Genomic DNA, 72,089 nt, shown 5'->3' with positions numbered 1-72,089 from the left:
ATAGACAGAAGGGTGTGTGTGTGGGTCTGGATAGACAGAAGGGTGTGTGTGTGGGTCTGGATAGACAGAAGGGTGTGTGTGTGGGTCTGGATAGACAGTAGGCTGTGTGTGTGGGTCTGGATAGACAGAAGGGAGTGTGTGTGGGTCTGGATAGACAGAAGGGTGTGTGTGTGGGTCTGGATAGACAGAAGGGAGTGTGTGTGGGTCTGGATAGACAGAAGGGTGTGTGTGTGGGTCTGGATAGACAGAAGGGTGTGTGTGTGGGTCTGGATAGACAGAAGGCTGTGTGTGTGGGTCTGGATAGACAGAAGGGTGTGTGTGTGGGTCTGGATAGACAGAAGGGAGTGTGTGTGGGTCTGGATAGACAGTAGGCTGTGTGTGTGGGTCTGGATAGACAGTAGGCTGTGTGTGTGGGTCTGGATAGACAGTAGGCTGTGTGTGTGGGTCTGGATAGACAGTAGGCTGTGTGTGTGGGTCTGGATAGACAGTAGGCTGTGTGTGTGGGTCTGGATAGACAGAAGGGTGTGTGTGTGGGTCTGGATAGACAGAAGGGAGTGTGTGTGGGTCTGGATAGACAGAAGGGAATGTGTGTGGGTCTGGATAGACAGAAGGGAATGTGTGTGGGTCTGGATAGACAGAAGGGAGTGTGTGTGGGTCTGGATAGACAGTAGGCTGTGTGTGTGGGTCTGGATAGACAGAAGGGAGTGTGTGTGGGTCTGGATAGACAGAAGGGTGTGTGTGTGGGTCTGGATAGACAGTAGGCTGTGTGTGTGGGTCTGGATAGACAGAAGGGAGTGTGTGTGGGTCTGGATAGACAGAAGGGAGTGTGTGTGGGTCTGGATAGACAGTAGGGTGTGTGTGTGGGTCTGGATAGACAGTAGGGTGTGTGTGTGGGTCTGGATAGACAGTAGGCTGTGTGTGTGGGTCTGGATAGACAGAAGGGAGTGTGTGTGGGTCTGGATAGACAGAAGGGAGTGTGTGTGGGTCTGGATAGACAGAAGGGAGTGTGTGTGGGTCTGGATAGACAGAAGGGTGTGTGTGTGGGTCTGGATAGACAGAAGGGAGTGTGTGTGGGTCTGGATAGACAGAAGGGTGTGTGTGTGGGTCTGGATAGACAGAAGGGAGTGTGTGTGGGTCTGGATAGACAGAAGGGTGTGTGTGTGGGTCTGGATAGACAGAAGGGTGTGTGTGTGGGTCTGGATAGACAGAAGGGTGTGTGTGTGTGGGTCAGTGTGAACAGTAGTGTGTGTGTGTGGGTCTGGGTGAACAGTAGTGTGTGTGTGGGACTGTGTGAACAGTAGTGTGTGTGGGACTGGGTGAACAGTAGTGTGTGTGTGGGACTGTGTGAACAGTAGGGTGTGTGTGGGACTGTGTGAACAGTAGGGTGTGTGGGTCTGTGTGAACAGTAGGGTGTGTGGGACTGGGTGAACAGTAGGGTGTGTGTGGGACTGGGTGAACAGTAGGGTGTGTGGGACTGGGTGAACAGTAGGGTGTGTGTGGGTCTGTGTGAACAGTAGTGTGTGTGTGTGGGACTGGGTGAACAGTAGGGTGTGTGTGGGTCTGTGTGAACAGTAGTGTGTGTGTGTGGGACTGGGTGAACAGTAGGGTGTGTGGGTCTGTGGGTCTGTGTGAACAGTAGTGTGTGTGGGTCTGTGTGAACAGTAGTGTGTGTGTGTGGGTCTGTGTGAACAGTAGTGTGTGTGGGTCTGTGTGAACAGTAGTGTGTGTGTGGGACTGGGTGAACAGTAGTGTGTGTGTGTGGGACTGGGTGAACAGTAGGGTGTGTGGGTCTGTGGGTCTGTGTGAACAGTAGTGTGTGTGGGTCTGTGTGAACAGTAGTGTGTGTGGGTCTGTGTGAACAGTAGTGTGTGTGGGTCTGTGTGAACAGTAGTGTGTGTGGGACTGGGTGAACAGTAGTGTGTGTGGGTCTGTGTGAACAGTAGTGTGTGTGTGGGACTGGGTGAACAGTAGGGTGTGTGGGTCTGTGGGTCTGTGTGAACAGTAGTGTGTGTGGGTCTGTGTGAACAGTAGTGTGTGTGTGGGTCTGTGTGAACAGTAGTGTGTGTGTGGGTCTGTGTGAACAGTAGTGTGTGTGTGGGACTGGGTGAACAGTAGTGTGTGTGGGTCTGTGTGAACAGTAGTGTGTGTGTGGGACTGGGTGAACAGTAGTGTGTGTGTGGGACTGGGTGAACAGTAAGGTGTGTGTGATTGGGTGAACAGTAGGGTGTGTGTGTGTGATTGGGTGAACAGTAGGGTGTGTGTGATTGGGTGAACAGCAGTGTGTGTGTGATTGGGTGAACAGTAGGGTGTGTGTGATTGGGTGAACAGCAGTGTGTGTGTGATTGGGTGAACAGTAGGGTGTGTGTGATTGGGTGAACAGTAGTGTGTGTGTGATTGGGTGAACAGTAGGGTGTGTGTGATTGGGTGAACAGTAGGGTGTGTGTGATTGGGTGAACAGTAGTGTGTGTGTGATTGGGTGAACAGTAGGGTGTGTGTGATTGGGTGAACAGCAGTGTGTGTGTGATTGGGTGAACAGTAGGGTGTGTGTGATTGGGTGAACAGCAGTGTGTGTGTGATTGGGTGAACAGTAGGGTGTGTGTGATTGGGTGAACAGTAGTGTGTGTGTGATTGGGTGAACAGTAGGGTGTATGTGATTGGGTGAACAGTAGGGTGTGTGTGATTGGGTGAACAGTAGTGTGTGTGTGATTGGGTGAACAGTAGGGTGTGTGTGATTGGGTGAACAGTAGGGTGTGTGTGATTGGGTGAACAGTAGGGTGTGTGTGAACACCACCACCTGCACATTCCCCTCCAAGTCACACACCATCCTGACTTGGAAATATATCGCCGTTCCTTCATCATCGCTGGGTCAAAATCCTGGAACTCCCTCCCTGACAGCTCCTTCACCACACGGACTGCAGCGGTTCAAGAAGGCGGCTCACCACCACCTTCTCAAGGGCAACTGGGAATGGGCAATAAATGCCGGCCTCGCCAGTGACGCCCACATCACATGAATGAATTTTAAAAAGTAGGGTGTGTGTGTCTGGGTGAACAGTAGGGTGTGATAAGGTACCACACAAGAGGTTGTTACACAAGATTAGCGCTCATGGGATTGGGGGTAATATATTAGCGTGGATTGAGGGTTGGTTAATGGACAGAAAACACAGAGTAGGAATAAACGGTCATTTTCAGGTTGGCAGGGTGTAACTAGTGGGGTGCCTCAAGGATCAGTGCTTGGGCCTCAGCTGTTTACAATCTATATCAATGACTTGATGAGGGGACCGAGTGTAATGTGTCCAAGTTTGCTGATGATATAAAGCTAGGTGGGAAAGTAAGCTGTGAGGAGGATGCAAATAGGCTTCAAAGGGATATCGACAGGTTAAGTGAGTGGGTGAGAAGGCGACAGATGGAGTATAATGTGGGGAAATGTGAGGTTATTCACTTTGGTAGGAAGAATAGAAAAGCAGAATATTTTTTAAAAGGTGAGAGACTAAGAAATGTTGCTAGTCAGAGGGATTTGGGTGTCCTTGTATATGAATCACAGAAATTTAACATGCAGGTACAGCAAGTAATTAGGAAGGCAAATGGTATATTAGCCTTTATTGCAAGAGGGTTGGAGTTTAAGAGTAAGGAAGTCTTGCTGCAATTATATAAAACTCTGGTGAGACTTCACCTGGAGCACGGTGTACACTTTTGGTCTCCTTATTTATGGAAGGATATATTTGCCTTAGAGGCGGTGCAACGAAGGTTCACTAGATTGATTCCTGGGATGAGAGGGTTGCCCTATGAGGAGAGATTGAGTAGAATGGGCCTATATTCTCTGGGGTTTAGAAGAATGAGAGGTGATCTAATTGAAACGTATAACATTCTTAGAGGGCTTGACAGGGTAGATGCTGAGAGGCTGTTTCCCTTGGCTGGAGAGTCTAGAACTAGGGGTCAAAGTCTCAAGATATGGGGTCGGCCATTTAGGACTGAGATGAGGAGAAATTTCTTCACTCAGAGGGTTGTGAATATTTGGAACTCTCTACCCCAGAGGGCTGTGGATGCTCAGTCATTGAGTATATTCAAGGCTGAGATCGATGGATATTTGAACACTAAGGGAATCAAGGGATATGGGGATAGGGCAGGAAAGTGGAGTTGAGGTAGAAGATCAGCCATGATCAGATGGAATGGCGGAGCAGGCTCGAGGGGCCGTGTGGGTACTCCTGCTCCTAGTTCTTATGTTCTTATGAACAGTTGGATATATGTGTGAGTGTGTGTTAAGAGTAGGGTGTGTGTGTGTGTGAGTTTAGGTGAACAGTAAAGTCTGCGTGTGGGTCTGTGCAAACTGGAGGTTGTGTATCTGTGGGTCAGTGTGAACAGTAGGGTGTGTGTGGGTCAGTGTGAACAGTAGGGTGTGTGTGGGTCAGTGTGAACAGTAGTGTGTGTGTGTGTGGGACAGGGTGAACAGTAGTGTGTGTGTGTGTGGGTCAGTGTGAACAGTAGGGTGTGTGTGTGGGTCAGTGTGAACAGTAGGGTGTGTGTGTGGGTCAGTGTGAACAGTAGGGTGTGTGTGGGACAGGGTGAACAGTAGTGTGTGTGTGTGGGTCAGTGTGAACAGTAGGGTGTGTGTGTGGGTCAGTGTGAACAGTAGGGTGTGTGTGGGTCAGTGTGAACAGTAGTGTGTGTGTGTGGGACAGGGTGAACAGTAGTGTGTGTGTGTGGGTCAGTGTGAACAGTAGGGTGTGTGTGTGGGTCAGTGTGAACAGTAGGGTGTGTGTGTGGGTCAGTGTGAACAGTAGGGTGTGTGTGGGACAGGGTGAACAGTAGTGTGTGCGTGTGGGTCAGTGTGAACAGTAGGGTGTGTGTGGGTCAGTGTGAACAGTAGGGTGTGTGTGGGTCACTGTGAACAGTAGTGTGTGTGTGGGTCAGTGTGAACAGTAGTGTGTGTGTGGGTCAGTGTGAACAGTAGTGTGTGTGTGGGTCAGTGTGAACAGTAGTGTGTGTGTGTGGGTCAGTGTGAATAGTAGGGTGTGTGTGGGTCAATGTGAACAGTAGGATGTGTGTGGGACAGGGTGAACAGTAGTGTGTGTGTGGGACAGGGTGAACAGTAGTGTGTGTGTGGGACAGGGTGAACAGTAGTGTGTGTGTGGGTCAGTGTGAACAGTAGTGTGTGTGTGTGGGTCAGTGTGAACAGTAGGGTGTGTGTGTGGGTCAGTGTGAACAGTAGGGTGTGTGTGTGGGTCAGTGTGAACAGTAGGGTGTGTGTGGGACAGGGTGAACAGTAGTGTGTGTGTGTGGGTCAGTGTGAACAGTAGGGTGTGTGTGGGTCAGTGTGAACAGTAGTGTGTGTGTGTGGGACAGGGTGAACAGTAGTGTGTGTGTGTGGGTCAGTGTGAACAGTAGGGTGTGTGTGTGGGTCAGTGTGAACAGTAGGGTGTGTGTGTGGGTCAGTGTGAACAGTAGGGTGTGTGTGGGACAGGGTGAACAGTAGTGTGTGCGTGTGGGTCAGTGTGAACAGTAGGGTGTGTGTGGGTCAGTGTGAACAGTAGGGTGTGTGTGGGTCAGTGTGAACAGTAGTGTGTGTGTGGGTCAGTGTGAACAGTAGTGTGTGTGTGGGTCAGTGTGAACAGTAGTGTGTGTGTGGGTCAGTGTGAACAGTAGTGTGTGTGTGGGTCAGTGTGAATAGTAGGGTGTGTGTGGGTCAATGTGAACAGTAGGGTGTGTGTGGGACAGGGTGAACAGTAGTGTGTGTGTGGGACAGGGTGAACAGTAGTGTGTGTGTGGGTCAGTGTGAACAGTAGTGTGTGTGTGTGGGTCAGTGTGAACAGTAGGGTGTGTGTGTGGGTCAGTGTGAACAGTAGGGTGTGTGTGGGTCAGTGTGAACAGTAGTGTGTGTGTGGGGCAGTGTGAACAGTAGTGTGTGTGTGGGTCAGTGTGAACAGTAGTGTGTGTGTGTGGGTCAATGTGAACAGTAGGGTGTGTGTGGGTCAGTGTGAACAGTAGGGTGTGTGTGTGGGTCAGTGTGAACAGTAGGGTGTGTGTGGGTCAGTGTGAACAGTAGGGTGTGTGTGGGACAGGGTGAACAGTAGTGTGTGTGTGGGTCAGTGTGAACAGTAGTGTGTGTGTGGGTCAGTGTGAACAGTAGTGTGTGTGTGGGTCAGTGTGAATAGTAGGGTGTGTGTGGGTCAATGTGAACAGTAGGATGTGTGTGGGACAGGGTGAACAGTAGTGTGTGTGTGGGACAGGGTGAACAGTAGGGTGTGTGTGGGACAGGGTGAACAGTAGTGTGTGTGTGGGTCAGTGTGAACAGTAGTGTGTGTGTGTGGGTCAGTGTGAACAGTAGGGTGTGTGTGTGGGTCAGTGTGAACAGTAGGGTGTGTGTGTGGGTCAGTGTGAACAGTAGGGTGTGTGTGGGACAGGGTGAACAGTAGTGTGTGTGTGTGGGTCAGTGTGAACAGTAGGGTGTGTGTGGGTCAGTGTGAACAGTAGTGTGTGTGTGTGGGACAGGGTGAACAGTAGTGTGTGTGTGTGGGTCAGTGTGAACAGTAGGGTGTGTGTGTGGGTCAGTGTGAACAGTAGGGTGTGTGTGTGGGTCAGTGTGAACAGTAGGGTGTGTGTGGGACAGGGTGAACAGTAGTGTGTGCGTGTGGGTCAGTGTGAACAGTAGGGTGTGTGTGGGTCAGTGTGAACAGTAGGGTGTGTGTGGGTCAGTGTGAACAGTAGTGTGTGTGTGGGTCAGTGTGAACAGTAGTGTGTGTGTGGGTCAGTGTGAACAGTAGTGTGTGTGTGGGTCAGTGTGAATAGTAGGGTGTGTGTGGGTCAATGTGAACAGTAGGGTGTGTGTGGGACAGGGTGAACAGTAGTGTGTGTGTGGGACAGGGTGAACAGTAGTGTGTGTGTGGGACAGGGTGAACAGTAGTGTGTGTGTGGGTCAGTGTGAACAGTAGTGTGTGTGTGTGGGTCAGTGTGAACAGTAGGGTGTGTGTGTGGGTCAGTGTGAACAGTAGGGTGTGTGTGGGTCAGTGTGAACAGTAGTGTGTGTGTGGGTCAGTGTGAACAGTAGTGTGTGTGTGGGTCAGTGTGAACAGTAGTGTGTGTGTGTGGGTCAATGTGAACAGTAGGGTGTGTGTGGGTCAGTGTGAACAGTAGGGTGTGTGTGTGGGTCAGTGTGAACAGTAGGGTGTGTGTGGGTCAGTGTGAACAGTAGGGTGTGTGTGGGACAGGGTGAACAGTAGTGTGTGTGTGGGACAGGGTGAACAGTAGTGTGTGTGAGTCTGGGTGATCAGTAGGGTGTGTGTGGGTCAGTGTGAACAGTAGTGTGTGTGTGTGAGTCTGGGTGATCAGTAGGGGGTGTGTGGGTCAGTGTTAACAGTAGGGGGTGTGTGGGTCAGTGTTAACAGTAGGGGGTGTGTGTGGGTCAGTGTGAACAGTAGTGTGTGTGTGAGTCTGGGTGAACAGTAGCATGTGTGTGTGGGTCAGTGTGAACAGTAGTGTGTGTGAGTCTGGGTGATCAGTAGTGTGTGCGTGGGTCAGTGTGAACAGTAGTGTGTGTGTGTGAGTCTGGGTGAACAGTAGTGTGTGTGTGAGTCTGGGTGATCAGTAGGGGGTGTGAGTCAGTGTTAACAGTAGGGGGTGTGGGTCAGTGTGAAGAGTAGGGGGTGTGTGTGGGTCAGTGTGAAGGGTACACTGTGTGTGGGGATCTGTGGGGTGTGTGTGGGTCAGTGTGAAGGGTACACTGTGTGTGGGTCAGTGTGAAGGGTACACTGTGTGTGGGGATCTGTGGGGTGTGTGTGGGTCAGTGTGAAGGGTACACTGTGTGTGGGTCTGTGTGAAGGGTACACTGTGTGTGGGTCTGTGTGAAGGGTACACTGTGTGTGGGTCTGTGTGAAGGGTACACTGTGTGTGGGTCTGTGTGAAGGGTACACTGTGTGTGGGTCAGTGTGAAGGGTACACTGTGTGTGGGTCAGTGTGAAGGGTACACTGTGTGTGGGTCTGTGTGAAGGGTACACTGTGTGTGGGTCTGTGTGAAGGGTACACTGTGTGTGGGTCTGTGTGAAGGGTACACTGTGTGTGGGTCAGTGTGAAGGGTACACTGTGTGTGGGTCTGTGTGAAGGGTACACTGTGTGTGGGTCTGTGTGAAGGGTACACTGTGTGTGGGTCTGTGTGAAGGGTACACTGTGTGTGGGTCAGTGTGAAGGGTACACTGTGTGTGGGTCTGTGTGAAGGGTACACTGTGTGTGGGTCTGTGTGAAGGGTACACTGTGTGTGGGTCAGTGTGAAGGGTACACTGTGTGTGGGTCAGTGTGAAGGGTACACTGTGTGTGGGTCTGTGTGAAGGGTACACTGTGTGTGGGTCAGTGTGAAGGGTACACTGTGTGTGGGTCAGTGTGAAGGGTACACTGTGTGTGGGTCTGTGTGAAGGGTACACTGTGTGTGGGTCAGTGTGAAGGGTACACTGTGTGTGGGTCAGTGTGAAGGGTACACTGTGTGTGGGTCAGTGTGAAGGGTACACTGTGTGTGGGTCAGTGTGAAGGGTACACTGTGTGTGGGTCTGTGTGAAGGGTACACTGTGTGTGGGTCAGTGTGAAGGGTACACTGTGTGTGGGTCAGTGTGAAGGGTACACTGTGTGTGGGTCAGTGTGAAGGGTACACTGTGTGTGGGTCTGTGTGAAGGGTACACTGTGTGTGGGTCAGTGTGAAGGGTACACTGTGTGTGGGTCTGTGTGAAGGGTACACTGTGTGTGGGTCTGTGTGAAGGGTACACTGTGTGTGGGTCTGTGTGAAGGGTACACTGTGTGTGGGTCAGTGTGAGGGGTACACTGTGTGTGGGTCAGTGTGAAGGGTACACTGTGTGTGGGTCTGTGTGAAGGGTACACTGTGTGTGGGTCAGTGTGAAGGGTACACTGTGTGTGGGGGATTTGTCGGGTGTGTGTGCAGCTTTTTGAGCAGTAACCACTGGCGACACTGATGACAGCATTAACTAACCGGGTAATATCATCAGGACATTGTTGTGCCTCGTACTGAGTGTTTTGCAGTTTGTCTCCACTGTCCTGAAACTTCCCCCTCTCTTGTTGGGGTACAGCACTGTCAGTCCACTGGGTACCTCTCCCAAGTGTCCATTCTTCATTTGTGAACCGAGGCCGTTAGTGCTGGTCAGCTATTCAACCACATGGGGCAGCACAGGTGTCCCTAATTCTGTCATTGCCCCATGCCCACATCCAAATGTTTTCCAGCAAAGGGCTCTGGCTGACGATGAGGAGCAGAGACCTTGGCTGACTTTTTTCTCAAAAAATACACCCGGCTACACCGAGGTCCAGATCAGCTATTGGAAAGGCCTTCTGCTCTGTATGGCTCGGTGCTGCCCTGCCTCGTGCCTTTGCCTCTCAGGCCATGGGAGGGTGCTGCTCGCTGTGTTTATAATGCCACATCATTTTGGAATGTCGTTTGGGTTTGGTCTCAGTGGGTAGCACTCTCACCTCTGAGCCAGAAGGTTCAAGCCCCACTCCACGTATGAGCAGATAATCCAGGCTGACCCTTCAGTGCAGTACTGAGGGAGTGCTGCGTTGACGGAGGTGCCGTCCTTTGGATGAGGTGTTAAACCGAAGCCCCACGTGTCTGCTCAGGTGGATGGTATAAATCCCATGACGCTATTCAAAGGGCGCCAGAGAGTTCCTCTACTTCATTTCTTGTGGGACCGTGATGTTGTCACGTCTCCCCACAAAACAACAGTGACTACACATCAAAAGTGCTTTATTGGCTGTTAAGCACTATGGGGCACTCCGAGGATGTGATAGCTGCTATATAAATGCAAGTCTTTTCCTTCTTTTGTCACATCTATTAGTCCTGTGAGTGACTGGGGCAACAAACGAGTTGCTGCAGTGAAAGTCCAACTTCTCTTTGTACCACTGTTCACCAGAGCGTCTTCTAAAGCATGCATCGCACACTGGCTGAAAGCGTCAGGTGAAATCTGGGATTTCTGTTTAGAAAACATGAGCTAGTGGAAAAACTAGAATTGTATATTCTTCCGTGCCTAGTTTATAGGGTGTCAGTTATGACTGAGATCCAAACCCTGTTGACAAGTCAAAGTTTTCAGCTCGATTTTTAAAGTTGATCAGTGCATGTGCCTCTGAGTCATATGCTAGAATTAAGCTCAGGCGCTGGTTTGAAAATGTCAGGTTTAGAGGGGTGTGCGATATGGGGATATGTTATCTGCATTTGGGAGGAATCACTCCTGTGTTTGTGTGGGCTGCTCATCTCCTGATTAGAACTCTCCGCACTGTGAGTTCTCGTGTACAAAACCAGACCAAAGTTTCACTGACCTTTCTCGAAGGTTGACTGCTAACCTATCTGACTCATAAGAGGAGCTGCACTATAGATTGGCGCACAAGATTAGCTTCAGGCAACAAGCCTGTACATTTATTTAACCCCTTCACTGCTGTAAAATCTACCACAAGCCTTTGAACAAAATGCCTCCAAGTCTGATGCCACTGTCTTCCTGTTTTATGCAACTGATAGAATGTCATATTTAAATGGGATTCCTTTGGTGAGATGCAGACAGAAATTTAGTAAATACTTTTTTTGAACGTGCAGCATCTTTGTGAGAAAGTGTCTGCCAAAGTATTTTTATTTTAATTTGTAAACACACACGAGGGATCGATTTTGACTTTTAAGGCGACCAATCGGGGAGTGCTCTGGTTGGCCACCTGTTGTGGCGGTGAAAGGACCCCCGTGATTTTGAAGCCCCAGCCCTCATATAAATCTGGCAAGTGAGCTGCAGGACGCCAAACAGCTCGCTGGATCGAGGACCCAAGATCGGGCCAGGTCAGCTGCTGGTAAGGTAGGATGTGGGGGTGGGGTCACAATCACAGAATGTGGGGGTCCTGGGGGGGCAGCGGCCCAGATTATTTTTGAGGGCCACAGAGGTGCACTCTTGCTCCTCCGGAGAACCTCAAAAGTAATTGAGGTTTGTCAGACGTCTTCCCTTCCATCGCCCGTATGACGTCTGCACGGTGCAGGTTCCGACCAGTTCCAACCTAGAATGGCAATCGGCATCTTATTTACAGCCTAGGACCATATTAAAGAAAGTGCCTAGCGCCTGAAACAGGCGGGGACTTTGGACACCCCTTGGTAGGCCCCTTTCAATATGGAGCCGGCCGCATCGCCGCAGTAACGGGACAGTAAGGCTATCGACCCCGTTTTGAGGCTGTTACCGACCCATTAACGCCAGGCGAAGGGCGCTCATGATCGAGCCCACGATGTGCATTGCGTTGAAACGTACGTTTCAGGTAAATTCACCGATTCCTGTCATGCTTGAAGAGCACAAGGTCCGAGATGGAAACTATCAAACATGGTACCGATTCTGTGGGCCTTCACTCCTTGCTGGGTGTCCGTACAGCAAATTTACCTCGAGCCTTCTTACAGAAAGCAGCTTCAGCAGTAGATAAGGGAGTGTCCGAGGGTGTTATTTCCATGGACTTCCAGAAGGCATTCGACAAGGTTCCACATAGGAGACCGTTAACAAAAGTGAGAGCGCATGGAATTGGAGGCAACCTGTTGACATGGGTAGGGAATTGGTTAGGAGGTAGGAGACAGAGAGTATTGGATAATGGGCATGTACTCAAATTGACAGGATGTGATTAGTGGTATCCCCCAGGGATCTCTACTGGGCCTCAGCTTTTTACTATATTTATAAATGACTTTGATGAAGGAATAGAGAGCCATATAGTTAAGTTTGTTGACTACACCAAGTTGGGTGGCACAGTAAGTAGTGTAGATGGGAGCAGAAAGTTGCAATGGAACATTGATGGATTAAGTGAGTGGGAAAAACTGTGGCAGATGAAGTTCAATGTGGGGAAATGTGAGGTCATCCACTTTGGACCTAAGAAAGGTAGATCAGAGTATTTTCTAAATGGCGAGAAGCTCGGAATTGTGGAGGAGCGGAGAGATTTAGGGGTCCAGGTACAGAAATCACTAAAAGCTAGTGGACAGGTACAAAAATAATTAAAAAGGCTAATGGAATGTTGGCCATTATCTCAAGAGGACTGGAATACAAAGCAGTGGCAGTTATGTTCCAGCCGTACAGAGCTCTGGTTAGACCCCATTAGAGTACTGCATTCAGTTCTGGGCACCGCACCTCAGGAAGGATATTTTGGCCTTGGAGGGGGTGCAATGCAGATTCACCAGAATGATATCGGGGCTAAAAGGGTTAAATTATGAGGACAGGTTACATAGAGTCATAGAGTTATACAGCACGGATAGAGGCCCTTCGGCCCATCGTGTCCGCGCCGGCCATCAAGCCCTGTCTACTCTAATCCCATATTCCAGCATTTGTTCCGATAGAGTCATAGAGTTATACAGCACGGATAGTTCCATAAACTAGGCTTGTATTTCCTTGTGTGTAGAAGATTAAGGGGTGATCTAATTGAAGTGTTTAAGATGATTAAAGGATTTGATAGGGTAGATGGAGAGAAACTATTTCCACTGGTGGGAGAGTTCGGAACAAGGGGGCATAACCTTAAAATTAGAGCTCGGCCGTTCAGGGGTGATGTCAGGAAGCATTTCTTCATGCAAAAGGTAGTGTAAATCTGGAACTCTCTCCCCCAAACAGCTGTTGAGACTGGGGGTCAATTGAAAATTTCAAAACTGAGATTGATAGATTTTTGTTAGGCAAGGGTATTCAGAGAACCAAGGTGGGTAAATGGGGTTAAGATACAGATCAGCCATGATCTAATTGAATGGCGGAGCAGGCTCGAGGGGCTGAATGGTCTACTCCTGTCCCTATGGTTAATGCAAAATTGTGATGATTGAACGTATTTCTAATTGCCACTTTAAAATTAAATATATCTACGCATTAAAAGAACAAACATGGAATGTGTGACCTACAATAGATAGGGCATATAACATATAATCACAGATCCTGCGGAAGGAGTTACAAAACTGTGACAAATCAGAGGGTTTGAAATAACGTCCCAAAATCGGGGTCAAACATGAGTGGTTAACACAATCGTCTGGAGCCTGAAGTCGTCCAGCAGCTTCATAACTATTATTCTTATTTGTCCCTTTTAGAAAAAAAACACGCTCTTAAATTATGCTGCAGGATGTCAGTGTACATTCGTCTGGTGTACCTCTTTCTGAAATTTTAGCGGAGGAGTTAACCTATTTCATAGAATCTTGCAGCACAGAAGAAGGACATTCGGCCCATCATGCCTGTGCCAGCACTTTGAAAGAGCTAGCCAATTAGTCCCAACCCCCACTCTTTCCCCAGAACCCTCCATTTTTTCCTTTTCAAGTATATTCAATTCCTTTTTGAAAGTTACTATTGAATCTGCTTCCACAACCTTTTCAGGCAGTGCATTCCAGCTCATAACAACTCGCTGCGTAAAATCATTTCTCTTCATCTCCCCTCTGGTTCTTTTACCAATTATCTTAAATCTGTGGCCCTTCATTACCGACCCTCCTGCCAGTGGAGACAGTTTCTCCTTATTTACTCTATCAAAACCCCTCAGAATTTTGAACAGCTCAATTAAATCTCCCCTTAACCTTCTCTGCTCTAAGGAGAACAACCCCAGCTTCTCTAGCCTCTCCACGTACCTGAAATCCCACAACCCTGGTACCATTCTTGTAAATCTCCTCTGCACCCTCTCCAAGGCCTTGACATCCCTCCTAAAGCGTGGTGCCCAGAATTGGACACAACGTCCTAGAAATTGGGTCGCGTCCATTTTTGGACGCACGGGGGCTGTAGATCGCGCTCTCCATGCCTGAATGGTGAGACCCAAGGCTCTCCAGATAATGGGCCTCGGGCCTAATTTCAATGTGGCGAAATGTGAAGAGCCCACCGGTGAAGAGGAGTCCACATCTGGGGCATTGCTAGCACAGAAGCAGCCCTCGAGTAAGTGGTGTCGAGGATCGGGACCGAGGATCGGTTCAGGGCCGAGGGTCGGGCTGGGGGTGGGATTGGTGTCGGGTCCAGGAGTCACGATTGGACGTCAACTGAGGAGGCCTGGGATGGGATCGGGGTTTGGGAGAGGAGGCCGGGGGTCCGAGTTCAGGGGTCGGGGGGAAGGAGGATTGAGGTGGGAGAGGAGGGTTGGGGTCGTTTAGGGGTCGGGTGTGGCGACGATCAGGAGGGGGTTTAAATGTGGGGTTGGGAGGAGCAAGATTGCTTACATTCAGGTAAGTTATTTATCTTCTTTGTTGCAGGTGAACCCTAGGGCTGCGATGGCATAGGCTGCCTCGAAGCAAACCAATCGTGGAGAGGGGACCTCAAACAGGCATTAGGCCCCTTATTTTCATATTCATAGGGCCTAGGATTGGTTAAAGGACGCCTCTAATTTGTCCTTACTCAATATGGCTGGTACCGCAATTCCGGCAGGGAATGTGCGCACACTTCCTGCCCGCCATTTTGGGGTCATAGTCGTCCAAGTAGCGCCCGAGAAACAGGTACTGTGTGGACCAATTTCTAGGCCAATACTTCAGTTGAGGCCTAACCAGTGATTTATAAAGGTTTAGCATAACTTCCTTGCTTTTGTACTCTGTGCCTCTATTTATAAGGCCCAGAGTCCCATATGTTTTTTTAACTTGTCCAGCCAGGTCTCTCTGTTCCTGTAACCCCTTTAAATAAAATCATGAGGCGAGGACTTTCAGACGAACACATTAAAAATATCTTCGATAGTATCTGACAGCATCGTTTTAAGCCCATAAAAGTCTTATTTAAGGATAAAGGCAACAAGGGGAATAAAGACTAAGCGTGTCTGTGAGAAAGGGATGTCAGACGTGAATAAGTACATGTTAAAAGGACTCTGACATGAACAAGTACATGAAACAATATCACAAGTGAGTTCTGTCAGTTCTCAGCTTAACCACTAAATGGAGTGTGATCTGGAGCTCCATTTCACCTGATGGTGGGGGTGCAGGGTTTAAGTATCGGTATGCAGTTGGTTTTCCGTTGAATTGCACCTCTCACCATCTAAATATAGAAATATAGAAACGTAGAAAATAGGAGCAGGAGTAGGCCATTCGGCCCTTTGAGCCTGCTTCGCCATTCAATATGATCATGGCTGATCCTTTATCTCAATACCATATTCCCGCGCTCTCCCCATACCCCTTCATGCCTTTTGTGTCTAGAAATCTATCTAGCTCCTTCTTAAATCTCTTCAGTGACTTGGCCTCCACAGGCTTCTGTGGTAGAGAATTCCACAGGTTCACCACCCTCTGAGTGAAGAAATTTCTCCTCATCTCAGTCCTAAATGTCCTACCCCGTATCCTGAGACTGTGACCCCTCGTTCTGGATCCCCCAGCCAGGGGAAACATCCTCCCTGCATCCAGTCTGTCTAGTCCTGTCAGAATTTTATATGTTTCAATGAGATCCCCTCTCATTCTTCTAAACTCGAGTGAATACAGGCCGAGTCGACCCAATCTCTCCTCGTATGACAGTCCTGCCATCCCAGGAATCAGTCTGGTGAACCTTCACTGCACTCCCTCAATGGCAAGTATATCCTTTCTTAGGTAAGGAGACCAAAACTGCACACAATACTCCAGGTGTGGTCTCACCAAGGCCCTGTATAACTGCAGTAAGACATCCTTGCTCCTGTACTCAAATTCTCTTCCAATGAAGGCCAACATACCATTTGCCTTCCTAACTACTTGCTGCACCTGCATGTTTGCTTTCAGTGACTGGTGTACAAGGACACCCAGGTCCCTTTGTACATCAACATTTCCCAATCTATCACCATTTAAATCATACTCTGCCTTTCTATTTTTCCTTCCGAAGTGGATAACTTCACATTTATCCACATTATACTGCATCTGCCATGCATTTGCCCACTCACTCAAATTGTCTAAATCACCTTGAAGCCTCTTTGCATCCTCCTCACAACTCACGATCCCACCTAGTTTTGTGTAGTCAGCAAACTTGGAAATATTACATTTGGTTCCCTCATCCAAATCATTGATATATATTGCGAATAGCTGGGGCCCAAGCACTGATCCCTGCGGTACCCCACTAGTCACTGCCTGCCATCCCAAAAAAGACCCATTTATTCCTACTCTCTGTTTCCTGTCTGTTAACCAATTTTCAATCCATGCCAGTATATTACCCCCAATCCCATGTGCTTTAATTTTACACACTAACCTCTTATGTGGGACTTCATCAAAGGCCTCCTGAAAATCCAAATAAACCACATCCACTGGTTCTCCCTTATCTATTCTACCAGTTACATCCTCAAAAAACTCCAGTAGGTTTGTCAAACATGATTTCCCTTTCATAAATCCATGTTGACTTTGTCTAATCCCGTTGATATTTTCTAAGTGTCCTGTTATCACATCCTTTACAATAGACTAGCATTTTCCCGACTACTGATGTTAGACTAACCGGTCTGTAGTTCCCTGTTTTCTCTCTCCCTCCTTTTTTAAATAGTGGGGTTACATTTGCCACCCTCCAATCTGCAGGAACTGTTCCATAATCTATAGAATTTTGGAAGATGACAACTCATGCATCCACTATTTCCATGGCTACCTCTTTTACTACTCTGGGATGCAGATTATCTGGCCCTGGGGATTTATCGGCTTTCAGTCCCATTAATTTCTCCAACACTATTTTTTTTACTAATACTAATTCCCTTTAATTCCTCCTTCTCACTAGTCCCTTGGTTCCTTAGCAGTTCTGGGAAGTTATTTATGTCCTCTTCCATGAAGACAGAACCAAAGTATTTGTTTAATTGCTCAGCCATTTCCTTGTTCCTCATTATAAATTCTCCCGTTACATTACCGTTACATTAAAAGCCATGCTCCCTGGAAGGAAGGCAGGCACGAGGGAAGAAAAATTCAAGGGGTCCGGAATTCTGGGTGTCGCCCTCCACTGGCAGAAATATGGTCGAGCGGAACTCCCAGCTGCCCATGGACATCAGTAAAAACTAGAGAAAAGGGTGGCAAATTTTAAAAATGCCCCCAAGGGGCACTTGACCGCCATTAGAGAGGTAATTGTTCCTCTCTAAGACGTATCCCGTACCTGGCAGAACTTTTTAGACCCTTAGTGAGGCCCAGTGCAGGATCTCGAACAGCTGACGTAAGACCACTGGGGCTATGGGAGGACATATTGGATGAAATTCCTGGGATAGCCTAGGAACTACCCCAAAATAGTTTCTGGATATAGGGAACACGGACAGAGGATTTGTCCTCTTCCCCCGGACCAGAATTCAAACAGGGCGGAAACTGATTGGAAGCAGGGGTCCAACCCAAATCCCAGATTCCCCCCAACAGGAATTTTAGACCCCAAACAAGTAAGCTGAGGAGGCCAACCCACTATTGATTCCTCCTGAATAAAACTCTATTGGGACAAGGCAGCTCAACGGTGAGTCTCCTGGGTGAAACTCTATGAAGTCAAGGCAGCCCATCAGCTCCAAGTGGAAAAGTCAGTCCACCACTAACCTTCTTGAGAAGCCAGACCATTGGAGACAGTGGCATTGACCATCAACAATGATGCTCCTTCCTGTCTCTCTGGACAATTAGTGGCAATTCAGCAAGTGCAAGAATGAGAGAGAAAATGAGGATTACACGACGGGCAAGACTAGGTCTCGATAGTTTGCTTGTAAATGGTGGTTACATTTTTTTAAAATTGTAATTCCTCACCGTACCCCCCACCTTATTCATTTGAAAATGGGAATCCGACCTAAATATTGTGCTGTAATTTACTGAACCAACGTTTTGGAACTACAACTGGTCGAATTTTCTTTTGTATGCATTTTTGACCACGCATCAACCCTTTCCTGCATGAGGGGGACAAGGGTGCTACCATTTCACAAATTGGCTGCTGGACTAAGAGGGTGTATCAATCAGGGATCTCACATATGGACTAGCTTATCAAGCTTCTTATTTACACGCCTCACAATTTTCTCCTCAAAAACACCAATGCGCACCCACCCAAAGCTTCTGCCGCTCCCCAGCTTTAATAAGATAATGATCTCCAGACTGATCTATGACATGCTTCAACTCACCAACTCTACCTTTGCGTGTAGTAAATCACTATAAACACAAGGCAACATTTTTATTAAATCAGCGATCTAACTTAAAACCTATTTACCGACATGGGCTTGCATGTTAACTCAATATTTTGAGCTGATCTGATTAAGAAAGAAAAGAACTTGCATTGATATAGTGCTTCTCGTGACCTCACCATGGTCCAAGGCCCTTAACAGCCAATGAATTACTTCTTTTTTGAAGTTAAATAGGCAAAGGCAGCAACCAATTTGTGGACAGCAAGATCCCAGGCACAGCAAAAGGAAATAAACAGCCAGTTAATCTGTTTCAGTCGTGTTGGTTGAAGGATGAATCTTGGCCAAGACAGCAGCCATTTTTATAGTGTTTATCAACAAAAACACATAAACCTCCCCTCACAAATACATGCAACCAGACTACACATATGTGTGCAAAAGAGTCAGAACCAAACAAGCATACTCTTTTTTAAGAACATGGCAGGACTGGGAAATGCACTGGCCTTTCACCTCTGGGTGCTGAATGACAATCCGGCCCAGAATGATGGGACAAAGTCTCTGTCTATTGCAGTAAAGGTCTCATGTGAAATTGATTTGGGTAGTATCAGTCTTGTTCCAAGAGAGCACATGTTCAGAGCACTAATGGCACTAAATTGGCAATCTCACTTGAGAGGCCAGAGGATGATTGGTGCTGGGAGTGGAAAAGGCCCACAGTGGTGCAGTAACCAGCGACCTTCTGCGGTTGCGCTTAAGCAAAAAGAAAGAATGAAGGAAGTTGCGTTTATATGGAGCCTTTGCTGACATCAGGACATCCCAAACGCTATGCAGCCAATGAAGTACTTTTGAATTGCAGTCACTGTTGTAGGGAACACGACAACCAATTGTTGGGGCAGAGTGGAGGGAGCTTGATTCTGCATCTAATTGCACTAAAACATGGGATGGAAACTGGGTGATCAGCACTAACATCACTCAGCTTGATAAATACAAAACTCACTGAGAGAAAATAATGAATGGGATCATTCTAATTTTTGGCGATTGTGTAAATTCCTAATTGGTCACATATTATACACCCCGCCCGATTTTGCCATCCATTGACTTCAATAGAAAGGACAATCAGGCGGGGTGAATAACGGGCAGGGTGTATAATGGGTGGGGTGTATAATGTACGGGGTGTATAACAGGCAGGGTGTATAATGGATGGGGTGTATAATGGATGGGGTGTATAACAGGCGGGGTGTATAATGGATGGGGTGTATAATGTACGGGGTGTATAATGTACGGGGTGTATAACAGGCAGGGTGTATAATGGATGGGGTGTATAATGGATGGGGTGTATAACAGGCGGGGTGTATAATGGATGGGGTGTATAATGTACGGGGTGTAGAATGTACGGGGTGTATAATGTACGGGGTGTATAACAGGCAGGGTGTATAATGGATGGGGTGTATAATGGGCGGGGTGGATAACGGGTGGGGTTTATAATGGGCAGGGTGTAGAATGGACGGGGTGTAGAATGGACGGGGTGGAAAACGGGCAGGGTGGATAATGGACGGGGTGTATAATGGGTGGAGTGTATAATGGGCGGGGTGTATAACGGGCGGGGTTTATAAAGGGTGGAGTGTATAACGGGCGGGGTGTATAACGGGCGGGGTGTATAAAGGGTGGGGTGTATAATGGACGGGGTGTTTAACGGGCGGGTGTATAACAGGCGGGATGTATAGCGGGCGGAGTGTAAAATGGACGGGGTGTATAACGGGCGGTGTGTATAACGGGCGGTGTGTATAATGGGCGGGGTGTATAACTGGCAGAGTGTACAATGGGCGGGGTGTAGAATGGGCGGGTTGGATAATGGGCGGTGTGTATAATGGGTAGTGGATATAATGGGCAGAGTGTACAATGGGTGGGGTGTATAATGGGCGGGGTGGATAATGGGTGGGGTGTATAATGGGTGGGGTGTATAATGGACTGGGTGTACAATGGGCGGGGTGTATAATGGGTGGGGTGTATAATGGGTGGGGTGTATAATGGGCGGGGTGTATAATGGGCGGGGTGTATAATGGGTGGGGTGTATAATGGGTGGGGTGTATAATGGACTGGGTGTACAATGGGCGGGGTGTATAATGGACTGGGTGTATAATGGGCGGGGTGTATAATGGACGGGGTGTATAATGGGCGGGGTGTATAATGGACTGGGTGTATAATGGGCGGGGTGTATAATGGGCGGGGTGTATAATGGACTGGGTGTATAATGGGCGGGGTGTATAATGGACTGGGTGTATAATGGGCGGGGTGTATAATGGACTGGGTGTATAATGGGCGGGGTGTATAATGGACAGGGTGTATAATGGACTGGGTGTATAATGGGCGGGGTGTATAATGGACAGGGTGTATAATGGACTGGGTGTATAATGGACAGGGTGTATAATGGACAGGGTGTATAATGGACTGGGTGTATAATGGGCGGGGTGTATAATGGACTGGGTGTATAATGGACTGGGTGTATAATGTGCAGTGTGTATAATGGGCGGGGTGTATAATGGACTGGGTGTATAATGGACTGGGTGTATAATGTGCAGTGTGTATAATGGGCGGGGTGTATAATGGGCGGGGTGTATAATGGACTGGGTGTACAATGGGCGGGGTGTATAATGGGCGGGGTGTATAATGGGCGGGGTGTATAATGGGCGGGGTGTATAATGGGCAGGGTGTATAATGGACTGGGTGTACAATGGGCGGGGTGTATAATGGGGCGGGGTCTATAACGGACGGGTGTATAACGGTTGGGGTGTATAATGGGCGGGTGTATAACGGGTAGGGTGTACAATGGGTGGTGTGTAGAATGGGTGGGGTGTATAACAGGTGGGGTGTATAGCGGGCAGAGTGTATAATGGGCAGAGTGTATAATGGTCAGGATGTATAAAGTGCGGGGTGTATAACGGGCGGGGTGTATAATGGGCAGAGTGTATAATGGATGGGGTGTATAATGGACGGGGAGTATAATGGACGGGGAGTATAATGGACGGGTGTAAAATGAGTGGGGTGTATAATGGGCGGGGTGTATAATGGGCGGGGTGTATAACGGTCAGGGTGTATAATGGGCGGGGTGTATAATGGGTGGGGTGTATAATGGGCGGGGTGTATAATGTGCGGGGTGTATTATGGGTGGTGTGTATAATGGGCGGGGTGTATAATGGGCAGGGTGTATAATGGACTGGGTGTATAATGGGCAGGGTGTATAATGGACTGGGTGTATAATGGACTGGGTGTATCATGTGCGGTGTGTATCATGTGCGGTGTGTATCATGTGCGGTGTGTATCATGGGAGGGGTGTATAATGGGCGGGGTGCATAATGGGCGGGGTGTATAACGGGCAGGGTGTATAATGGGCGGGTAAATAACGGGCAGGGTGTATAATGGGCGGGTAAATAACGGGCAGGGTGTATAATGGGCGGGGTGTATAACGGTTGGGGTGTATAATGGGCGGGGTGTATAACGGTTGGGGTGTATAACGGTTGGGGTGTATAATGGGCAGGGTGTATAATGGGCGGGTGTATAACGGGCGGGTGTATAATGGACGGGTGTATATTGGGCGGGGTGTATAACGGGCGGGGTGTATAATGGGCGGGGTGTATAACGGTTGGGGTGTATAACGGTTGGGGTGTATAATGGGCGGGTGTATAACGGGCGGGGTGTATAATGGACAGGTGTATATTGGGCAGGGTGTATAACGGGCGGGGTGTATAATGGACGGGTGTATAACGGGCGGGGTGTATAATGGACGGGTGTATAACGGGCGGGGTGTATAACGGACGTGTGTATAACGGGCGGGGTGTATAATGGACGGGTATATAACGGGCGGGGTGTATAATGGACGGGTGTATATTGGGCGGGGTGTATAACGGGCGGGGTGTATAATGGACGGGTGTATAACGGGCGGGGTGTATAATGGACGGGTGTATAACGGGCGGGGTGTATAATGGACGGGTGTATAACGGGCGGGGTGTATAATGGGCGGGGTGTATAATGGACGGGTGTATAACGGGCGGGTGTATAATGGACGGGTGTATAACGGGCGGGGTGTATAATGGACGGGTGTATAACGGGCGGGGTGTATAATGGACGGGTGTATAACGGGCGGGGTGTATAATGGGGCAGATAATTCCATTACGCCCATTTGATACCTCAGCCAATCTTAAAATAACCCCAATATGTGTAAGTGTACAAATGGATATTAAAAAAAAACGTATATTTTTCTTTCTTTTTTTGCAATTCCAGTACAAGTTGCGAAAGTACTGAAATGATATCTAATCCCCAGGCCTGTCTACCCACTTGATGGGCTCTCAACAAATCTAACCTACACAACATTTTTATTTTACTTCGTACATCCTTGTCATAACCTTCATTTTGTTTTCAATAAAATAGTCGAAGATGATGGAATTGCAGAAAACTGCTGACATCTTTATGAGTGGGCCTGTAAATTATTTTAAAACCTTTACATTCAGTGTTTAAGAAACAACATATGTTTTAGTAAAGCTCCCAGGGGTGTCTGTGAAGGTTCGAATTACTGTCTCGGTAATAAATAAGGTACTGTCCTTTTAAATGGATTAAGTGAATGGGCAGACAGATTAAGTGAGTGGACAAAATTACGGCAGATAATAATGTGGGCAAGTGTGAGGTCATCCACTTTGGACCTAAGAAAGACAAATCAGAGTATTTTCTAAATGGTGAGAAACTTGGAACTCTGGAGGAGCAAAGAGATTTTGGAATCCAAGTGCACAAATCATTTAAAGCCAGTAGACAGGTACAAAAAGCAATCAAAAAGGCTAATGGAATGTTGGCCTTTATCTCAAGGGGCTGGGTTATAAAGGGGAGGAAGTTATGCTTCAATTGTATAGTCTTGGTCAGACCCCATCTGGAGTACTGCGTTCAGTTTTGGGCACCGCACCTCAGGAATGAAATATTAGCCTGGGAGGGAGTGCAGTGCAGGTTCACCAGAATTATACCGGGCTTAGAGGATTAAATTATGAGGATAGGTTGAATAAACTTGGCTTGTATTCCCTTGAGTATAGAAGATTAAGGGATGATCTAATCGAAGTGTTTAAAATGTGAAAAGGATTCAACAGGGTAGATATTTCCTCCGATGGGGGAATCAGGAACGAGGGTTCATAATCTTAAAATTAGAGCTAGGCCATTTAGGAGGGAAATCAGGAAGCACTTTTTACACAAAGGGTAGTAGCAATTTGGAATCCTCTCCACCAAATAAAGAAAGGAAGACTTGCATTTATATAGCGCCTTTTATGACCTCCGGACATCCCATAGCACTTTACAGCCAATGAAGTACTTTAGAAGGGTAGATACTGCTGTAATGTAGGAAACGTGGAAGCCAATTTGTGCACAGCATGGTCCCACAAACAGCAATGTGATAAATGACCAGATAATCTGTTTTCAGTGGTGTTGGTTGAGGGATAAATATTGGCCAGGACACCAGGGAGAACTCACCTGTTCTTCTTCGAAATAGTGCCATGGGATCTTTTACATCCAGCTGAGAGAGCAGACAGGGCATCAGTCTAACTTCTCATCCGAAGGACGGCAACTCCGACAGTGCAACATTCCCTCAGTACTGCACTGGAGTGTCAGCTTACATTTTGTGCTCAAGTTCTTGGAGTGGGATTTAAACCATCTGACTCAGAGGCAACAGTGCTACCATTGAGCCACAGCTGACATGGAGGTGGATGCTGGGTTAATTGAAACTTTCAAGATTGAGATCAATAGATTTTTGTTGGGTCAGGGTATCAAGGGATATGGAGCAAAGGTCAGTAAATCCCCATCTTGAACCCCCCTTTCCTCTCAAAGGTCATTGAACGTGTTGTCACCATCCAAATCCGTGCCCATCTTTCCCGCAACTCCATGTTTGAAGCCCTCCAATCAGGTTTCTGCCCCTGCCACAGTACTAAAATGGCCCTTATCAATGTCACAAATGACATCCTATGTGACTGTGACCATGGTAAACTATCCCTCCTCATCCTTCTCGACCTGTCTGCGGCCTTTGACACGGTTGACCACACCATCCTCCTCCAATGCCTCTCCTCCGTCGCCCAGCAGGGTGGGACTGTGCTTGTCTGGTTCCATTCCTATCTATCCAGTCGCAGCCAGAGAATCACCAGCAACGGCTTCTCTTCCTGCTCCCGCACCGTTACCTCTGGAGTCCCCCAAGGATCTATCCTTGGCCCCCTCCTATTTCTCATCTACATGCTGCCCCTCAGCGACATCATCCAAAAACATGTCAGATTCCGCATGTATTCTGACAACACCCAGCTCTACATCACCACCAACCCACTCGACGCCTCCACTGTCTCTTATTTATCACATTACTTGTCTGATGAGCAAAAATTTCCTCCATCCCTCTCCCTGGCCACTATCTGAGGCTGAACCAGACAGTTCGCAACCTTGGTGTCCTATATGACCCTGAGATGAGCTTTCGACCACATATCCGTTCCATCACCAAGACCGCCTACTTCCACCTCCGTAACATCGCCCATCTCCGCCCCTGCCTCAGCTCATCTGCTGCTGAAACCCTCATCCATGTCTTTGTTACCCCCAGACTGGACTATTCCAATGCTCTCCTAGCCAGCCTCCCATCTTCCACCCTCCATAAACTTGAGCTTATCTAAAACTCTGCTGCCCGTATCCTAACTCGCACCAAGTCCCGTTCACCCACCACCCCTGTGCTCATTGACCTACATTGGCTCCCGGTCCGGGAACACCTCAATTTTAAAACTCTCACCCTTGTTTTCAAATCCCTTCATGGCCTCTCCCTATCTCTGTAACCTCCTCCAGCCCTACAACCCTCTGAGATCTCTGTGCTCCTCCAATTCTTGCCTCTTGTGCATCCCCAATTTTAATCGCTCCACCATTGGCGGCTATGTCTTCAGCTGTCTAGGCCCTAGGCTCTGGAATTCCCTCCCTAAACCTAGCCTCCTCTCTACCTCTCTTTCCTCCCTTTAGGCGCTCCTTAAAACCTATCTCTTTGACAAAGCTTTTGGTCACCTGTCCTAATACCTCCTTTTGTAGCTCGTTGTCAAATTTTGTTTGATAACGCTCCATTGAAGGCTCTATATAAATGCGAGTTGTTGTTGTTGTTGTCATCATCATCAATTGGAGCTTTGAAGACTGAGATCAATAGATTTTTGTTGGGTAAAGGTATTAAGGGATATGGAGCCAAGGTGGGTAAATAGAATTGAGGTACAGATCAGCCATGATCTAAAAAGGCAAATAGAATCCTTGGATTTGTATGTAGAGGTATAATACAAGAGCAAGGAGGTAATGTTGAATTTGTACAAGTTAGTTAGGCTGCAGTTGCAGTATTATGTGCATTTTTGGTCACCCCATTATAGGGAGGATATAAAAGCAATGGAAAAGGTGGAGTGTAGACTCAGTTGGATATTACCTGGGATTAAGGATCATTGGTAAAAACAAGCAATCAATTGATAATTATTCCAATTTGGTAAACGGTAAAGAATGATTGAGAGCAGTGCCTTTTAGACCACCATTACCATCTAATGGAAAGGACATAATGACCAACTGTGGATCTTGTGTACAAGCAAAGGTCGAGAAAGCATAACAGCCATTGGAAACGGATGTTTGGCTGATCCAGGTTGCTAATTAGCTAAGCCTATATCAGTAGGTGTTATTTTTTCATGTTATTATTTGTGTTGAAGTTGAACAAGATACAATATTTATATCCTTGTGTTGTACATGAATTGGTAAAAATGCAGGAACATTCTACAATGCAGATAGCAAATATCAAGGGCAACATCGTTCTATAAACGTCTCAGTGTGTCCCATGCCCCACGTTTGACATTGGTGTGGCAAAATTTTAACATTGTACCAATGTGCAGTGTAAGGTTGGCAGTTTGGCAGCAATGTTAAGATCAACTGGACAAGGAGATCTTGCAGGACTATTGCTGTGCATTGGCTGTAGAATAAGTCCATCCGGTAAAAAAAAGACCTTGCATTTATATAGCACCTTTCACATCCTCAGGACATCCAAAAGTGTTTCACAGCTAATGAATTACTTACGACAGTTAGTCACTGTTGTTATGTAGGCAAACATGGCAGCCATTTTGTGCACAAACAAGAATGGGATGAATGATCAGGTAGTCTGTTTTGGTGATGTTGGTTGAAAGATGAATAGTGGAAGAACTCCACCTTTTAGAAGGACGACCAAAAAATTGATAAAATGGGAGAAAATAGAATATGAACGTAAACTAGCAAGAAATATAAAAATGAATTGTAAGAGTTTCTATAAGTATGTTAAAAGGAATAGAGTAGAAAAAGTAAACATTGGTCCCTTAGAGGCTGAGACAGGAGAAATTAAAATGAGGAATCAGGAAATGGCAGATGCGTTAAACAAATATTTTATATCTGTCTTCACAGGGGAAGACACAAAAAGTATGCTAGAAATAGTGGGGAACCAAGGGGCAAATGAGAGTGAGGAATGTAAAACAATTAATTTCACAAGAGAAAAAGTACTGGAGAAACTAATGGGACTAAAAGCCAACAAATCTCCTGGACCTGATGGCCTACATCCTAGGTTCTAAAAGAGGTGGTTGCAGAGATAGTGGATGCATTGGTTATGATCTTCCAGAATTCCCTAGATCCTAGAATGGTCCCAGTGGACTGGAAGGTAGCAAATGTTACCCCGCTATTCAAGAAAGGAGGGAAAGGGAAAACAGGGAACTACAGGCCAGTTAGCCTGACATCGGTCGTCGGGAAAATGCTGGAATCCATTATTAAGGAAGTGGTAACAGGGAACTTTGAAAATCGTGTTTGACAAATTTATTAGAGCTTTTTGAGGATGTAACTAGCAGGGTAGATAAAGGGGAACCAGTGGATGTAGTATATTTGGATTTTCAAAAGGCATTCGATAAGGTGCCATATAAAAGGTTGTTACACAAGATAAGGACTCATGGGGTTGGGGGTAATATATTAGCACGGATAGAGGATTGGTTAATGGACAGAAAACAGAGAGTCAGGATAAACGGGTCATTCTCAGGTTGGCAGGCTGTAACTAGTGGGGTGCAAGGATCGATGCTTGGGCCTCAGCTATTTACAATTTATATTAATGACTTAGATGAAGGGACCGAATGTAAAGTTTTCCAAGTTTGCTGATGATACAAAGCTAGGTGGGAAAGTAAGCTGTGAGGAGGACACAAAGAGTCTGCAAAGGGATATAGACAGATTAAGTGAGTGGGCAAAAAGTTAGCAGATGGAGTACAATGTGGGGAATTGTGAGGTTATTCACTTTGGTAGGAAGAATAGAAAAACAGAATATTTTTTAAATGATGAGAAACTATTAAATGTTCGTGTTCTGAGAGACTTGGGTGTCCTCGTACAAGAAACACAAAAAGTTAGTATGCAGTTACAGCAAGCAATTAGGAAAGCAAATGGCATGTTGGCCTTTATTGCAAGGGGGTTGGAGTACAAGAGTGGGGAAGTCTTACCACAGTTGTACAGGGATTTAGTGAGACCTCACCTGGAGTACTGTGTACAGTTTTGGTCTCTTTACCTAAGGAAGGATATACTTGCCTTAGAGGCGGTGCAACAAAGGTTCATTAGATTGATTCCTGAAATGAGAGGGTTGTCCAATGAAAAGATGTTGAGTAGAATGGGCCTATGCTCTCTGGAGTTTGGAAGAATGAGAGGTGATCTCAATGAAACATATAAGATTCTGAGGTGCTTGACAGGGTAGATAGCATCTAGGGAGATTGTTTCCCCTGGCTAGAGTATCTAGAACTAGGGGGCATAGTCGCAGGATAAGGGGTCGGCCATTCAAGACTGAGCTGAGGAGGAATTTCTTCACTCAGAGGGTTGTGAATCTTTGGAATTCTCTACCCCAGAGGGCTGTGGATGCTGAGTCATTGAATATGTTCAAGGCTGAGATAGATAGATTTTTGGACTCTAGGGGAATCAAGAGATATGAGGATCAGGCGGGAAAGTTGAGTTGAGGTCAAAGATCAGCCATGATCTGGTTGAATGGCGGAGCAGGTTCGAGGGGCCGTATGGCCTAATCCTGCTCCTATTTCTTATGTTCTTATGTTTTTAACTCCTTGCACTTCTTCAAAAAAGTGCCTTGGGATATTTTAAACAGATCTTAGCAGGCAGGCAGGGACTAAGAAACAAAGAAAGAAAGAACTTGCATTTCTATAGCACTTTTCATGATCTCAGGACATCCCAAAGCACTTCACAGCCAATGAAGTACTTTTGAAGTCACACAAACAGCAGTGTGATAATGACCAGATAATCTATTTTTTTAAGTGATGTTGGTTGAGGGGTAACGTTGGCCAGGACACCAGGGAGAACTCCCTTGCTTTTCTTCGAAATAATGCCAAGGGATCTTTTACATCCGGCAGAGAGGACAGATTCCTCAGTTGGTCGCGCTCTCACCCCTGAGTCAGAAGGTTGTGGGTTCAAGTCCAGAGACATGAGCACATAATCTAGGCTGACACTTCAGTGTAGTACTGAGGGAATCCTGCCCTGTCGGAGTTGTCGTTTTTCGGATGAGACGTTAAACCGAGGCCCTGACTGCCCTCTCAGGTGAATGTAAAAGATCGAATGGCACTATTTTGAAGAAGAGCAGGGAGTTCTCCCCGGTGTCCTGGTCAATATTTATCCCTCAACCAACATCACTAAAACAGATGATCTGGTCATTATCACATTGATGTTTGAGGGATCTTGCTGTGCGCAAATTGGCTGGCATATTTCCTACATTACAACAGTGACAACACTTCAAAAGTACTTCATTGGTTGTAAAGCACTTTGGGATGTCCTGAGGTTGTGAAAAGCACGATATAAATGCAAGTTCTTTCTCTTTCTTTCCATCACATCCTCAGGATATTTCAAAGTGCTTCACAAACAATTCCTTCTGAAGCGATCGGGAAAAGAATAAACTCTGCTAAAGGATTCTTCCTGTCAGTAGCGCATTGGTGAAGACACACTCTACCACAAGTCATCGCAAACTATATATGTGCATATATAATTGAAGGTTACTCATTCAGCAAGGCAAGATGCTTCTCTGGAATCATTTTAGCCATTCCCACTGGAGCCAGCTAGTCCCATTTATTTCTGATCATGTTATTATTTGGAACAAGTAAATTATGCAGTTTACAATTTGGATTCTCCATGTCATCAAAATCATGCTGATGCCTCATCCTGCTGCTTTCCACTAAACCGTCCAATTTTTTTTATTTTTCTGTTTGAGGATATGAGTCTTAATTTTCCAAGTCCACTGGTCGGCCTGGGCCATGCAGCCAAGAGCTGGGCTGGCAATATGCTCTCGGGCTTCAACAAATGCTAGTCTGAGGCAACCACTAAGCGGAAAAGGGGAAATCTATACAGTCCCTGCTAGAACAGCCTGCAGTCTTCCGTCCCAGTGTAGACAAAGGTCTGAGCCACGCTTGTCACAGCCAAAATCTGTACTCTAGCAGCGCGGAAGGACTGAACCTGCATCCCATCTCTCTGTACTGGTTGAAGGGTAGAAAACAACAGGAACAGGGAGGGAAGAAGTACTGAGTGGTTGCGCCCCAGGGCTCAGTGTAGGGACTACTGCTGTTTCTAATTTACATCAAAGACTTGGATTCTGAAACTCAATGTAAATTGGTTAAACTTGCAGATGATATCAAATGAGCCCAGAAACTGCAGCATGAGCTAAACAAAGTATGTGAGTGGGCCAAGCAATGGCAGGTGAAATTTAATGCCGCATTGCACATAGGAAGAAAAAATGGGACAATGTGCATACTTCATGAACAGCTGTGGATGATATTGAAAGAGACCCAGGAGCACTAGTAGACTCAAAGCTCAACACGCACTACCAATGCCAATAGAATGTTGAACTACATCCGCAAAACAGTAGAATACAAGTCAGAGGAAGTCATGACCAGACTGTACCAGTGCTTTGATCAGTCCGCACCCTGATTACTGTATACAGTTCTAGTCACTGAGAAACAAGGGAGACACTGGAGGCAGTGCAGAGAAGAGTCACAAAGCTGATCCCTCGTGCCAGGAGTGCAAGTTATGAGAAAAGACTGGAGAGATATGGGCTTTTCAGCTCGGAGAGTAAAAGGTGATCTCAAAGATGGATATTAGATAATGGCCTATAAATTGCTCCGAGCGTGCTTGCTGCTCCATAGATTTATATTCACCCACTAACTTACGGCGGTTTTTACTGTGGGAACTCCCTCTAATGGGAAGCGGAGAGGAGCCCAGCATTAACTCCAGTGAAGCCAAAACCCAAGGGAGTAGTGAGAGGAGCGATCTTTCCCCTCGACCAATCAGATTGCAGCGTCTTTGAAAAGCCGTAAAGAGAAAAGCGTTGAAGCACAAGCTGCAATGTAAAAAACCAGGGAGTGAAAACAATGAAATCATCTGTAAAGACAGTTATAGACAGCGGAAAAAAAGAGGGTAAGAAATATCAAATAAATAAAAGAGAGAAGGAAAAAGTAAAAAAAAATTTTTTAAATTTTTTAAAAGAAAATTTTTAAGGACTAACAACTATTAAAATCAGGAGTGATGAGACTCTATATTTTCAAAAGTTAATTTTTAATTGTTTGGCAGTCATGAAGACTTATCGCACTGTTAAAACTTGGTTTAGACCTGGTATATTTAAGCATACCTGTTTTGTGGCAATCTTAGTTAGTTTCCAGCTGGGCATAAGAGCAAGTTGACGCTGGTCCATTGATTCTGTTGATTGCAGCCGGCGAGGTCCCTTCAACGCGAAGCTGTCAGATCTCTGGGGAACCAGGAAGAGCATGTTCCAGATTTCCAGTTTGACTGCGCATGTGCGGTTGCCGGAACTTGCTGTTCGATTTCTATACTAACAACGGTGAGTGCTGTTGAGCTCACTATTCTTTTAAAGCAATTTCCGGCCGATTTAGTGGCAGGTTAATCCAGAATATGACTTTAAACTGAACAGTGGGAGTAGGACAAGGGGACTCAGTTTCATACCAGTAAAAGGTAACTTTAGGACTGATATCAGGAGTTTTTTCTTCACATAGAGAGTGATCGACACATGGAATAGACTCCGAGGTGGAGGTGAAAACCCTGGAATCATTTAAGAAGCAACTAGATGCAGCAATGGGAGAAGAGTAGGGTTGTTCTGGATGGAGGAATTCAGATGGGTTGAATGGACTTCCTCATCTTTAAGTATCTTGTGGGGCCCCCTGTTGATACTGTAATATGCTGCTCTCCCTTCCACCCTCATCACCTACTATTCTGTCCAACCTAAAACAAGCTAATGTTTTGCTGTATGTGATGTCGCTATTTACTGTAAGATTACCCTAAATGCCATTATGAAAGTCACACCCACGGCTATTGAGGCAGTCCAATTGAAACAGTGAGCGATTACTCATACCACAGTGCAAGTGACACCCCCGGGTTCTCAGACCTTTGAAACACGAGAGACGCATCGCCCCAGACTGAGACATTTTAGTGTCAGTACACCTCTGCCCCTGCTTCTTAAAGTCAATCTGTTTCACATGAGAACAAAGAGATCTAGGAGTACAGGTTCATCGCTCCTTGAAAGTGGAGTCACAGGTGGATAGGGTGGTGAAGAAGGCATTCGGCATGCTTGGTTTCATTGGTCAGAACATTGAATACAGGAGTTGGGATGTCTTGTTGAAGTTGTACAAGACATTAGTTAGGCCACACTTGGAATACTGTGTACAGTTCTGGTCACCCTATTATAGAAAGGATATTATTAAACTAGAAAGAGTGCAGAAAAGATTTACTAGGATGCTACCGGGACTTGATGGTTTGACTTATGGGGAGAGGTTGGATAGACTGAGACTTTTTTCCCTGGAGAGTAGGAGGTTTAGGGGTGATCTTATAGAAGTCTATAAAATAATGAGGGGCATAGATAAGGTAGATAGTCAAAATCTTTTCCCAAAGGTAGGGGAGTCAATAACGAGGGGCATAGATTTAAGGTGAGAGGGGAGAGATACAAAAGGGTCCAGAGGGGCAATTTTTTCACTCAAAGGGTGGTGAGTGTCTGGAACGAGCTGCCAGAGGCAGTAGTAGAGGCGGGTACAATTTTGTCTTTTAAAAAGCATTTGGACAGTTACATGAGTAAGATGGGTATAGAGGGATATGGGCCAAGTGCAGGCAATTGGGACTAGCTTAGTGGTATAAACTGGGCGACATGGACATGTTGGGCCGAAGGGCCTGTTTCCATGTTGTAAACTTCTATGATACTATGATTCTATGATTTAATTTTCACTGAGATAGCCAACCATCCAAAGTCACCTTATAGTGAATTTGAATTTTCACAGCAAAGGGGGAAATAAAACTCCCAATTTGCTTCCCTGTGTCAATAGCGAGAAAATTATTTTTCCCCGAATAGATTCAGTAATATCTTTACCACTTTCCTCTAAACTCAGTTTGGTTTCTTGCCACCTTGCTGCCTACAACAACAACTTGCATGTATATATAGCTGTAATGTAGTAAAACATCCCAAGGCTTCAGCCCCAATTTTAACTCAGCGGGGTTGCGGGAGCCGAAGCGGACTGCCCCCCTCCCCGGACCATGAGGCCCGGGAGATTATAACTCCCGAACCTCATTTACAGGCTCCAGGACTGACTGGCTGAGGAATCGCCCAATACTCAAAGCCTGACTGACTTTCGGCAGGTGGGAGTCAAAATTGGTTGGGGGGGGGGTGGTGTCAGGATGGCGCCAGGGTCCCACAGGAACAGTTCCCAGCAAGGTAAGTACAGATTGGAGGGGTCGGCAAGTCCGCGATCGGGGCCATGTCCATCACCAAGAGTGGCTCGGTAGCACCACAACTGACCAAACTGGCCGAGTCCTGAAAGACACAGCGGCCAGACTGGGCCTACGGCAGGTGGTGCAACATGAAGGAAAAACCTACTTGACCTCGTCCTCACCAATCTACCTGTCGCAGATGCATCTGTCCATGACAGCATTGGTAGGAGTGACCACTGCACAGTCCTCGTGGAGACAAAGTCCCGTCTTCGCACTGAGGACACCATCCAACGTGTTGTGTGGCACTACCACCGTGCTAAATGGGATAGATTCAGAACAGATCTAGCAGCTCAAAACTGGGCATCCATGAGGCGCTGTGGGCCAACAGCAGCAGCAGAATTGTATTCCAGCACAATCTGTAACCTCATGGCCCGGCATATTCCTCACTCTACCATTACCAACAAGCCAGGGGATCAACCCTGGTTCAATGAGGAGTGTAGAAGAGCATGCCAGGAGCAGCACCAGGCGTACCTAAAAATGAGATGCCAACCTGGTGAAGCTACAACTCAGGACTACATGCATGCTAAACAGTGGACGCAACATGCTATAGACAGAGCTAAGCGATTCCACAACCAACGGATCAGATCAAAGCTCTGTAGTCCTGCCACATCCAGTCGTGAATGGTGGTGGACAGTTAAACAACTAACGGGAGGAGGAGGCTCTGTAAACATCCCCATCCTCAATGATGGCAGAGTCCAGCACGTGAGTGCAAAAGACAAGGCTAAAACGTTTGCAACCACCTTCAGCCAGAAGTGCCGAGTGGATGATCCATCTCGGCCTCCTCCCGAGATCTCCACCATCACAGAAGCCAGTCATCAGCCAATTCGTTTCATTCCACATCATGTCAAGAAACGGCTGAGTGCACTGGATACAACAAAGGCTATGGGCCCCGACAACATCCCAGCTGTAGTGTTGAAGACTTGTGCTCCAGAACTAGCTGCGCCTCTAGCCAGACTGTTGCAGTACAGCTACAACACTGGCATCTAACCGACAATGTGGACAATTGCCCAGGTATGGCCTGTCCACAAAAAGCAGGACAAATCCAATCCGGCCAATTACCGCCCCATCAGTCTACTCTCAATCATCAGCAAAGTGATGGAAGGTGTCATCGACAGTGCTATCAAGTGGCATTTACTCACCAATAACCTGCTCACCGATGTTCAGTTTGGGTTCCGCCAGGACCACTTGGCTCCAGACCTCATTACAGCCTTGGTCCAAACATGGACAAAAGAGCTGAATTCCAGAGGTGAGGTGAGAGTGACTGCCCTTGACATCAAGGCAGCATTTGACCGAATGTGGCACCAAGGAGCCCTAGTAAAATTGAAGTCAATGGGAATCAGGGGGAAAACTCTCCAGTGGCTGGAGTCATACCTAGCACAAAGGAAGATGGTAATGGTTGTTGGAGGCCAATCATCTCAGCACCAGGATACTGCTGCAGGAGTTCTTCAGGGCAGTGTCCTAGGCCCAACCATCTTCAGCTGCTTCATCAATGACCTTCCCTTCATCATAAGGTCAGAAATGGGGATGTTCGCTGACGATTGCACAGTGTTCAGTTCCATTCGCAACCCCTCAGATAATGATACAGTCTGTGCCCACATGCAGCAAGACCTGGACAACATCCAGACTTGGGCTGATAAGTGGCAAGTAACATTCGCACCAGAAAAACTACTATCTCCAACAGGAGAGTATCTAACCACCTCTCCTTGACATTCAACGGCATTACCATCGCCGAATCCCCCACTATCAACATCCTGGGGGTCACCATTGACCAGAAACTTAACTGGACCAGCCACATAAATACTGTGGCTACAAGAGCAGGTCAGAGGCTGGGAATTCTGCGGCGAGTGACTCACCTCCTGACTCCCCAAAGCCTTTCCACCATCTACAAGGCACAAGTCAGGAGTGTGATGGAATACTCTCAACTTGCCTGGATGAGTGCAGCTCCAACAACACTCAAGAAGCTCGACACCATCCAGGACAAAGCAGCCCGCTTGATTGGCACCCCATCCAACACCCTAAACATTCACTCTCTCCACCACCAGCGCACAGTGGCTGCAGTGTGTACCATCCACAGGATGCACTGCAGCAACTCGCCAAGGCTTCTTCGACAGCACCTCCCAAATCCACGACCTCTACCACCTAGAAGGACAAGGGCAGCAGGCACATGGGAACAACACCACCTGCACGTTCCCCTCCAAGTCACACACCATCCCGACTTGGAAATATATCGCCGTTCCTTCATCGTCGCTGGAATCCTGGAACTCCCTACCTAACAGCACTGTGGGAGAACCTTCACCACACGGACTGCAGCGGTTCAAGAAGGCAGCTCACCACCACCTTCCCAAGGGCAATTAGGGATGGGCAATAAATGCTGACCTTGCCAGCGACTCCCACATCCCATGAACGAATAAAAAAAAGCCAGCCTTAAAGGGGAGGTACACTTTGGCTGCAGGCATCTATCACAGAGGATTATGGACAATGGCAGGCGCAGGAGAAGTGGAAAAGGCCCCACCAGTTTTCAGACACTGTGTTGGAGGTTTTGGTGGAGGAGGTCGCCAGAAGGAATGGCATCTTCAACCCACCAGGCGGCACAAGTGGGCAGAGTTGGCAGAGTGCGTCAGTGCGAGGAGTATCACCCCCCCAGGACATGGCTACAATGCAGGAAGAAGTTCAGTGACCATACGAGGATACCTATGGTAAGCCTTCTAACTCGTACCTTTCATGTGATAAGTCTTGCAGTCCCTGTTGCCCCAGCCCTCCCTCGATTACTGGCACTCTCTTCCAATTACTTCAGCACACTTCACCCCACCTCCTTCACCTCCTACTGCAGCACTCTGAACCTGATATTCTCCTCACAATTATGTCCTTCATCTCCTCGCACCTCCGCCATCTTTCACACGCCAACAATATTATTGGACCCTGACAAGTACGTCCTCTAAACTTCTCATTACTCGAACATTGACACACTCCCTTCTTTGTTGCAAGCCAAGCTCACACACAATAACAGGGGGCAGGCATCCACATGAGGAGGAGGCGATGGACATGATGGGCAGAGGGCGTGTGAGGAGCATGGCGTCTGGTAAGGCTGGAGGAGAAGTCCTTCAGTGTTTTTAACCATCTTTCCCTCCTTCCCTTCTCATTTAAATCTCACCCTTACACATGGTGCATGACAGGTTGTAACTGCTTTCAGAAGCCACTCATCTGTATCTGCTTACCCATGCCACTAAATGCTAACTCTTCTCCTTTTCTTACATTTCAGATGCAGAGGATGTACACAGTCCTCAGGAAGAAGAGGGAGAAGAAGGAGAAGGGCAGCAATGCACAGCAGCCAGCGTCACTTAACCTTAAACTTGTAGACACCAGCTCAGAAACTGGTATAGTTCAGAGTGTATGCTAGAGGTGCCTGCACATGGAGACTCAGCCAGCACTAGTGCGCAGGGAGCAAGGGCAGAGGGAATAGGACAGCCCGGGAAGGGAGAGCTTGCATCCTAGCCCTGCTACACAGGGTATAGATGGAGACATATTACATAAGAGATTGACGGCATTCCACATGGACCTTCTAAGTGCATTAGGCTGCCTGCCAGAGAGCTGGCGCACAATGTCGGAGAGCATGGAGTTGTCCAACTCCAACTCGTGTGTTGTCTTCGCTCACGGCATCAAGACCATGCAGTCAACCATGGAGCGAGTGGTCAGCTCTATGAGTACTGCAGGGAGCCCCACAACGATGAAGCCTCTGGTGACAGCTCTGATAGCTTCGATGGAAGGTCAGACAACTGCCACCTTGGCTCTGGGGTCCAGCATCTCCTCTGGCTTACAGGATCCGAAGGAAAGCGTGGAACAGGGCTTCGAGAGCCTCCCAGCATGCCTGCACTCTGTGCTCGCGCAAAGCAGTGGGAGTGTTAAGGCTTAGCCCCCTGAGTGTGGCATTGGCTCCGTGGGGGAGGTACCTGCTGTGCTCTATCAGGATGACAGTGCGCCTGCTCCCCCACCAGCCTCTCAACCAATGCTCTTATTGGTACCAGACAGCCAGCTGGGCCAGACTGCCCCGAAAGCCGAGTCCCAGCAATCTGCAGCCGATTCCTCAATGGCCAGAGGTCCTCGAGGTCACCCACCACGGACATCTCAAGTGCCCTCATTGGAGAATCGGCAACCTTCCAACTCCTAAGCTGTAACCACTGGGGAACCACCTCATAGGAGCACTCGAATAAATAAACAGGCACACAAGATGGGCACTAAGGGGTTGCACAAAGGTAACCTGTGGATAGGCGTCAGTCATGTAACAATTTGTCAAATCAACAATGGAGTCTGTTGGAGTAGTAAAGTAACAACAACAACTTGCATTTATATAGCGCCTTTAACATGGTAAAACGCCCCAAGGCGCTTCACAGGAGCGATTATCAGACAAAATTTGACACCAAGCCACATAAGGAGATATTAGGGCAGGTGACCAAAAGCTTGGTCAAAGAGGTAGGTTTTAAGAAGCACCTTAAAGGAGGAGAGAGGTGGACAGGCAGAGAGGTTTGGGAGGAAATCCAGAGCTTAGGGCCTAGGCAGCTGAAGGCATGGCCGCCAATGGTGGGTCAAAGGAAATTGGGAATGTACAAGAGGCCAGAATTGGAGGAACGCAGAGTTCTCGGAGGGTTGTAGGGCTGGAGAAGGTTACAGAGATAGGGAGTGGCGAGGCAATGGAGGGATTTGAACACATGGATGAGAATTTTAAACTTTAAATTCCCAGCACTAGACATTTACAATACTGCACCAGTGGCATAAGCTAACCTATTAATGAGCAGTCAAACTGGAAAATCAGTTCACCTCGCACTAAAATGCAGCCTTTCACACTAACATTTCCGTTACATTTAAATGTAGCCCTAAGTACAATTCACTCGAGGTCGAGTATTAAAATATTAAATCCAATGTAGTGTGCAAAACCATTCCCATTCACTGAAATGACATACAGTACACATCAAATCAAATTGGATAAACATGTTAGACTGTAATTTTAGTTCAATATTCAAGATAAATTTTCAGCATTCTCTCTTATTAAACGGTGGGTTTTTTGATAGTTGCACGCAATTTATTTTTAGTGCATTGCTGCCAGTAGCGATGCACCCTGTGTTTATGAGTGCCAATGGCCTAAAAGTGATTTTTATTTGGTTATAAATCAGCATAAATAAGGTAATTTGCATGGATTTCCAGCATGTTTCCCTGCCGAGGAGTCATTACTTCATGTTGCGTTGATACCACCTCCGTCCTCACCTTAGGTGCGCACCGCAGACTTCATGCTATTTTTGCGGATGTATAATTGATAAGCAGTGCAGCGGAAGAACTGCTTTATCCCTCAGCTTTGGCCTTCGAGGCTGTTGTCAGCACCAACAGGAGGGTTGGGCACAAGCACCAGGTCTATGCTTCCTGTTGAAAGGTTCTTTCATTCCCCGCAAGTAATGATTCCAATTAACCTTTTGCCCCTGACAAAAGGAGCTGGATCCCCTTCCTGTGCCCCATGAGGCGCCGGGACGAGAACATAGGAATTGCTGGACGAATAAAGACCAAGGTCCATCTAGTTCGCCTTCTACCATCCTGGTAGTCAAATGATGCAACGATAATGGAAGTTGTTGACTAAGCAAAGCACACAGGAACAAGGTCGGCAAGAGTTCAGTTCAAAGGTTGCATTTCTTTTTGTTCAGTAATTTTTTTTCCCCATTTGACATTTGTGATCACATTTACAAACAGAAGGATAGTTGCTTCTGGCTTTACATGCCCAGGGTGTTTGGGAAAAGAATCCAAGCACCTCTTGGCAATAAGTTTAAGGATTCCTCCTCCCTCTCGCCACTTTATGGGCCTGGTTGCTGTTCATGATATCTTGAAGTTTTCCTGCCCATTATAATCTCCAGCTCCATATTCCTCCCCCATGAGTTTTTCATGATTGGCTGTTAACGGGGCCTTAACAAGTAAAATGTTTTTTGTTCTTTTTTGTAAGCCCATTATTTCTGTACTCCCAGTAGAAGCAATCCTGAGAGCAGGGCAGAACACAGACAAATTAGAGTCAATTCAGTACTCCCAATACAGGCAGTTCAGACAGTAGGACTGAACACAGACACATTAGAGTCAATTCAGTACTCCCAATACAGGCAGTTCAGACAGTAGGACTGAACACAGACACATTAGAGTCAATTCAGTACTCCCAATACAGGCAGTTCAGACAGTAGGACTGAACACAGACACATTAGAGTCAATTCAGTACTCCCAATACAGGCAGTTCAGACAGTAGGACTGAACACAGACAAATTAGAGTCAATTCAGTACTCCCAATACAGGCAGTTCAGACAGTAGGACTGAACACAGACAAATTAGAGTCAATTCAGTACTCCCAATACAGGCAGTTCAGACAGTAGGACTGAACACAGACACATTAGAGTCAATTCAGTACTCCCAATACAGGCAGTTCAGACAGTAGGACTGAACACAGACAAATTAGAGTCAATTCAGTACTCCCAATACAGGCAGTTCAGACAGTAGGACTGAACACAGACAAATTAGAGTCAATTCAGTACTCCCAATACAGGCAGTTCAGACAGTAGGACTGAACACAGACAAATTAGAGTCAATTCAGTACTCCCAATACAGGCAGTTCAGACAGTAGGACTGAACACAGACAAATTAGAGTCAATTCAGTACTCCCAATACAGGCAGTTCAGACAGTAGGACTGAACACAGACAAATTAGAGTCAATTCAGTACTCCCAATACAGGCAGTTCAGACAGTAGGACTGAACACAGACACATTAGAGTCAATTCAGTACTCCCAGCACAGAGTTGAACATAAATGGAACATTAAAAGAGTACCAAGGTTTACTCACACCCACATTTTTTGGCTAAAATGATGGCCCGAGGTAAGTGCAGGTATGGCTTCTAAGATATCCTTTGATGTCAGTAGCAAGTGAAAATTTCATCTCTGCACGATTCATAGCAAAATGGTGAACACGGCTTTTAAAAAGGCATGCAGATAATTTCTTTGCCCATAATTGTGTCCGGTAAATGTTATAAACAACCTTCATCACAGTGTTGCTAGCACCACTAATCTGGGGAGAGAATCCTTATGGCAACATGAACAGGATACATACTGAAACTTAAGTTCATGTCACACAAGATCATTTGTTTCTCTAACAGATTAAAAGTTTCCATAAGGCAGTACCATTGGAATATCATGGGATGGTGGGAAAAATTGTCACCCCCACCCTCAACTATGCTGAATTCCTGATCTCAGTCTCAGTGGGTGAAGTCTTCTGGGAGGGTTGGGTGTTGATATCCTGGCAGGAGGGAGCAAAACTTGGCAAGCGAGTTAACATCATCAGGCCAATCTCATGCAGCTCTTATTGACAGGTAAAGCCATGTTGTCAGAGGCCGGGGAGTGAGCCAGCTCCAGTTCCTGATGACCGAGCAAGATCGGAACAAGAGAATGGAGGAGACACTTTTCTTGAGGAATAAAGGGAGATCACACGAAACAAAGGCACCAACGTACTTACATTCTAATATGTCTTACATACTCGTCAAGGGCTTGTTAACAAAAAACTGTGTGGCAGTGTTCAGAGTGGGGAGGGACTGGTGAGGACAAGTCCAGCAAAGTCAATAAACAATTAGAATTCTATTCTTGAAAGCAAATTGTTTTCTGGCTACATCATGTGATAGGCAGTATTTACAAACATATTTTTAAGTAGCATAGAGCAGGGTCTCAAAAGATGGAATTACCCCACTGTGACCGGGACTGAGGACAAGGTGATCAGAATTAGGACAGTACTAATAAAACTGGCAGTGTCTCAATGAAATCAGGATCACTGATAAATAACCACACATAGCAATAGAAGGACATGATTTAAAATGAATAATGAGTACTGGCATTTCTTTGCTAAATATGCTTATCTCTTGCTCCATCTTGTGAAGGAAGAATATCTTATTAGCCCATTGTCTTTCTCGTATTTGGCACTCAAGGTATTAAACTTGCTTAGCCAAGAACGGCCAATTCTCATTCTATAAACACATAGTGTAGTCAGTGCATGAGTGTGTTTAAACATCACAGTTCTACACAGAATAGCGTTGCAGGTCTCTGCTCTTGGAATGATGGTCCAACTACATCTGTTGCTGTTTTGTATCAAATTTTCCTTTTTTACTACTGCACTTGTTAAAATGACTCATGAAAAGCAGATATTAAAATATAGTACACTGTCAAAACCCTGATAAGATCAAGTTGATTCTCCAGGTTGGGATTCAACCCACAGCAGAAACTGATACTATGAGGGAATAGCAGTATCCATGTAAATGTCCAACACCTGTGGAGACCATCTAGAATGCATCCAAAGCCATCGTATACATTTTGGCTTTAGGTCCTATTATTATCGAAAAGAAATATCTGCAATGCCTACGAATGATAGTCTTTTCCTTCACACAGGATATATATAATCTGAGTATATTTGAAGATAACAGAAACCAGAGTACTTTGGCGAACATTCGTGTTTTTCATAAATTTAAATAGGCTGCTGCCAGAACTTTACAATACATTTCCTCTCTTAAATTAAAATATATAAGGTGCTGCAGGCTTACGTTTGGTTTTAAATGAGCGCATTTATATGTATTGACATCACCAAAATCACAATGGTGACGGGGGTCTGGTACAGTACCCCCAACCACCTCCCCCCCCACCATTAAAAACAATGGGGTGTGTGAAGCCGGCCAGAAATAGTGCCACAACTATTCAAAGTTGGCAGTGCATTTAAAATGCACTTCAAAGAATATGAGAACTCTGTTGTTCCATGCTACCAACTGTGCAAAAAGATTATCATAAATCAAAAAATTTAAAGAAACAGTATCCCCTTTGGTTGGTCCAACTAGACTGTTTAGGGGGAAAAAAAGTTCAAATCAAATAAGTTCTCCAGCAATGTGCCATATGATATGTTCCAACTGTCCCCAGCTCCAAGTTCCTCACAGCTTATTATTTTCAGAAATAGTTCATATGTTACATGTCATTTCTAATGGTCTTTGCAGTGTTTCCATCGAATCCTTCACTTATTGTGGAAGGGCTCACTATTGCATAACCTCTTCCATCATCTCTGCCTTTGTAATTATGTTTGTGGTCTTGATGTAATATCTCCCTTAAGTGGATGGACTCCAGGGTGTTGTTAGATTAATACAAATAGAATGTCATGTCTAAATTTCAGAAAGTTTTGACTTTGAAAAAGAAAGATTTAAAAGGGTATGGAGAAAGGGGGCTAGAGAATGAGTCAAAATGGATAGCTCTTTCAGAGAGTCAGCACAGGCGCGACAGGCCTCCTCTGTGCTGAAAAACTCTAGATTTTGATGTCCCTGAAATTGCGCCATGGGGTAACAGTATACAAACGCTGAAGAGATTTGTCTCATTCGCCATTTTAGCGAAAGCTTCAGCCCTTTGTCAGCCGTGGCTCAGTAAGAAGCACTGTCACCTTTGAGAACGGATTATCTGGTCATTATCACATTGATGTTTGTGGGATCTTGCTGTGCGCAAATTGGCCGCCATGTTTCCTACATTGAAACAGTGACTACACCTCAAAAGTACTTTGGGACGTCCTGAGGTCGTGAATATAAATGTATATAAGGCACCTATAAAATGTAGCAAATGCTAGTTACCAACAGTCATTGTGTCTGCATTTTGCTGCCACTGATTGACAAGATACAAAATGTGGGTATTGTGAATGCTGGTCCTTGAAGCAATCGCTCGGCATTTTTTATATGTTGCTATTTTGGTTCTTGCATTGCTGGTTGGTCGACAATTACAGGCTGCATGAAAAAGACTTGGAGAGGAAATTCACCAGGTCACACTCTTAAACTGAGTTGGATGGAAAATTGAGTTCCACGCTAAGATTTGAGAGTTTCCAGGTATGAGAGAGAGGGGTTGTTTTGGGACTAGTTACAAGCAGCAAAGGAGTATCTGTAAGTGGCAGATATGTTATGTGATCTTTATGTTCTGTAGCATAGCCGAGTCCATGATGTGATGCTTTACTAGTTTTTCACTGTGTTCCCACAACAGCTACTTGCATTTATATAGCGCCTTTAACATAGAAAAACATCCCAAGTGCTTCACAAAGGTATAGTCAGACAAAAATGGATGCCAAGCCAAAGGGAGGAGATATTGGGAGGGGTGACCAAAAACTTGGTGGGTTTTAAAGAGAGTCTTAAAGGAAGAGAGGGAGGTGGAGAGGCGAAGAGGCTAAGAGAGGGAATTCCAGAGGGCAGGATGTAGGTGGCTGAAGGCACGTCCGCCAATGGTCAGACGAAGGAGATGCACAAGAGGGCAAAGTTGGAGGAACAGGGAGTTCTAGGGGGAAATTTGGATGGTCAACAGTGGGAAAGGGGTCAAGGGAGCAGGTGGTGTGTCTCATAGCCAGGGTGAGCAAAGCCAGGATAGTGCTGAAACAGCAGTTGTCCTGGTAAAGTGACTTGCGTATCGTTTTACCAGGACTGTAAACACTGATATGCAACCAGGATAAAGAAGGCAAAGACCCTAAATTTCCATGTAGTGAGTTGCTCCACAGTTACACCAACGAAAAAAGATTTATGCCTGCCAGTGGTCTGGGGAGGTAGTCACACGGGATTTTCCTGTGTCAGTTCATTTGCATACCCATTTACGTATTCATTGGTGTAAAACCCATGTAACACGGGTGCAATTAGCTGGAATGTTTGGAAACTGCCGTGCAGCCTGCAACTTCAGCTGGGATGCAAGTAAGTAAGAAAGCTAACAGTGCTTGACTCACTCGACTTTCAGATAACTTCAGTTCATTTCTCATCAATCTTTTCACTATTCTTATCAAGAATTATACCTACAGTTAGAAGATCAGCAGGAAGACGGCAGCAGGGCATGGCAACACATAGGAGAAGAACACAGAACCTCACTGATTCAGACCTACGAGCCCTCTAGGAGGAGATTGAAAGTAGGAAGCACAGGACCCTCGGTGTGGGGGCCAGCAGCCCTGACAGAAATATCATTCGGGCAACCTGCACATGTCGGAACGAGGGCCAGTGGCACAGCAGCTCCCAGTTTCCTGGTTTTACACACCTGACGCACTCTGGGTAACTTAGACTGAGATTCATAAGGACCAGCTGAGACTGGTGGAAATGAGGAGCTTCTGATCCAGAAGAATCTGGAGAGTTTGAATAGTGACTTCTGCAGCTGGGAAGCAACATTTTTGCCTTTCTGCTTATGGGCAGGATCAGACCACCAGTGGATTTTTTTTACATATGCGTTCATGGGATGTGGGCGTCGCTGGCAAGGCCAGCATTTATTGCCCATCCCTAATTGCCCTTGAGAAGATGGTGGTGAGCCGTCTTCTTGAACCGCTGCAGTCCGTGTGGTGACGGTTCTCCCACAGTGCTGTTAGGAAGGGAGTTCCAGGATTTTGACCCAGCGACGATGAAGGAACGGCGATATATTTCCAAGTCGGGATGGAGTGTGACTTGGAAATATTATCAGCCCCTCCGACACCCTACGGGAAGTGAGATGTTCTCACTTGTATGCTGTTATCATGGAGCAGCACAGGATGGAGCAAAGGAGAGCCAGGCAGCATTCAATGGGGAAGCAGCCCACCAGATATTAACCTCCACCCCCACGCCCCCATAGAATATACAGACAGCACGGGTCATATTAACCTCCACCCCCACGCCCCCATAGAATATACAGACAGCACGGGTCATATTCTTTCTGGAGCGTTAAGCTTAAGAACACCCTTTACCAAAGAGGCCATAGGGCAGTTCTGTCACCTACTCTTGAGGACCTGCAGCCATGTTCTTCTGCCTGCACTGCTCTTTCTTGGCCGTGCAAGGGATCACCACCCTCAACGTTTACATCACAGGGTGATTTTAGGCAGCTACGGGCAATCTGGGCAATATCAGTCAGGATATAGTAGGGAGATACATTAGTCAGATCACTGACACCCCTTACAGGAGAGCAGGGAAATTCATCACCTCCGTTATCACAGCAAAGCAGCAGCCAGATAGAACCATCCACTTTTACAAGGTTGCCAGTTTCCTTGGGTTTCAGAGTGCAGTCGATGGCACCCACTTTGCTTTGCCTGTTCCCACAGAACAACCCCTGAACTATATCAGCAGGAGGGGCTTCCACTCCCTCAATGTTCAGACAACATGCAGATGATCCTGTATATTCACGCCCAATATGCAGGAAATTGCCACGATGCCTTCATACTGCGAGATTCAACCTCCCTGGCCTCTTCAAGGAAGAAAATTACATCACCGGATGGCTGGTGTGTGACAAAGCCCACCCTCTGCTCCCATGGATAATGACCGCACTCAGAATGGCAAACAACAAAAGAGGAGGGCTATAATGAGGCACATGCTTCTACAAGATTGGTCGTCAAGATAATTATTTGGGTTTAAAGGGAAAGTTTTGCTGCCTAGACAGGTTGGGTGGGGCTCGGCAGTATGCTCTAGATTGTGTGTATGAATTCTTATAGCCTGGTGTCCTTCACAACGGCGCCTTCAAGATGGGCTGGACTTTAACATTGCTGGTGAGGCGGTCCTGGCTCAGTTGGATCCAGAACGACATGGTGGAGAACATCACAATGACCTGTACTCAGAGGACTCCTGCAAGCAGCATCAGAGCACATCTCAACACTCAAGCCTTCTCTTCTGTGTAACACAGTCTGCCTTTGACACCACCGCCTTACCTCCTTCTGTCCCACTTTCCAATAAAGGGACATTCCCTCAATCCACTACCCATCCTACAATAGGACAACACATAAGCCCACTTTGCCCCGACATGACCGTGCCAATAATCATCACCTGAGTGAATAAGTCCTCAAGTGCTTTGCTCAAGTAACCATTTTCTGTGCCTGAGCCTGTACAGTGATCGTCAGTAGGCTATTTGACTTCAGAGTGCTTCACAGCCCATCCTGATCCTGTTTGCATTTATTATCCACACATTTGCTCTTTCCAACGAGCATCATTAGATAGCAATCTGGGTGGGAGCCTTGGCTAATTCTATTCCTTCCTCCCTAATCTAGGGGCAATGGGGACATTTTAGTTCCCCCTACCACTGCCCAAAGTGAGCCTTGGCTCAGTGGTAACATTCCCGCCACTGAGTCAGAAGGTTATGGGTTTGAGCCCCATCCAAACTGCCCCAGCGAGGGGAGACCAGAGCTTCGGCCTCTGAATACTGGCATGACATCCAGTGGGGTACTGATGTGACATCCCAGAGCATGATCTGTTGCATGGAAAAGCAGTGGTAGAAAATGGTCACCTCATGTGCACAGAAGAGAAAGAGAGACAAGAAAAAAAATAAAGACAGAAAGAAAGAAATGTGAGCACATTACAACAGTGACTACACTTCAAAAGTATTTAATTGGCTGTAAAGCGCTTTGGGTCGCCCTGAGGTCGTAAAAGGCACTATAGAAATGCAAATTCTTTCTTTTGTTTATAAAGTACTTTCAAAGCCTAACACATTAAAGCTTGAGGATGTGCTGCTGTATAATAATCACAACTCTCTGCATCTCTACACCTGTTGTCAAGCAGATAGAAAAGCAAAAAAAAATGGTAAATGTTTTAGTGGCCCAATATTTTCTGCTTGGCAGTGTATGTGCGATTCAATTAAAGATGAGTAGGTTACTGGTGTAATTGTTAGGGCTGTAGTTTCACATAGCTGTGGTCATAATGATTGAGCACGATTGCCAACTGACTTTCAAATCTGCCAATAATTTGATGTGCTACGTCAGTAACCAGCTGAACCGCAGAGTAGGGCATTACTCTATGGAGTGAAAAGTAACGCACAATCCAGCTGACTAGGCAGTAAGTGTATATCCTGTGGGTCCAGCATCCAACATTGGTATCTCAAGTCCCACATCAAGCTGGGCTTAAGTTAATATGTGCAGGTAAATAGTGATATTGGGATGAGATTAAAGGGAGCAAACTCGTCTGGTGCTGCTCTGTATGCTGCCTGTCCGTATCAGAATATGTAATCACTCTTGCTAATGCCTTTCCCAGATGGCTAAGGGGCAGTAGAAGAACTTCTCGCCTGATTGGAAACAGCTTCTATGTTAATGTAGGAAGATGCCAGCTCCCTGAGAGTCTTTCCCAGAAGGCTTAGGGTCAGAAAAAGAGCGACTCAGACAGGAAGAAACAAGTCGGCCTGGAACGTGCTTCCAACTAGTTCCAGTGGCAGTAACTGTAGCTCCCAAAGACTGCATTTATACTGCACGGCCACCGTCTGCCTGGAGCTCCACTCAGCCAGTTCTCAGCCAGTAGTATCACCTTTATACTGCAGGCTATCTGTGGCTGACAAATCTCTGCTCTTGCCACCAACAGCGGGCTCTGTGCATGCATACTTAAAAAAAAGACTTGCGTTTATATTGCACTTTTCATGTCCACAGGACGTTCTAAAGTGCTTCACAGCCAATGAATTACTTTTGAAGTAGTCACTGTTGTAATGTAGGGAACGCTGTAGGTCAGCAGGACAGCCTTCCACTCCCTCAACGTTCAGATTGTGTGCAGACAACACGCAGATGAGAAGACAACCAATACGGTGGCATCAATAATTTTAATGATCAAGTACAATTAGTTACACACAGTAACAAGGCAGTAAGTACAAAAGATGGATATTACTCGAATTCTTTGAAGAACAGGCAATCATATCCTGTCTGTCTGTCTGTCTGTAATGGGCAATGCTGAAAGAGAGAGAGAAAGAAAGAGAGAGGGAAAGAAGGAAAGAAAGGACAGACTCACTTTTGAATAGTGCCTTTCAAGACATCCCAAAACGCTTTGCAGCCAACGAAGTACTTTTGAATTATAGTCAATAGCAATGAAATAAATGGGCACCTGTATTAGTGATGTTGGTTGAGAGATAAATATTGGCCGGGGAGAATTCCCCTGCTCTTCTTCAAAGTAGTGCCATGGGATCTTTTACATCCACCTGAAAGAGCAGACAAGGCCTCAGTTTAACCTCTCATCTAAAAGATGGTACCTCCGACAGTGTACTGCTCCCTCAATACTGCACTGAAAGGAGGCTTCAGAGAGGTGATCTTATAGATAGAAAATGGTACGAAAACTACAAATTAGATTGTAAGAGTAAAGAAAGGGGCCACAGGTTTAACCTAGAAAAAGGCAAGTTTAGGACCAATATCAAGAAATTCTTTTTCAAACAAAGATACATGGAATGCACTCCTGGATAGAGGAATAAAGGCAAACACCCTGGAATCATTTAATAACAAATTCAATGCTGTAATGGGGGGAGGGGGACATTAGGATCATAGGAACATAGAAAACATGGCAAATGTTACACCCTTGTTCGAATAAGGGTGTAAGGATAAACCCGGCAACTACAGGCCAGTCAGTTTAATATCGGTGGGGAAGCTTTCAGAAACAATAATCCAGGACAAAATTAATAGTCACTTGGACAGTGTGGATTAATAAAGGAAAGCCAGCACGGATTTGTTAAAGGCAAATCATGTTAAACTAACTTGATTGAGTTTTTTGATGAGGTTGATGAGGGTAATGCAGTTGATATTGTGTATACGGACTTTCAAAAGGCGTTTGATAAAGTGTCACATAATAGATTTGTCAATAGAATTGAAGCCCATGGAATAAAAGGGGCAGTGGCAGCATGGATATGAAATTGGCTAAGTGACAGGAAACAGAGAGTAGTGATGAACTGTTGTCTTTTGGACTGGAGGAAGGTGTACAGTGGTGTCCCCCAGGGGTCGGTACTAGGACCACTGCTTTTTTTGATAAATATTAATGACTTGGACTTGGGTGTACAAGGCACAATTTTAAAATTTGCAGATGACACAAAGCTTGAAGTGTAGCAAACAGTGTAGAGGATAGTAATAGACTTCAAGAGGACATAGACAGGCTGGTGGAATGGGCGGACACATGGCAGATGAAATTTAACGCAGAGAATTGCAAAGCGATACATTTTAGCAGGAAGAACGAGGAGGGGCAATATAAACAAAATGGTTCAATTCTAAAGGGGGTGCAGGAACAGAGAGACCTGGGGGTATATGTGCATAAATCTTTGAAGGTGGCAGGACAAGTTGAGAAAGCAGTTAAAAAAGCATACGGGATCCTGGGCTTCAGAGACATAGATTACAAAAGCAAGGAAGTTATGTTGAACCTTTATAAAACACTGGTTCGGCCACAACTGGAGTGTTGTGTCCAATTCTGGGCACCGCACTTTAGGTTGGATGTGAAGGCCTTAGAGAGGGTACAGAAAAGATTTACTAGAATGGTTTCAGGGATGAGGGACTTCAGTTATGTGAATAGAATGGAGAAGCTGGGGTTGTTCTCCTTAGAGACGATAAGGTTGAGAGGAGATTTGATAGAAGTGTTCAAAATCATGAAGGGTTTAGATAAAGTAAATAAAGAGAAACTGTTCCCATTGGCGGAAGGGTCGAAACCAGAGGTTTAAGGTGATTGGCAAAAGAACCAAAGGCGACATAAGGAGAAACTTTTTTACACACCGAGTAGTTATGATCTGGAATGCGCTGCCTGAAAGGGTGGTGGAAGCAGATTCAAATGTGGCTTTCAAAAAGGAATTGGATAAATACTTGAAAATATGGGGAAAAAGTGGGGGAATGGGACTAACTGGATTGCACTTACAAAGAGCCGGCACGGGCTCAATGGGCCAAATGGCCTCCTTCTGTGCTGTAACCATTCTATCATTCTGTGATTCTATGACATGGCAACACAGGACCAGGAGTGGGCCATTCAGCTCCTCGTGCCTGTTCAGCCATTCTATTAGATCACAACTGATCCTTATCTCAACTCCATTTACCCGCCTTTGCTCCATATTCCTTGGTTCCCTTATCTAACAAAAATCTATCATTCGTTCTCGAAGGATGGACCAAAATGGGCTAAATGGCTCGTCTCATCCGTAATGATCTTGTGATCTTGTGAGAGGATGTGACTTGGAAAATCTACCCTCCTGCATCACCAGTTGCTACAATGAAGCATGTGTCAATCTGTTAGCAAATTATGGCCTGGATTCCCCTGTGGTCGATAGATTTTTGTTGCGTAAGGGTAACCCCGCCATGATACCAGCCTATTTTCCTGGGTCAGAGCTGATTGTTTACGTGGGGTGGGCTCACGGCAGGATTCCCAAACACTAAGAGGGAGTCCGCTGCTGCTGAGGAGGGAAATGAGGTGAAACGCCCACTCCAGCTCCAGTAGAGGCAGGAGGCAAAAGTAAAGAAGAACCCCAGAGACTAAGTCAAACTATGTATTGAAGGCCTTGGACTGGAGTGAGGCCTTCAACGGGTGAGTGACTGGGTCCATTATGGAGGGAGAGGAGGCCACCACTAGGCCCTCTCCCTCGAACCAATGGAGCAGTAGGCTTTCCGCCACTTCCCCAGGAACTGCCAACGCCCCTCTCCTCGTGGTTCCTGGGGTTGGCGGTATCAGCAGCTGCGGTCCTGCCTCTCTGCCGTCATTTACATGCCGTAGGTGGGGAAGGGGCGGCTGGCAGTCTGCCTGGCTAGGGCAGAGGGAGGAAAATAGAGGTTGGGGGAACGAACTTGGCAGTAGGCCTCGCCATCTGATTTCCCTGGGTTTTCCACCAGACTCGGTTCGGGATAGAGGAGGAAAGTCCAGTCCTGTGTGTGTGTGTGTGTGATGTGCATTCATGCGATAATTGTAGGGCAGGGGGCAGACAATCGGCAACACATTAACAGCAGTTTAAAATGCTCCACTGATATTTCAATGTACACTTCAACAGAAGGGCAATGTTAGCTGGATTTACGTGGCATTGACAGCAATCAGCACATCTTAAAAAGGGAGGTGCTGTTTTAAACCAGAAACTAAACTGGACCAGCCATATAAATACTGTGGCTACAAGAGCAGGTCAGAGGCTGGGTATTCTGTGGCGAGTGACTCATCTCCTGACTCCCCAAAGCCTTTCCATCATCTACAAGGCACAAGTCAGGAGTGTGATGGAATACTCTCCACTTGCCTGGATGAGTGCAGCTTCAACAACACTCAAGAAGCTCGACACCATCCAGGACAAAGCAGTTCAATTGATTGGCACCCCATCCACCACCCTAAACATTCACCCCCTCCACCACTGGCTCACCGTAGCTGCAGTGTGTACCATCCACAGGATGCACTGCAGCAACTCGCCAAGGCTTCTTCGACAGCACCTCCCAAACCCACGACCTCTACCACCTAGAAGGACAAGAACAGCAGACACATGGGAACAACACCACCTGCACGTTCCCCTCCAAGTCACACACCATCCCGACTTGGAAATATATCGCCGTTCCTTCATTGTCGCTGGGTCAAAATCCTGGAACTCCCTTCCTAACAGCACTGTGGGAGAACCTTCACCACACGGACTGCAGCAGTTCAAGAAGGCAGCTCACCACCACCTTCTCAAGGGCAATTAGGGATGGGCAATAAATGCTGGCCTTGCCAACGATGCCCACATCCCATGAATGAATAAAAAAAACATCAGTAGGTGAATTATGAAACTTTAAACAACCTGAGCAGCACCATAGCAGAGTTTTTAACAGTAGCATATTTGTAATCCTTGATGCAAACACTTGTGGAAAATATCAATAGTTCATCATATGTCGGTGTATTCTTATTGAAATGTATACAAGAGAAAAAGTGGCTAGTGCTGAAATAGATCAATATATCCATCAAATCTAGTGATGTGTTACAAATGGCCCGAGTATCAGTATTTGTTTTAATGCCTTTCAGATGAGACCTTGAACTGAGGCCCCGTCTGCCCTATCAAGTGGACAGAAAATATTCCATGGCACTATTTCGAAGAAAAGCAGCAGAGTCCTGGCCAATATTTATCCCTCAACTAACATCACTAAAACAGATTATCTGGTCATTTATATCATTGTTATTTGTGGGACCTTACTGTGTGCAAATTAGCTGCCACGTTTCCCTACATTAAACAGTGACTATACTGTTATTTTAATGTTACTCATTTACTGATAATTCAGCAAAGGGCTCTTTATTTTCACCCAAGCAAAATATGATGCAGTATTTGCTATATATGATTTTAGGTTTCACAAAATGGAACTGAAGAAAATTAAACAGAAGTCAGCTGGATACATTTATTAAGCAAAGGGCTACTTTTCAGTACTTTGGCCTATAGCAAGAGTTGAAAAGCATTGGTATAACTGCAGGTTTTGTTTGAAACTGGACCCAGCGTATCTGCACTAAATCACCACTGAGGTACCACAGTACATCAGTAGATTTTGCACAGTGGGATAACCTTGAGAAGAAAAAATACACAGAAGAATGTAATCACATAATAGATTCAAAACCCACTTCAAAGCCAGTCTTCCTCCATATATTACCCAGAATTTAGAGCCATGTTAACCCAGACAAGTATCTACAAAAAAAACACGCAAGGCCACAGCTCTACGAACCCGCAGGAACTTCAAAAGCTGGCTGAAAGGAAAGGCTCCTCACCATTTGCTCAGAGTTTCCTCAAAACCAGACATATTCTGAATTTCTTCGGTGACAGCTTGAGTCAGCAGGGCTACAATAGTAGTTGACTGGTGCTGAGTGCTTTCTGAATTAGGGAGGAGGAAATGATAAAAGAAACACTGCTTTTAAATCCGACTTTCTTTTTAAAAGAAAACTCAAATTATTCTTCCTTTAACTCGCTACAATCAATCCTCACACATGTGTTTGAATGCTAATCATATCCAGCGATGGTCACACATTTTTGTAACCACAGCTGTCCCACAGAAACTGATTACTATGTTAGAGTTCTATTTTTAGCAGTCTTCTACCTCAGGATTACACCATTTTCCAGTGTCATTGATTTTATAATACACAGTTATGCAGAAGCGTTTTTTTTCATGCAAGCATAAGGTGAACAATCTGAGTGTGGAAAAAGTATTTTTAAGCACCTTTCATGCCCTCTGGACATCTCAAAGCGCTTCACAGCCAATGAAGTACTTCTGATGTGTCGTCACTGTTGTAATGAATGTAGGAAACACAGCAGCCAATTCGCGCACAGCAAGATCCCACAAACAGCAATGTGATGTGGTAATGACCAGATGATCTGTTTTACTGATGATGGTTGTGGGATAAATAATGGCCAGGATACCAGGGAGGACTTCCCTTAATTTAACATCTCAGCCGAAAGACGACAGTGCAGCACTTCCTCAATACTGTACTGAAGTGTCAGCCTGGATTACATGCTCAAGTCTCTGGAGTGGGGCTTGAACCCATGACCTCCTGACTCAGAGGTGAGAGTGCTATCACTGATCCAAGGCTGACACCTTATTGCATTGATAGTTTGTGATAGTTACGTGTAAAACTATTGCCTGGAATTTCTCCGGGGGCTCGAACCGATCTACTGCATAACTTCGGCAGGAGATTGGCGCAGCCCCCAGAGGAAAGGGTTAAAAGCAGCAATTTACATTGTTTTTCCGGGGGCAGGAGATCGGGAGAATCTCGTAAATTCTTTCCCCATTTATTTACATCTTTGCAGCTAAGGCCCTTTGTTTCCTCTTTTTGCAAACAAAAATTTAGTTCCCTTTACTTCAAAGTTTTTTTTTACAGAACCTAAATCAAAATGTCCGATTCCCCCCACTTAGCTGCGGATGACTTTGTGTAATATGCATTCGTTACAGAGTGGAAGAAAATTGTCCAATCAGCACACTTGTATCAGTGCTCCTTTCACACTTCTCAAATGGGTAAGTTGGCACTTAACTGCCACAGAAATAATGAATATTTTGTTCATCCAGGTGTGAAATTGTGAAAAACTGAGGAGAAATTGCACAACAAAATTGAGAAAAGCCTACTTCATTGACTGGGATGTCATAACTGACAGCATTTTTAAGAAATGCAATGAATGTTGTGAGATGAAGGGTGATCTGTAAACCTGTACCGGATTCAAAGAGCATGTCCAATAACCCATACGATATCCGATTCCCCCCACTCCCCCAATGTCTGATTCCCCCCACTCCCCCAATATCCGATTCCCCCCACTCCCCCGATATCCAATTCCCCCCACTCCCCCAATGTCCGATTCCCCCCACTCCCCCAATGTCCGATTCCCCCCACTTCCCCGATATCTGATTCCCCCCACTCCCCCGATATACGATTCCCCCCACTCCCCCGTTGTCCGATTCCCCCCACTCCCCCGATGTCCGATTCCCCCCACTCCCCCGATATCCGATTCCCCCCATTCCCCCGATATCCGATTTCCCCCCACTCCCCCGATATCCGATTTCCCCCCACTCCCCCGATATCCGATTTCCCCCCACTCCCCCGATATCCGATTCCCCCCACTCCCCCGATATCCGATTCCCCCCACTCCCCCGATGTCCGATTCCCCCCACTCCCCCGATGTCCGATTCCCCCCACTCCCCCGATATCCGATTTCCCCCCACTCCCCCGATATCCGATTTCCCCCCACTCCCCCGATATCCGATTCCCCCCACTCCCCCGATATCCGATTCCCCCCACTCCCCCGATGTCCGATTCCCCCCACTCCCCCGATGTCCGATTCCCCCCACTCCCCCGATATCCGATTCCCCCCACTCCCCCGATATCCGATTCCCCCCACTCCCCCGATGTCCGATTCCCCCCACTCCCCCGATATCCGATTCCCCCCACTCCCCCGATATCCGATTCCCCCCACTCCCCCGATGTCCGATTCCCCCCACTCCCCCGATGTCCGATTCCCCCCACTCCCCCGATGTCCCATTCCCCCCACTCCCCCGATATCCGATTCCCCCCACTCCCCCAAAGTCCGATTCCCCCCACTCCCCCAATGTCCGATTCCCCCCACTCCCCCAATGTCTGATTCCGCCCACTCCCCCGATGTCCGATTCCCCCCACTCCCCCAATGTCTGATTCCGCCCACTCCCCCGATGTCCAATTCCCCCCATCCCCCCACAATTTCCGATTCCCCCACTCCCCCAATGTCCGATTCCCCCCACTCCCCCAATGTCTGATTCCCCCCACTCCCCCAATGTCTGATTCCGCCCACTCCCCCTATGTCCAATTCCCCCCATCCCCCCCACGATGTCCGATTCACCCCACTCCCCCAATGTCTGAATCCCCCCACACCCCCGATGTCCAATTACCCGTGCGATGTCCGATTCCCCCCACCCACCCCCACGATGTCCAATTACCTATACGATGTCCGATTACCCCCCCCCCCCCGATGTCCGACTCCCCCCACGATGTCCAACTCCCCCCCCGATGTCCGATTCCCCGAAGACCCCGCCACGCTGTCTGATTCCCCCCACCCCCCCCATGATGTCCAATTCCCCCCACGATGTCCAATTCCCCCCAACTCCCAGATGCCTGATTCCCCCCACCCTCCCATGATGTCCAATTCCCCCCCCAGATGTCCAATTCCCCCCACCGTCCCCACGATGTCCAATTCCCTCTATCCCCCCCATGATGTCCGATTCTCCCCACCCCTCCCACAATGTCCGATTTCCCCCACCCCCTGCGATATCCAATTCCCCCCACACCTCCCCATGATGTCCGATTCCCCCCACCCCCCTACGATGTGCAATTCCCACCATCACCCCTTGCGATGTCCGAATCCCAAAGACTTGAGCACAAAATCTAGGCTGACACTCCAGTGCAGTATTGAGGGAGTGCTGCACTGTCGGAGGTGCCGTCTTTCAGATGAGACATTAAACTGAGGCCTCGGCTGCCCTCTCAGGTGGATGTAAAAGATTCCATGACACTATTTCAAAAAAGAGCAGGGGAGTTCTCCCCGGTGCCCTGGCTGATATTTATCCCTCAACCAACGTCACTAAAACAGATTATCTGATCATTATCACATTGCAGTTTGTGGGGCCTTGCTGTGTGCAAATTGATTGCAGCATTGCCTACATTTAGAATAGCGACTACACTTCAAAATTTAATTGGTTGCAAAGTCCTTTGGGACATCCTGAGGTTGTGGAAGGCGCTATATAAATAGAAGTTTTTTTTTCTGTCTTTAACGTAATGGTTCAAACATCTCAGTGTTTGCCTCGCCTCACTCTAGTTGAAAACATTTGACAAGGCAAACCCATTTCCCAAGGGATTTTGGTTACATGTGCATCTCTGCCTACAAAATCCAGCCAATGTAGTTTAGCGAAAGTCCCTTACTGTAATCATTATCCGGGTAAACCTAATTTTTACATGGGCAAATTAAGATGAGAGTAAAAGTGACTTGCTTAATATTCTGTTTAAACCCTTTTTATTTCCAGGCAATTCCACTGATAGAAATAAAAAGGGTTTAAACAGAATATTAAGCAAATCATCCATCAGCTTCTGCCATGTCAACACTGTTAATCTCATCCTCATCAAACATGGAATCCTTGACATCGTGCAACAATGAACCCTGCAGATTTACATGCCAACAAAGCCTCATATCAATCCAGGTCGAACAATCGCAAAGTCAGCAAATATCTACAATTTTGTCATAATTTCTTTCAACGTATTTAATAGGGAAAATGGCACGTAATCCTGAAATATCAAAGTTCCCAAATTAACAAGACTTTTTAAAAAAATCACCATTCCAGCGTTGTCCTGATAGTTGAAGCCTAACCATAGGACTCCTGTCTTTCCTCCACACCCAGCATATGTCCAATTGTGACATAGGCACCATGTGGATGATATTACCATCCTAGGCTGGTCCAAGTGTATTGATGTGGGCCTGGAGTTTTCAATCGTTCAAATATATCTGAATAGCAAGTACCAAGAGCAATTTCATGATGTAACTGAATGCCATGATCCAAAAGGAATAATACCATCCCGAAAGAGCATTTTATTCTTAGCTAACACACTCAAAAGAGCTCTAGGCACATTCATACTGCAGCTGATATCAGGAGCTACTGTCCGAGCTGTAGCCAGGCAAGCACTCCATCCACATTACATAGCTCCTGCTTGGTTGGAACTGTAATAGACTTCCTCAGGAGAGACCTATGCACTACCTGGGTACAGGTGTAATAGAGCTCTTTCCCGACAGCTTAAGAAAGTGTCAGCCATGGCTCAATGGGTAGCACTCACACCTCTGAGTCAGAAGATTGTGGGTTCAAGCCCCATTCCACAGTCTTGAGTGCATAATCCAGGCTGAAACTTCAGTGCAACACTGAAGGAGTGCTGCTGAAACCAAGGCCCCATCTGCCCTCTTGTGTGGACATAAAAGATCCCATTGCACCTAAAAAAACAGATGATCTGGTCATTATCACATTGCTGTTGTGGGATCTTGCTGTGCACAAATTGGCTGCTGCCTTTCCTACATTAAAAAGAAAGAATGCATTTACATAGTGCCTTTCATGACCTCAGCATGTCCCAAAGTGCTTTACAACCATTGAAGTCTAGTCATGTTGTAATGTAAGAATTACAATAGTGACTACAATTCAAAAGTACTTCATTGGCTGAAAGTGTTTTGGACGTCCTGATGTCTTGAACTGTGCTGTATAAATACAAGTTCTTTTATTCTTTCTTTAAATGTTTAGAAAGCAAGGATGTAACTGCGGCAGAAAACCTGTCTCCATGCATAAATGGAGTATCTGCCAGACTTCTGCTGAAGTTACGATGGCAGAGCAAGAGAAGCTCCAAGGAAATTCACCCTCTTAAACTGAGCTTAAGTGGGTCTGATCCACCTTTCCGATGAAACGTTAAACCAAGGCTCCGTTTGCCTGTTCAGGTGGACGTAAAGGATTCCTTGGCATTATTCGAAGAGGAACAGGGGAGTTCTTCCTGGGCAATATTTATCTCTCAACCAACATCACTAAAAAAAAACATTCTGGTCATTGACCTCATTGCTGTTTGTGGGACCTACTGAATATTCTGTTAACCAGTTTTGACAATGTATTGGATTTACACAGCATGTGGTGTCAAACCAAAGCCGTGCCCTCCACAGAATCTTATTCCACTTCGTTCCAGAGTCAGACCGGGCCCTGACCTGATTTACACATCCAGTTCATCATCAGTCTGAAGCTGCAAATCACTTTGCACACTAACCCTTCAATGTAAATGCAGCCTTAGACCATTTCTGTGCAATGAGGATTTGTACACAGTCAGACTAATCCTGTTTGCAGCAATACTGAGGTCTTAATTTTCTTAACTTTACAAAGTCATAATTGGGGCTATTGGAGTGTTATATTTAGAATTGGTTCATACAAACAACATGGACATTTTTTAAATGTTAATCTTTGTGACACGAAATAGGGATAATTTCTATGCTTGTTTGTAACATGTTGTGTAATTATAGAATATGTTTTGCCTAGATGGATGAAGTCATTCAATTTCTGTAATTAATTCTGACCTATTCATATTAACTCAGTAGAAGCAAGTGTTTAGCTCCATTGAAAGCACTCACGCAGTGGGGCTCTGAATGCAGTATTGTCTGCAACTGATGCTTGCGGCCTAAAAACAAGCTTGAGGACAACTTGAGTGAAGAGAAGACATGCTTCGAAATAAATTGAGAATCAGCCAAATTTGAGCCTGGAATTTCCTGCACATTTGTGCCCGGAGACACGCACAAACTGGCCCCAAAACAAATACTCGGCCTAAAAGATCACAGAATTTTGGGCATAAATGAGTTACACACATAAGTACAACATGCCTAAATCTCCTCGATCTTTTACGATCATCTATCAATCCCACCGCTCAAAAGCATCTCCGCCCATAATAATGGCCCTGCCCCAAAGTTACAGAGCCTTATACATGAGTTTCCTGCAATTGCATTTGCTCAGTTGGCTCTCTTCAAATTATGACCAGATTTTCAGACGGAGCAGGAAACAAAGTCATATTACTGGTGTTTTATTTGCAATTTTTTGAGTATTTAAAAAAATTGACCCTCACTGAGACCTGTACTGTATTATCTGTTCCTTTGAATGTATTTTTATGGCATATGTGTAAGTCACATTAAAAATTCAAAAGCTTCCCCAATTGCAGGTTCTTAAACATGCTGTGCCTGATGTGTGTGAATGATGGTTGAATGAGTTGAAACTTAATTTTCATATTTAAAGAAGGAATATATAATGTAAGTTCAGTGCTTTCCTTTGGCCCTGATTGTTTACACTGATTTACGCCCATTATACGTTTGGACGTATTCTAATGAGATTGGCAGGAAATTTGAGCGTAACTTGACATCGGCAGAATGAGCGCATCATTGGGTCTAACTTCTGGGTTGCACCCATGGAGGAAATTTCAGGCCTTGATTTGTAAAAAATATCTGTGCAGTGTAAAGTTGTTATCTTTGAGGTGCAATATGGATGTATATTTGACACGTTGGCATTGTTAATGGATTTCCTAAGTAAAATGTAATAGTTGCATATATTTTGAAAGATGATACAAGTTTTACATCTTTATGTACCTCAGCCAACCATTGTGTACAAATAGGGATAGATTGTCCTCTCCGGGTGCCCAGTAAGTGTCCAACAGGTGCCCTTTTGAAATGCCCTTAATATTGTCGACCTGTCAAATATACATTCATAGCACTGTGGTGAGGGCACTGCATCCACTGTTCCTCCCAGGGTCATTACCAGTCTCCAAGAGCAGGCCTGGCTGTGTTTTCTCCTGAAATTGGTGCAATTATAAGCGCAGCTGCAGGCCTCTCAGCCGCATATTGAGCCTCCCAGATTGGGGCCTGGTGATGGAGGGAGTCAGGCAGCAGGACATTGCACCAAGTTTCAGTAGATGCCCCTTCTACACAGGAACAGGCCATATTCTGCCCACTTGGGCAATGGAGGCAGAACATGACTTTATGGGTCTCCACTCCTTTCTCCTCTACCCTGTGCTTGGCGAATTCTGATGCCTGAGGAACAGGGTAAAGGAAAATTGGCTCATCCTTATCATTGGCTTTATTTAAATGAGTGCGTTGAAGTCGCCTACTTTATTACATCACCATCAAATAAATCATCTAGCACCATTAATTCACATTTTTACACATATTACCCCTGCTACACATTCTTCCTTCAGTAACCATGTTCTGTCAGATTAAGGTGACTTAATCTGACATATCAGACAGCCCTATAAACAAATATGACAGAAGAGACTATTTATGGTTCTTAGGAACTGGTCAAATTAGTCAACCTAAATAATTCAACACAGTGATTAGCTAATTGTATGTAAATCTAGATGACTTTATAAAGCTGCCTCATTTTTTTACAAATCGTTGACTTTCTCACTGTTAACCAAATCATGTGAAGTGATTTATTGATTTGTTCACACAGCCCATGGATAATCCATCTTTATTGCCAGAGCATTCAAAACAATTAGTCAACTAAAAAATGGTAAATTATGCAGCGATCAAATGAACACAGCGGAAGTAATTTTTAACACATGCACAGAAAGAGGCCACTGCGTATTAACCATCAGAGGGGCTGTTTTCACTGCACTGATTGTTTGAATTGCAAAGAATCAGATTACCAGTAAATGGTTTGTATTCAGAATAGTATGAAAGAAAACCTAGAACAAAATCTGGAAAAGACATTGGGCTAGAAATTGGGCCATGTAGCGCCCGTTGTTTCGGTGCTACGCGGCCTTCCAAAGTGCCAAGATGGTGTATTGGCTGCGCACGCACGTTTCTAGCGGGACGTGCGCCGGACGTCATCTTGGTGAAGTTAGCAGTGCATGCGCAAATAACGAACGCTGGAAGCATGTAAAATAGGGAGAAAATGGCTACAATCAGCGTGCAATGCTGATTTAAAGTGATAGACACCATTTTGGGACTCAACATTCCACTCAAAGCACAGTCTTAACCGTGACCATCTGAACGTGTCTTAGAGTGCCTGGAGGACCCACACCAGCACTATTTAAAGGGACCATGCAGGATCCACAGGTTAGTTGCTGGTTTATTGCTTCTGGCTGCTGAGACATTTGTAACTGTTTTTGGAGGTCTCCTATACTTGAATACTAGGACGCGGGGACATAGCCTAACATTTAGAGCCAGAACGTGCAGGAGTGAAGTTAGGAAATGCTTCTACACGCAAAGGGTGGGAGAAGTTTGGAATACTCTTCTGCAAGCGACAGTTGATGCTAGCTCATTTGTGGATTTTAAATCTGGGATCGATAGATTTCTGTGAAACAAGGGCATTAGGGGATATGGGGCTATGGCGAGTATATGGAGTTAGGTCACAGGTCAACCATGATCTCAATGAATGGTGGAACAGGCTCGAGGGGCTAAATGTCACTGCCCACTTGCTGCCTCCTGTTATGCGCCACCTTCTCCTACTTGAAAGCGGGACGTGTGTCTGGGATGTGCCTGTCATGGTTGAATAGCTGCCAGTGTATGTGGCCTGTGCGTTGTGGGTGGGCAGCTTGCAATAATGGTAATGTATAAAAGTGAGATGAAGCATCTGATTGGAAGAGTTGAGTACTGATGGAAAGAGTTTGTTGGTATGTGGGTGATGGGGGGTGTAGTGTGTGGAGCAGTGGATGCGGCTAGTGGTGCAGTTGGTAGGAGACGCCATTTGACAGTTGACCTCACTCACCTTGACCACGTGTCAAAGCATTGAACTTCTTCCTGCACTGCATCCATGTTCATGGTGCTATGCACCTGGCATTGACTGTGTTCCCCGCTGCCTCCCACTGTCTTTTGAGCCTATGTCTGGAGTGCCTCTTGCCACCCCCCCCCCCACCCCACCCCCTGCAGATATAGGATGTTCCCCCTTCTGTCCACCTCTAGCACCAAGGCCTCTAGTGCATCAGCAGAGAATCTTGGTGCACGTACTCCCAAAGGCCTGGTACAAACTCAGAACGGCAGATTGGTGAGGTCTGGCATGCAGATTGGAGGATGTGGAATTTAGTGGTGCGCAACCTTTATTCAATGTTTTAACATAACTCAGCAGTTTGTAAACATAGGGACGGGACCTGCATCTGTGTTTTACATGTGCGATGTCTGAGCTCTGTTCAGACTCCGTGCAGACAGCAGACTGTTATTTTTAGCAAATAACAGGTACCAGCTACCTTTAAGAGATTTTAAGAGACAGCCTGCCTTTAAGAGATTCAGGCTCCCCCTGCTGGTGGAATGTGCGCATGTCCATGAATCCTCGTGTCAGGCCTGGTTTTTAACGTTGCTGTCAGGTAGGTGTTTGGGCCAGATGAATGTCTCGTCTTGCCTGCGCAGGAAGCACTGGGCGCGGGTTAATCACGGATCGTGGTGCCCGCGCCTGGTTTTGGGGATTAACCAATTTAACCCCTATTGTATATCTCACCCTTTAGGAAACAGCAGCCGCAATGGTGCAGACTTTTTCAAGAAACTAATCATTAGAAAGACATTTTCAGAATTGGCTGTCCCAGGAAGTGAGTCCGCCCAAAAACTCTCCAGAATGACAATTTATATTTTACACAGTGGAATTTATATCTTACTACTGGACCAATCTTAGGACAAATATTGGGGGCAGAAATAGAAAAAATAAATAAAATATGGAAACAGCACAATTCATAGATGCCCTCGTGGTCGGTCATCATTCATAATAATACAAAATACACAAAAATTTTGTAAAATGCATTAACTAAGCTACTGCAATCCTTAATATAATTTAGTCTTGTCTCCCATTGTCACAATGGTGGTATCATTAAAGGGGCAATGTCGGGTGCCCTAAGGACTCACAATGAGTCAATGCAACCGGTGATCTGAATTGAACCATATAGTCCAAGAAAGCCTCAGGTTCAATCCCTGGTCTGTGCCCAGTTAGCTGATCTAATCTGGGGTAGTGGAGGGACTGCACAATTGACCTCAGAGTCTTTGAACTAAAGAGCAGGTAAATCATCCAAGGTTCCTGCACCTTATTACTGTTCAGCAACGCATGCTGAAAGTGCTTGGGGTAATTTTAATCTAACTCGCCCACTGGAAAACTGACACAATCAGATCGGCCACCGTTTTATATGCCACCCAATTTTACTTTCCATTGACTTCAAAAATTCGGTGCAAAAATGTCTATTGATTAACAGGTAGATAGTGGACAATTTGCAGTTGAGATCACATTCAATGAAGCTCAAAATCTTTCATTGGGTTCAGCTAATGTATCCCTATTACCCGGTACTAAACATGGTCGAATTTGAAAACAGTACAGCATATAATTACATACATGCAGATCACCCGCCCTTTAAGATCTGGGTACTTCGGTGACAGTTTAAACTCCATGGCTGTGATTCTTTTCACTAATGTTGCTAGACAAGTTGGACCAACCCCAGACCGCAGTAAGAGATGTTCGATCATGCTGTTGTCCCTTGTGCTGTAAGGAGACCATTGTGCACTATCTATTTAAGTTTTGCTCACAGCACAATGACTAATGCAATTTATTGTTTTTTTAAATGTAACTGTCGAAATCTTAGAACAGGTTGAAACTCAGTTACTCTTTTAACCATTTGCTAAATTTCATTGTATAGGTGACATACTCTTTTATGGCGATTATGACTCAAATCTCAATTACACACATACAAACACTCACACCAACACGAACAAACAGATGAGATGTGAGTTGTTAAAAGCCTCCTTAAAAAGACAAGGCCAGGGACCTTTGTGACGAAGCTGGTGTATGTGAACAAATTGGCTCGATTTTCAGTGGGCTCGAGAAAAGATCCAAAACGTATGAACTGCAGTGTTAATATTGTACAGACAGTAAACAAATAAATGTTGACACAGCGGCTTAACAGGACAAAAACCATGCAGCAAGGTTTTGCTCAGAATATAATTACAATATCATCGCTACATAGGAAACTTTGACTCATTCTAGTAGAAAAATAGGGCACTGTTTTTAGAAGCTGGGGAGCCATGTGACTGTGAGATATTTTAATTTTTGCTCACGGTTTATTAACATGCAGCGTCTATATGACTGGGAAAGGATATTGGTTTTGCTGACTAGAAGCTGAAGTGATGTGAGATGATAAGGTAGGTTAGGGGAATTTTTGGGGCTATAGTGGCCAAGTCAAGCTAAACCCAAGTTTGTGTGTAGGTGTAAACATCAGACAAATTCATTGACGTACTTAAAGTTTCTAAAATTTAACATTACCACAGATAATATAACGCAAACTGCTATTCAAAAATGCTGAAGAATTGCCCAAATGTTTATTGTACGCAGTAAAAACTAATATTTGCTTTACTTTTGGGCAGTTAGCCTCATGTATCTGCAAGACTATTCAAAGATATTTTCAGTCTCTTTTAAAGATTAAAATCAACCATCTTTGTTTCACCAGAGCTGCTTAGTTTAACTGTGTTTCAAAATCTCCACAAATGTTTGCAGCATTTTTTAATATATATTCATTCTCAGGATGTGGGGTTCGCTGGCAAGGCCGGCATTTATTGCCCATCCCTTATTGCCCTGAGAGGGTGGTGGTGGGCCTTCTTGAACTGCTCCAGTATGGCAGTTTAATACAACCCAAGTGGCTTGCTAGGCCACTTCAGAGGGCAGTTAAGAATCAACCACATTGATGTGGAATTGGAATCACACAAAGACCAGACCAGGTAAGGACGGCAGGTTTCCTTCCCTAAGGGACATTAGTGAACCAATTGCGTTTTTATTGATAATCCGGCGTTTTACACATACCAAATTCAAACTGAATTCACATTCTCAAACTGCCATGGTGGGTTTCAAACTCACATTCTCTGGATTATTAGTCCAGACCTCTGGATTATAGGTCCAGTGATGTAATCACTACACTACCGTACCCTAGGCAGAAATATCCTCAGCTTTAATTACTGCTTCTCACTCAGCATCAGTTCCAGCACTGCTTTGCACAGTAATAATTAGAATGACAGGGCAAAGGCTGCATCAAAATACACACCTCCATAGCTTCTGTGTCATAATTTAACTTGCACTACCTACTCAAAATGCTTCTCTTCGCTTCAACTCCACCTGCCTGTTTACAATGTTAGATCTAATTCCACTGATCAAACCTAAATCCAATCCACAATCCCATGTCATTTACACTATAGCTTCACTCAAAGCAAGACATCAATTTGCAGTATCAAAATATAATAAACTATGGTTGGGGCAAAGTGGGGTTGGAGTAAACCACAGATTTGATTCAAACTCTTTATACCAGTCAGACAACAGTCTTTTTCAAAAACCTTGTATACGATGTAAGACACGATGGGGTCAAAATTTAACATCGTTGAACCCGTTTTATGGGCCTAAAACAGGTACAACGATTACCAATTTAGCAGTGCAGAGGCCTGTGACTGATCTACACGGGAGTTCGGGTCACTGATAAATTGGTCAGGGCCTTTTTCAGGTGGCCCTGGTGGTGAAATAAACACAGGCCTCAGTTCAAACTGAAATGTGGCTCCGGAGCTCCTTTCAGACCTGGATTCCTAAAGTAGTTTGCCCTTGTCAGAAATTACGATGCGCAAGCTCCAACTGGCATTTCCGGGTTTGAATAGCCTAACCAGAGATCCTTGAAGGGACCACTTCTGGCCTTTCAAAAAAGGCCCAAAAACATTGGAGATTTTCGAGTATTTTGTGAAGTCGGAAGGAGCAGGAGTGCCCCAGGTTCCATAGAACAACTGTGGGCCGCTGATTGACACCCGCAGCTCGCCTGATTTATTCTGATGAGGCCCAAGGATGAATTTACGCCATCACTCTGCACTGCCAGAATCGCACCCAGCTTGGGACGCTAAGGAATTTAGGCCCCAAAAGCTCTGTCTGCCAGAGTAACATGAGTCGGTTGTAAAGTATTGATGAGACTAGATTATGAACACTATATGAAGAATATTCATACTTGTGAATCTTGCTCCTGGTTTCATTGCCGGCATTGCCACAATTTATAATTTATGCCATTTAAATACCTCGTAACATTATTTCGTTCTGTAATGAACTTACTAGAATATTTTAATGGGATTTAAATAATGTATCCTAATTGGGTGAAGTTGATTGTAGGCACAAAATTGTTAACACTACCATTTTCACGTTTTTGAATTGTTACTCTGAATTACAATAGCAATGGATCGGCTGTCATCCTTGCAAATGATCGCCTGATTAGTAAATCCCTTAGTACACCTTACGTATTAACCATTTTCCTCTCATTCCGGAAGATGTAGCCTGGAAATTATTTTGAGCAACATTATCATACAACACTTGAGGGGTAATTCTGCGATCCCACACTCCCACGAGGGAGCCACAGTTGCAGGGTGCGTGGATTTGGAGAACCAAGGCTACAATGTTGTAGTCCTATGTCTGATCCACCCGGATCTTGAACACAGCTTCCCCAAGATGGGAGTGTGGGATCACAGAATTACCCTTTTGAGCATTGCAACAACAACTTGCATTTATATAGTGCCTTTAACGTTGTAAAATGACCCAAGGCACTTCACAGGAGTGTTATCAGACAGAAATTGGCAGAGAGCCACATAAGGAGATATTAGGACAGGTGACCAAGAACAAAGAGGTAGGTTTTAAGGAGTGTCTTAACGGAAGAGAGAGATAGAGAGGCAGAGAAGTTTCTGGGGGAATTCCAGATCTTAGGGCCGAGACGGCTAAAGACATAGCCGCCAATGGTGGGGCAATGGAAATCGGGGATGCACAAGAGGCCAGAATTGTTGAAACGCAGAGATCTCGGAGGGTTGTAGGGCTGGACGAGGTTACAGAGATAGGGAGGGGAGAGGCCATGGAGGGATTTGAACACAAGGGTGGTCTGGTATCAGATTCCTTTCTCTCTGATTAATGGAGGCACTAGCCCAGTTACAGTAGATGGGTTAATACCACCCTCAGAACAGTGGATAAAAGAACTTGAGACAAATGCAATCGTACAATGACATAGCAGGCAATAATTTCCAGGCTACTCTGTTCTTTAGAAGTGAGTGATTCAGATAACACTGTACGAATGCGTACTACTGCCAGGGAGCCTCACCTGCTGAGCATATCAGGACATTGCAGGCACACTGCCCTAATTTTCCATCCTTTAAAACTAGTGCACCCACAATTTCTTGATATGTGCGATGGGTGGATGAGGCTTCTTGCTGGAAGCACAGTTTTATAAAATCGTCCCTTATGTTTTGTGTTACGGGTGAGTGAGACAGGTGACTCTTTGGACTCAATTTTAATTTGGAAGTGCGGGTGCGTTGGGGGCGGGGGAGGTACGAAAATTAGAGAAATGAGGAGCGGGAAATGAACCCGGCTCCAACATGCCGACTTCCGCGTCTCACAAAGACGTATTTGGGTGCGCACGGCATTGCTGAATCCGGAAGTGCCAGCGGGACGATATTTAAAGAAGCAAATGTACGGGTACTTAAGGTACTTTATTTCTTACATATTAGGCAGTTAAAACAATATTCAACTTACCTGGGCGACTTTCCCTCGGCTTCTGATTCATGCCTGGTGAAATGAAGGGCTGGATCAGGCAAAAGTAAAGTAAATAAATGAAATAAAATAACATTTCACAACATAAAAAGTAAATAGTCCTACCGTGAAACAATGTCACCTGCACCCCCTGCTCAGATATCCAATGTCGCTCTGATGTCTCCCCCCGGTGTCTCCCTCTCAGATGTCTCTCTGAGGTCCCCCCCAGCTCCGATGTCCGATGTCGCCCCCACCCCGATCTTTGTCCCCCCACTCTCTCTTGCAGCGCTGGATGACATCTCTCTCTCTATCTCGGCCCCCCCCCCCCAACTTGGCATTGCAGCTCCTGTCAATCAGGCTGGGCTGCCAGGCTCGAAACCTGGAAACAAGATTAATGAGCATCAATTACCTTGCGATCGCGTGGGGAAAGGTAAGTTTTTATTTTTCGGGTTTGCTGCGCATCCATTGACTCCACCCCGCTTCTATCCTGCCACCCTTTTAAAATTGAGCCTCTTGTGTGAGGCAGGTAGTGCTATGTTTTGACTTAAAAGTGAGTGAGGCAGGTAACACTGTGTGTTCTTTAAATTAATCCTGGTTCAAAACCAAGCTATCAGATGTGGATCATTTGGTAGCACTCCCGTCTCTGAGTCAGAGGATGTGGGTTCAACCCCCACTCCAGAGGTTTGAGCACACAATCTAGCCTGACACTCCAGTGCAGTACTGAGGGAGTGCTGCACTATCAGAGGTGCCATCTTTCGGATGAGACGTTAAACCGAGGACCTGTCTGCACTTTCAAGTGGACGTAAAAGATCCCGTGGCACTATTCAAAGAAGAGTAAAGAGGAGTTCTCCCTGGTGTCCTGGTCAATATTTATCCCTCAAACAACATTACTAATACACATTATCTGGTCATTATCTCATTGCTGTTTGTGGGATCTTGCTGTGCTCGTATTGGCTGCTGTGTTTGCTACATTACAACAGTGACTATATTTCAAAACTACCTCATTGGCTGTAAAGCACTTTCAAATATCCTGAGGTTGTAAAAGGCATGTTTATAAATGCAAGTCCTTTCTTGAAAGTAAACTGGGTAAATTTCCTGGATTGGTTCTAATTCAACGTAGTGAAAAGTAAAGAAACGCCAGATTTGCCGCTGAGTCAAGTTAATGCCAGTATTGCTGGATAAGTAGCAAAGGTGCCTCCTATGTGAGTTTAGACTATGAAGTGTTGTGTTGGTTCCTTGTAACTAGAGATAACACAACATTACACTGGCGCCAGGCGATCCCCTTGGGCTGGTGTGGATGGAGGCAAGACAGTTGCAGCAATTTGGAATCAGCAGTGCATAAATGAGAATCCCAGTATAGTAAGGGTATCAGTGTAAATTAGGTTGTTGGTGTTTGTGTAAACAGAGTCTATTTTAGCAATTTAATCATCAGACATTGTGTGGTTCTTCCTGCACCCATTCTCACCTTGGTCTGCCAGAGCAGAGCCTCCTGTCTTCCAGACAGGCTCACCTGATACCTGGCCACTCCACTTCCAGACAGGCTCACCTGATACCTGGCCACTCCACTTCCAGACAGGCTCACCTGATACCTGGCCACTCCACTTCCAGACAGGCTCACCTGATACCTGGCCACTCCACTTCCAGACAGGCTCACCTGATACCTGGCCACTCCACTTCCAGACAGACTCACCTGATACCTGGCCTCTCCACTTCCAGACAGGCTCACCTGATACCTGGCCACTCCACTTCCAGACAGGCTCACCTGATACCTGGCCACTCCACTTCCAGACAGGCTCACCTGATACCTGGCCACTCCACTTCCAGACAGACTCACCTGATACCTGGCCACTCCACTTCCAGACAGGCTCACCTGATACCTGGCCACTCCACTTCCAGACAGGCTCACCTGATACCTGGCCACTCCACTTCCAGTAGGTACTTTGTTATAGATAGAGAAAGCTGGATGTGAAACCGTGCAATAAAAGCATCTTTTGCTTTTTCTTTCTCCTTGTTCTTTAAGTCTGCTGAACTTTGACTTATTCAAAAGCCTTCTCCTCCTGCCCCTAGAATCATAGACATTTTACAGCACAGGAGACCTTTCAGCCCATCACTCCTGTGCCAGCTCTCTGAAAGAGCTCTCCACTTAATCCCATTCCCTTGCCCTCCCCACTGCCACCTACTCCCCTCACCCCCCACCCATACCCTTTTCATTTTTTTTCACATCCCTTTTAAAACTTATGATGGGTGTTTCTTTCACCATTGTTTCTGGTACAGCATTCCATGTCCTAACAACCCTTAACATTAAAAAAATCTCCTAACCTCTCCCTTTGTTCTTTTGATGATTTCAAATTTATGCTCTCTAGTTACTGACTCACTGCCTGGTGGAAATAACTTTTCCCTATTTACCTTATGAAAACTCTTCATAATTTTGCACACCTCTATCAGTTCTCCCCTAAACCTTCTCTGCTCTCATAAAAAGAACCCCGGTTTCTCTAACCTCATAACTAAAGCATCTCACACCAATGAATCTGTTCCACATCCTCTCTGTGGCCTTGACATGCTTTCTAAATAAGGATGTCTCAAACTGGACACAATGGGGGTAATTCATCGGGAGGAAAACCCACATGATCAAGTGGAACGCTGGATTACACCCCATCCAATATTACTCTCCATTGACTTCATGACCCTGGAATGGGGCTTAGAACCCACAACCTGTTGACTCAGAGGGGAGAGTGCTACCACTGAGTCAAAGCTGACACGTAGCTGAGTTAAACCAATTCCTCAGCTAAGGGAAGAGGTGGTGAGAATCGTGCATCCAGAGTCTCATGGTAAACATTAAAGTGCCTTCTGGGAAGAGGTTCTCAGGACGAGCTAAAAAAAAGAGCAGAATTCATTTTTAATTTACTTTTAATCGTGTCTTGTAGAAACAGACTGCGTAATGTGTAACACCAGGAACGCTCAGTTCACTTTACTTATGAGGAAAGGCTTTATAACTCGCTCAGAATTTTGTCATTTATGAATAATGTGTTTTTCGCCCTTGAGGAATAAACTGGGCATTGCACATTTGCCATTGTGCATTTTTTATCAATGATACCAGAAAAAGAAAGACAATTACTTATTTTGATTAACCCAACGTGGAAATGATTACTCTGCCCTTGCATAGTGACATAGATATGTCTGAACTTATTAAAGATACTTCAGAGATTTCAATGCCCATCCGTTTTTATTTAACGTGGAGTGATTAACTCTTAAAGCATCAGTTACAGAACATGTTGTGTTAACTGAATAGCGGTGGTTTATTCAACAAGAGTTCATTTATAAGTGCAAAGTGAGGTTCGATGAACTGGACCCTGGTGGTCCCACAACATGTTATTTATCCCCACCCCCATTTTAACCACTTTGAGCAAATTAGTGGAGGGTAGGAATTATGCTCCTTGCAAATGTTTTTTTGGAATTTCTATCCCTATGCTCTTCCTCCTGTCCTTGTTTTAGATCCCCACTGTAGATTCTCACCGTCATGCCTGTTGCAGGTAGCACCATCAGGTCTTCTTGACAGCATATTTCTGCAGAATTCCTGTGATCCTCCCACACTCCCTTTTTTTTGATCCTCCATACTGGAAGGTTCATATACCACAACTCACAACAACAACAACTTGCATTGATAAAGCACCTTTAACGTAGGAAAACGTCCCAAGACGCTTCACAGAAGTGTAATCAGACAATAATTGATGCCGAGTTCCAAATGAGGAATTAAAGGGGTAATTTCACAAGGCGCTGCTGCCAGAGTAGAGCCACACTAGACATGATTGGGATAGATCCACTCCTCTAACCTGCACTCATCACTAGCAAAGCCCCAAACTTAATCTGTAAGAGTAATAAGGGGAAGTCAAAGGGAATTATGGATTTAGTTGCCAAGGAAGGCCATTGAAATGGGCAGTATCAACTGGTTCAAAGTCAAAGAGATACACTTCTGGAGGAAACTTGGGTGAATATGGTGGGTTGAGATCTGTGAAAAAGGAATTGCCTTATTGAACCTAATATCTTTTTCCTAAAAGCTTTTGTACTTTTTTGTTCTCTTGGAAATAGAATGCTAGTCACTAGTGAGGGAAGAAGAGCAAGCACACTAGCCGAAGCTGGGATCAAAGTCACATACACACTGGGTTCAGAACCCAGCGTTCTGACATGTGCTACTGGACTGTCTATTTTGTAACTTAAATAAAAAGTCCACTCAAGGATTATGTATTAAAAGAAAATTTCTATTAACTAACAGTAATAATTGTCTTTTTTTCTTATTCATTCTTAGAATGTAGGCGTCACTGACAAAGCTGGCATTTATTGCCTATCCCTAGTTGCCCTTGAGAAGGTGGTGATGAGCTGCCTTCTTGAACCTCTGCAGTCCATGTGATGAAGGTTCTCCCAGTGCTGTTGGATAGGGAGTTCCAGGATTTTGACCCAGCGATGATGAAGGAACGGCGATATATTTCCAGGTCAGGATTGTTAACCGTCTTCAGTAAATCACATGAGATTTCTAAAAGGTGGAGCACACAGAGCACACATCAACACTAATAACTACTGCCATTACAAAAGCTGACCAAGTACATAACTCAGCCCAACTGAAAATTGAAAGAATACATTTAATATACAGATACCAGAGAGTAATTTCAAGTCTGTAACCTTGGATTTTCAGCTGTGGTTATAAAACCCTGAAGCTTCACTGTTGTGCTTTATGGCATCATCTAAACCATTCAGTTTAGAATAGACTACCTTGGAATCACTCCCAGGTACCTAATATGTTCTATGGAATGACCAGGATTTAATTTACTCTCTTGATGTAAATGGTATTTAAATTGAGAAAATAAATATTATATTGGGAGTTAAATTATAAAAAAAGAAACACCATGTTTCAAATTTGGAAGGAGTAAAGGTGAATGGAGGTTCTTGTGAAAGAGAACATTTGTTAAGTGAGAAGCAATCTGTGGTTCTGTAAACCTGACCGATTTATTTTCTCACCTGTTATTGACAATATATTAGTCAGTGTTGCAGTGTATATGTCACTGCTTTCTACATGTCTGCC

At 45.8% G+C, this 72,089-nt stretch overlaps 1 long non-coding RNA gene across 1 annotated transcript; it reads right to left on the bottom strand.

Annotated features, from left to right (window-relative positions):
• Positions 1–38,439: 38,439 nt before the first annotated feature.
• LOC137326896 (uncharacterized) lies at positions 38,440–69,676 on the bottom strand. Its single transcript, XR_010964282.1, has 3 exons — positions 69,640–69,676; positions 67,019–67,051; positions 38,440–38,788 (listed from the first exon to the last, which is right to left on the bottom strand). It is a non-coding gene; the product is annotated as an uncharacterized lncRNA (long non-coding RNA).
• Between the last annotated feature and the right edge of the window lie 2,413 nt (positions 69,677–72,089).

The sequence above is a fragment of the Heptranchias perlo genome, chromosome 11, assembly GCF_035084215.1.
Source record: "Heptranchias perlo isolate sHepPer1 chromosome 11, sHepPer1.hap1, whole genome shotgun sequence".
NCBI classification, from domain to species: Eukaryota; Metazoa; Chordata; class Chondrichthyes; order Hexanchiformes; family Hexanchidae; genus Heptranchias; species Heptranchias perlo.
This window is presented reverse-complemented; position numbering and strand designations above follow the sequence as displayed.